The sequence below is a fragment of the Dermacentor silvarum genome, chromosome 10 (genome assembly GCF_013339745.2).
Source record: "Dermacentor silvarum isolate Dsil-2018 chromosome 10, BIME_Dsil_1.4, whole genome shotgun sequence".
In the NCBI taxonomy this organism is placed as follows: Eukaryota; Metazoa; Arthropoda; class Arachnida; order Ixodida; family Ixodidae; genus Dermacentor; species Dermacentor silvarum.
The window spans coordinates 131,936,240-131,997,187 of NC_051163.1; the positions used below are offsets into that span (position 1 = coordinate 131,936,240).

Consider the following 60,948-nt stretch of genomic DNA (forward strand, 5'->3'; position numbering starts at 1 on the left):
ACTGCTATTTCACTATGGGGCGCGTCAAACTCGACGGTGGCTGCCCGAATGAGCATTTTGAGCCCGCCAACGATAATCAGGGTTAACAATAGTGTTTCAATTCAGATATGCCAGCATTTAAATGTGTTTCTATGCCACTTCTTAAATCGAGCACAATGTGTGCAGGACGTTGCTTATCAGAATTGAGCTTCTATTATAAGGAATATGCCATAAATGGAACTGCTTATTTATTTGAGAGGTCACGGAATGGATGGTTGGCTGTTGCGAACCCACCGGCAAAATTTTGATAGCCCTAATAAGGGCTGTTCTTTTGTTAATAAGAAGCCTTTATGCTTCGTCGAGTGGCTCAATGCCAGACAGCTCGCAGTCGGAGTCGCTTTCTTCAGTGTCATCTTCACCCAGCTGGATGTTGATGGGTTGAATGTGCTCACTCCCAGACGTGTAAAGTCTGAACTTTGCCTCCAAGTCCATCACATGCTGAATGCTCTTCCTCCAGTCTTCCGCCATTACCTGCTTGATTTTCTCCTTCAAGATGACGTCAACCGTGGACAGCTTGAAGTCTCTGTCGTCCGCAGCGATGCCATTTTTGATCTTGGCCCACACAAGCTCAATAGGATTAAATTCGAAGTGGTACGGCGGGAGCCTGAGTACAATGCAACCGGCCCTTATAGCTGCGTTGTCTACGATGTAGCTCAGAAAGCGTGACTTTACAGATGCCACCAGCTCAAGCAGCTGCTTCTTTATCATCCTTTCACTGTAGGTGATGTTCTTGCTTGTCAGCTACTCCTGTATCTTTTCCTTCTTCCAGGCCGTCGTCGGCAATGTCTCTTCTCGCCGGCTATGGTAAGGTGCATTGTCTAAAACAATGACGCTACCAGCTGGCAACTTCTGCAGAACGTCATTGAAACAGCCCTCAAAGCGATTGCCATCCATTTCTTCGTGGTAGTCGCCTGTCTTTTGGCCTCTGAATACATCCAAGCAGCCGTCGAAGAAACCATCCTCGCTGCCGATGTGCGTCACGATCAGGCGCTGACCTTTCCCAGAAGGTTGTTTTAGACCCGTCGTCAGGCCATTTGCTCGATCGAACAGGCGTCCGCGCTTCTGCACCACTATGTCTGTCCACACGATCGACCGAGTGTGTCCCGCCGTCACCCATGTCTCGTCCAGGTAGATCTTTCGGCCTTCCGCCCGGTAGCGCTACACGTCACGGAGGTAGCGATTCCGCCAATCGGTGATGTCATCCCGGTCGATAAGCAGCGAGTTGCGGCTTCTCTTTTCGTGCTTGAAGCCGATCTCGGCAAGCAGACGACGCACAGTACACCGCCTTAGTGATGGGGAAACTCGGTAGTTATCTTCTCGACCGTCGGTATCTCGTTGCGGCGAAAGAAATCGTGCACACATGACCTCAGCGCGCACAACGTGAAGCTGTCAAACTTCGCGCTGCGTCTTCTCCGCATTGCGTGGGTGCTTTCGCGAGGGCGTCGTCAGTTTGCCACCCGAAAAATGCGAAGCTTTAACTTCCTCCCTCACCCTGAACACCGTCCTTTCGCTGACACCGAGCATGTCGGCGACAAACTTGCTCGTGTCCTCCACGCTGCGTTCCGGCTGCCTGTTACGCCAAAACGTGTAGCAGTGGAAGATCATGTTGCGTGAATCGCTGTTCAGGATGTGGCCGCTCTTGTTCTTGCCGAGGCTCCTTGGTGGTGTGGTCATCGAGGCGACACAAGGCTCGTTCGGCAACAAAGGATCGCGTTCCGATGTCACCTCGCTGGGCTCCATGGCTGAAAACTGGCATGGAATGCCGCGCGCGATCGTGCGCGAACTCACGAGATCGCAGGTTCGCAACCGCGAAAAAAAAAGAAAAAAATATTAATTAAAAATAAGCCCAACACATTAAAAAAATAAGGTTGTGCAAACACACAAAAATGAATCTTATGCTATTAAGCCAGCGACTACTACGCCCGGTGCCGTCGATCTTGCTCCGTAGCAGACGACGCACAGCATTGTAGAAGGCACGGAGTTATCTTAAAGACGATAGTCTTTCTTGGGGAACCTAATCGCTGAAAATTTGGTCTGTCTGTCTGTCTGTCTTTCTGTTTGTCTGTCTGTCAACCGATTCAGCCACCCGGCCAAAGTTGGACCACTTGCTTACCGCCCACACTACTTAAACTGGTACGGCTGTTCATACTTGTGAACGTTATCGATCAAAAAGTAAATATTACGCATATCTGAGGCGCAACATCACTAGGTTAGTATTAGGAGGTGTGTTCCTTTAATAGAAAATACATAGATACGTAACTCTAATGACCCTAGTTTCTTAAGCTGCGCTGAAAATGCCATGCAATGCGCGCCGACGAACGACGTCTTCCACGAAGGGAGGGAACCCTCTGCACAAGCTCGTGTTTCCCCGACGGCGCGCCGACGAGCGCCCTCTGCCATGGAGGAAGGAAACCCTCTGCACAAGCTCATGTTTCCCGATGTATTGCCAGATGGCGTCCATGTCTCACGCAGCGCCTCCTCAATTTTATCAATGCCAGCCAGATGCGGCCGATTCAACATAAAGGAAGCGCTGTCTGAGGCGGGGCAAAACATAAATGGCCGCTTGATGAAATACAATCCACTCTACAAGACATGCCCAGACAACGCAGGGAAAAGACCGACGACCAAATTGCAGCGGAGAAGCGCCGGCGTGCCGACGGTCGTCGTCTCAAGCGTGCCCAGGAAACGTCCGAGCAACGAGCCGAGCGGCTAGCGCAAGATCGTGAGTCGAGGCGCACCCGGAGGCAACAGGCCAGACCAGGATCAGACCAGCACTCATGTAGTACGGCCGGCAGAAGACTATCGTCTTTCGACGACATTTGCAGCGAAGCACGCAGATACGCGGCCATTTTTTTCTCTCGCGATCCGGCATGTGCGGTAGCATTTCCGTCACGATAGTTTTACCAAACCACTCGTCAAGATACACAAATCTTATTTATACCGACAAATATCGCGTTTTAGAAGCAGACAGACAGACAGACAACGAACTTTATTTGATCCTGAGGAGCTACTGTCAGGACCCCCTAACGGGAGGCCGTTGTAACCGCTGGCCGCGCCCACGTAGAGGACAGAACGCCATGACGCTCCGCCCTTTCCTGGGCCCTCTGGATAGCCTGGACTTGCTTTCGGAGTACCGTGCTTCTGATGGCCTCCTCCCATTCGGCTTCGCTGGAGAGTAGGTCGTTAGGTAACGCGGGACATCGCCAGAGCATGTGAGCCATAGAGCAAAAGGGTTCATTACAGTCGGGACAACCAGGGTCCACGTCTGAGTATATCCTACTAAGGAAGCCCCGCGACGGGAAAGATCCCGTCTGCAACATTCTTAGAGTAGCTGACTGACCTCTGCTGAGCTTCGGGTGAGGAAGAGGAAAAGCTCTCCTGCCAAGTTGGTAATGTTTAGTAATTTCATTAAATGTGAGAAGTGGATCGTTCTGCTGAGTCCCTTCCTGCCCCTCCGGAGCCTCCAGACCGTCGCGGCGCGTGAGTTCTCGCGCACGGTCGTGGGCCACCTCGTTGAGGTTTGGGAAGCCCTCGAGAACGTTCGTCCCCATGTGTGCGGGGAACCACGTAATATAATGAGAAGCGGGGCAAACCCTCTTCTCTAGAATAGAGGCCGCCTCTCGTGCGAGGTTACCCGATTCGAATGCTCTGATTGCGTCTCTCGAGTCGGTGTAAATGTAGAAATGCTCTGGGTCACACAAGGCCAGCGCAACTGCGATTTGCTCTGCTATACCCGGGGTGGCCGCCCTTAATGAGGCGGATGAGCGAAGCACTCCCCGCCCGTCTATAACCGACAACGCGAACATTCTCCTGTTGCCGTATTGCGCCGCATCGACAAAGAGCGAAGAGTCTATGTCATCCCTAACTCTCTTCAAGATGGCTCGTGCACGGGCTTTACGTCTACCCTCGTTATGATGTGGATGTACATTTCGCGGGAAGGGCCCCACCATGTAGGTCTCTCTCGTTTCCCGTGTCAGTGTTATCCGCCGTTCCTCCATTATCCTAGGAGCCATGCCAACCTCGTCAAGGATTCGCCTGCCAGCCTTGGTCGACGACAGCCTGACCACCTGGGCAGTGACCTGTGCCTCTATGATCTCGTCTATGTTATTGTGCATTCCGAGTTGATCTAGCCTGTCGGAGCTCGTGGCAATCGGCAAGCCTAGCACTTTCTTGATGCTCTTGCGCATGAGGGTATTTAACTTGGTCTTTTCCGATTTCGACCACACTAGAGCTGACGCCACATAGTTAATATGGCTCATCAGAAATGCATGGTACATCCGAAGGAGGTTGTCCTCACCTAACCCCTTCTTTCGGTTGGACACCCTAGCGATTAACCTCAACATGTTCTCCGTCTTGGCTGTAACGTGGGTAATTGTTGTGGCATTACAGCCCCTCGAGTCTATGAGCAGGCCTAGGATCTTGACTGAGTCGACTCTAGGAATCTTCTGCCCATTATTCGCATATAATGCCACGGGTAGCTGGTCGAGCGGTGTCAGACCCCTAACCCCTTGCCTCGCCGGTCTGTAGAGTAACAGCTCCGACTTACTCGGAGACAGCTTGAGACCTGTGTCCGCGAGGTAAGCCTCTGTCTCGTCCAAGGCCGCTTGTAGAGCTTGCTCCATTTCTGCTAGGGAGCCCCCTGGGCACCAGATAGTGATGTCATCTGCGTACAGAGCGTGACCTATGCCCGGGAGGCCGCCCAGCCTTTCTGAAAGACCCTTCATGACTATATTGAAGAGCAGTGGCGAGATGACTGATCCCTGGGGGGTACCTCGAGCCCCCAGTTCATACACGCTCGACCGAATCTGCCCCACTTCAATAGTAGCGGTTCTATTCATGAGAAAGGACCTGACAAAGGCCTGGAATTTGACTCCCAGGCCTGTCCCGGCCGTGGCCTGCAGTATGTATCGATGTAATACTGTGTCAAACGCCTTAGTGAGATCCAGGGCGAGAATCCCTCTCACGTCCCGAGTGCCGCTATCAAAGATTTGCTTCTTCAGCATCAGCATAACCTCCTGCGTCGATAGGCCGGGCCGAAAACCCACCATATTATGTGGGAAGAGGTCCATGCGCTCTATGTACCCAGAAACCCTGTTCAAAATGGCGTGCTCCGCTACCTTGCCTATGCACGAGGTCAGTGATATCGGTCTCATGTTGTCCAAATTAAGGGGCTTTCCAGGTTTTGGGATGAGTATCACCGATGCCTCCTTCCATCCGTCGGGCACCTCTCCTGCCTCCCATACCTTGTTAACCTCCTTAGTTAGTAGTTGCACTGTCCTATCGTCCAGGTTACGTAATAGCCTGTTAGAAACCTTATCCGGACCCGGAGCCGATCTGCTATTCAAATTGTGGAGCACCGCCCTGATCTCCGATTCTGTGAAGGGCACGTCCAGCTCGTCCACCGTCGCACACTCGATCTGCGGATAATCTTCTTCCTGCGTCGGCCCTATGGGGAGGTATCTATCCGCGACGGCATTCAAAAGCGACTGTTCAGTACCTCCCTCCTGTTTGTGCCTGTGTATGACTTTACTAAGTGTTTGCCTTTGATTCCCCTTAGCCTGCGCGTCACCCAGGAGGTGCTTGAGGAGGTTCCACTTCCCTCCTGAGCGCATGGATCCGTCTACTGCCGCACAGACCTCGTCCCATTGTAACCTATTGAGTTCCGTGCAATATCTTTCGATCTCTCTATTAAGCTCCGCAACCTTTTTCCTCAGCCTGCGGTTTAGCCGTTGTGTTTTCCACCTCATCAGAATCGAGGATTTGGCCTCCAGCAGGTGCGCTAAGTGCGGGTCCATTCTTGGGACTTCCGCTTGCGTCTTTACTATTGCAGTAGCCCTCTCTACGTCTTCCGTGAGCGAGTCAATAGCCTCGCCAAATGAGGAAAATGTGTTCGTTCGCTCCTTCCTAATTTTTCTAAACACATTCCAGTCCGTCACTCGAAATACCCTGGTAGGTCGGGCGTCCACACTTAAGGTTACTGCCGCTATGAAGTGGTCACTGCCCAGGTTTTCCTGCTTATTGACCCACGTGATGTTACCTACGTTTCTTACACATGCCAAATCAGGTGTTGTGTCTCGCGCAACCGACGTGCCCAGCCTAGTGGGGAACCCTGGGTCCGTGATTACTGTAAACGCGAGATCATCCAGGATCCTCACCAGATTCTTTCCTTTTACCGTCTGTCTGACGTAGCCCCATGCACTATGAGGGGCGTTAAAGTCCCCGGCAACTATCAGGGGAGAGTGCTTGGCTATCGACGTCGCCTTCATTAGCAGAGACTTAAACGTCTGTCTCTGGTCTGACGGTGGGCTATAAACATTAAGCACAAAGACGCTCTGCTTAAGCCAACCGTGCGGTATAACCTCCACGAAAAGGGCCTCCATCTTACCCCGTCCAGAATGAATTTGATGCTCAATAAAGGGTAAATTTTTTTTGATCATCGTGGCTAATCCTCTTCCTCCCTCGTTCCTGACCGACACAGTTTTGAAGCCAGAAAGGGTAGGGACATCACATAGTGTCTCTTGTAATAATAAAATCTGCGGCTTTTCCACCTGATTCGTTAAAAACTGTCGTAGTGGAGCCTTGCGCCTTTGAAAACTGGCGCAGTTCCACTGCCAGATTACCAGATCTTTGTGATCGCCCGCCATGATGCTACAGTACCATGGCTTGCTCCGCGTCCGGAGCATCCTCGGAGTGATTCACTGCCTTGCTTTGCGCTCGGACCTTGGCTTTGGCCCTAATCGCCGCCTTTTCCTCTAGTACCGTTCCTCTTTGCAGCAAGAGCTTTACGCTTTCCTGATTTTCTCTACTTATCCTGAGTAGTTCCTCCAACATCTTTCTTTGCTGAGCCTCTCCCTCAGACGTTTCCAAGTCGCTCTCTTGATCCTCCTCAGGAAGGGGGGCCTTACGCTTTGCTTTACTGATTCCTACGCGGGGTATCTGTTCGGTTACCTGTGGCGTCTGGTTGCTCGCCTCTATTTCACCGGGCTTGGGATTTGCCTTGGCGGCTTTGAGTCGACGTACCTCCTCTCTAAGCTCCTTAACTTCCTTCAGTAATGCCTCCACGTGCGACCTACTACCATGCTCTAGCGAAGTCGACCGCGTTACCTCCGTGGGTCTCTGCTGCTCCTTCTTCGTCTTCCCTTTGACACGATCCGCCCAGGTAGGCTCCTCCTGTATCCTCACGCTGGACACCGAGCGCCCTCTGGATCGAGAGCGGTGCCCGGTTGAGCCGCGCTTTCGCACCGCTGGCGTGCGAGAGCGGCTTCGCTCGGTGCTGCGCTCCCGCACAGCCGGTGTACGCGAGCGGCTCCTACCGCCCGCCGTGTTGACGTCGGTCCCCAGCTGCAGCTGCTCGGTGCGTCGGCGCCGCTGCCGCCGTCGTCTTCTGACAATATAGGGAACTTGAAATTTGTCCCTGCACTCCTTGGCCGCCGTGGGGTGCGGGCCACCGCACAGCGTGCACTTCGGATCGCACCGGTGATCTTCCTCCGGCGATCGTTTGCCGCAGGAGCGACACCACTTGTTTCCCGGGTTGGGACACACGTCAGCACGGTGTCCCAGTCCTCCACACTCGTAGCAGACTTCCATGTGGCGTCGGTAGAGCGTGCAGCGAAAGATGCTCGCGCCGCATGCCACGTAGTTGGGCACTTTCATGCCCTCGAAAAGCACCACCACCGCCGTGGTGTTCTTGATCCGCCTGGCCTCCAATGCACTCGGGTTCCGATGATTTACAATTCTCGCTCTGAGTTGAGCTTCGCTGACTTCCACGTCGACTCCTTTTATGACACCCTTACACGTATTCTCGGGTGGGGCAAGGTACGCCGCCACCCCAAACGTGCCTTCGCCGAGCCTGATTTGCTGCACTCTGGCGTACGCGTCCGCGTTTTTCTCGTGCGGTGTGCAAACCACAAAAATGTTCTGAACTCCATTGGGACACATTGTGTCCTCTTCAATTTCGGCCGGAGCCAAAGCTGCCGCCATGGCCAAGGCTTGCTCAAAGCGTATTCTGCTGACCTTGTTTACATTCAGGCCGTCCCTCGGTCTGACAATGATGCGAAAGGTGTCCCTCGGAAGTCGAGGGAGCCTTGAAGCAGCGGTGACACGTCGTATCGCGTCGCGCGGTGCGGCGGTGTGGCCGCCGTCCCTCCGCCTGCCATGTGTATTGCCACCGTCTTGAGCCGAATAATACTCTTTCCTGCGCCTGCCGGGCCGGCGACCATACGCCACCTTCCATCCCGGGTCGCTTGCCTCTTCTTGAGAGTTCTCCTCTTCTTCCACATCCATCCTGGGGTGCATGTGCGGGAGTGGGGTAGGCCTAAGCCTACCCGCGTCTCCTCGCCGTGGTTCAAACACTCACAGAACGTCGAAAAGTCCTTTAAACGACGAAACTCCGGTATCGGCAGAGGCCTCTTGACTTGCCGCGTCGATTAAAGCATAATCACCCGGTTCCGCATGGAGAACCACTCGAGAACATTGATGAAAGCCGGAGCCGATGTCAACGCGCCCACACTAGTCGACTTCTTCTTCGTTCTCCCCCGTTTTAGAAGCAGTCACAATTTTTTGAGCGGGACTATTTCTTGAGTCGCGGAGGAATTGGCTGCTGCGCTTCGGTCAACTGGGCGGGGCCTCCTCCTGTCTTCTAAAGTTGTACCGGACTAGTTATAGCTTCGCCTCTGCCTCCTCTCCTGGCAGCTGCAGCAGCGCCTCTAGGGTGTCCACAAGGAAACTACGAAGGCGAGAGCCGCGAGCACGACCGGGCGCGTCCGGATGGTCCGGGCTCGACTGGCGCGCGTTGTCTGGCGCGGGAGCTGCATCTCCGGCGCCCATGGTACCAGGGCTTCGCCGCCGTTGCCTCGGCGCGTGCTGCTTTGGCGGTAAACAAGAAATCCAATAAACAAGAAAAAAAAACGAGCGGACACTCAAGGTGGCCTTTTCTCAAACTTCTAAAAACATAGTGCGTCATGTTTTCATCCGTGCGATTACTCAGCGCCGCCTAGCTTACTGGAATGTCCATTTCCAAAGCAGTGGCGCTGCCTTCAGTGGCGCCAACGCTGAGCGCATCTGCATGCAAAGGCACTCGCGTCCAGCCCTGCTTGCTTGCGGGGATGGTTTTTCCCAGTACATGCGTTTACTTGACTTAAATTTTCTATCAAGCACTTCCATGACACGGCCTACCCCTAAAACAGTGAACAGGCCTTGACCACACTATCGGCATAAGCTTCTCATTTTAAAGAGCCAAAGAAAATACCTTTCCTTTTCCGGGGCTTTTTATCATGCATCTAAACACAATGCGAGCGCTTCTGTTTATTGATTGATTGAATACCGCATGTTTTTGCACTTTCCGAGACGACTCAAATCACGCTCCTTGTTCCTACATACAGTCCACTGCCGTGCAGGCCCACGCGCTCCGGATTTGTCTAGGTCTTCCTCGAAGTGCGTCAACGGCGGCAACTATTGCAATCGCCAGAGACCACCTCATAAAGACCCACATCGCAGTTGAAGCAATAAGAATAGACGTAAGGCACCTTGCACGGACTCCTTGGCACCATCTAGCCTCTCTATACCTGCGGAGAGACCACACGCCTCGTTCTGCCGAATGGTATCCGCACATCGTGAGGCTATACCATCTTGCTTCACACCTGCCGCGAGACCTTCCACTCCTCCTTGGTGCCTCATTCAGCCAACGATCAACCTGACTGTACCTGACGTCCGGAAAAAAGTAGATATGTGATCGCCTTTCTTAAACAGCTTACCTTACTCCTATTATATGAAAATACCGGAATTACGCCCACATATACGCTGACGCCGGGAGAGGCCTTCGTCCTGCAGTGGACAAAAAATATAGGCCTGTGATGATGATGATACACCGACGGCTCTGTCTTGCAGAACAGCTCTACCGCCGCCGTCGTTATTCCAGAAAAAGCCACCACTATCAAGATGAAAACATCTCACTTGACAACGTCGACGGCAGCAGAACTCGCAGCACTTCGAGTCGCACTACATTTTATTAATGATGAACCAGCACACAAATGGTTCGTTTTCTGCGACTCGAAGACGGCACTGCAGAGTTTACTGTCAGCCTTACGGCGCGGTCCACAGGAAAAACTGGTTTTCGAAATCACAGAGGCCATACACCACCTGACTGAGAAAGGACACGAAATATTCTTTGAGTGGCTGCCAAGTCACTGTGGAATCATTGGCAATGATCGTGCCGATCAAGCTGCTCTTTCAGCTCATGAAGAAGACAACCGCCTATCGATCCCGCTGTCTAGGACATATGCTGCAAGGATGCTCCGCCTACTTGCACTCCAAAGCACTTCATCAGACTGGAATAAACCACATTTTATGCACCCCCGATTATACACCTTGGATCCAACTTTAAGCCTTCGACTTCCACCAAGACTTCCCCGAAGAGATGCGACCCTTCTTTGTAGGCTATGGTTGGGCGTCGCGTTCACCAATGCCTACGCGTTCCGCATAGGGATGGCCAACAGTGCAGAATGTGACAATTGTTGACACGCGGAAACGATTCGTCATGTTCTCTGTTAGTGCCCACAATACAGTGTTGAAAGACAATCACTTTCCGTCGTGCTGAACCAGTTGGACGACCAGCCTTTATCGGAAGAAAGAATTCTGCAACATCGACGCGACTCAACATCGCATCAGAAGGCCGTGCAAGCGCTAGTGCGCTTCCTGAAGTCCACTGGCCTGTGTGAACGTCTGTGATTAGAACGCCTCTTCTGATACCTATGCCTGTGTCTTTTTCTGTGTGTGTGTGTGTTTTTTTTTCTCTCTCTCTCTCTTTGCACTCTCTCCAACCGCTTTATCCCCTCCCCCAGTCACGACCTCCTCTATAAAAGTTTATAGAGGAGGTCGTGCCCCCAGTGTAGGGTAGCAAGCCAGAAACTCACTTCTGGTTAACCTCTCTGCCTTTCCTCTCTCGCTTGCTCGCTCTCTCTCTCTCTGTCTCCACTGCAGTATACAACGTTACCTTCTCGCATTTTTCCTTCTCTCGAGCCTCTCCCAATACACCGCTGCGAACCGCACCGCCCTGCTGTTCCTTAGTGGGATAATTGCACGAGCCCATCTTTCCGGCCAAGCGCCACACTCGACAAGCTTCGCACCTCAACTATATATAGCTTGGTTTACAATCTACGACCATGGCCACTTCCCTCACTACCTTCACCGTTTTAATCTAAGCTCGTCAAACCTGTGGCGCAGTGTGCGATGGGGTGATACCGTACCTCGTGCCCGCGCACATCGCGGCCCAGCTGTGAACGGTATGCGGAGTCGTGACTCCGGCCACGTTCCCCAGGCTCCTCGAATCTAGACGCGCCCGAGCCTTACTATTGCAGCTGGCGCACGCAATAATTGCATCTGTGCCGCCCACACCACGACTTTCTCCTCTCCCTGACGCTCGCTAGATTTCTCCCCATTCCTTTTTTGCTGCTTTCTTTCATCTACTCCATTTACTTTGTCTTTCTCCTGTCATAATTTTCACGTTATTCTTGCATGTTATGTTCCACGCCATCTGCACTGTTTATGCCGACAAAGGTGGGGCCTACTGCGTGCTGTTTGGCAGAAGCTGCATGCCTCATCCTTCCCTTTACTCACCCCTTCATTCTGCATCACATCTACTCTTTTGTTTGTTTTCTCCGGCCTAACCATGCTGACTAACCACGTTCAGTCCCCGCTCTGCAGGATGGCAGTGCGCAGGGCGCGTAGCACGTCTGTATCCGGGCTCGGCACCTCGGTGCCACCTTACGGTCCCGCAACGCACCGGCACACCGGGAGTGCCACAGCTCCAACCTCGCACAGCTCGAAGCCCTGCGCACTTCAACTCTTTCCCATTTTTGTTTAAATAAACTTCCTCGCGCTAACTGCGGTTCTCTGCCGAAAGTAAACAACCTAATTAAATGGAGCCTGCGATTCGGTCACTTCGAGCAGCCTTTGAAATCTCCTCATCATGCATTTTATACTCCTGACCATTATCATTCTGAATTTACAGTGCCGGCTTGGTCTCCGATTTATTTTTTATTCAATTGACTTTTTACATACATTTCTTCTGGGTTGCCGGCAATCACAACCCCATTTCATTTATCTTTTCATTGGTTTCACGCCCGTTATACCTTCGCGTGGTGCGGGCTTACGCCCACACTATTTTTACCTTCTTTTCATTTGAGGGGCCCAGACTAAGCAATGGACTATAGAGTTCTGCGCTTTCGCTGGCGTGGCGTCGCCGTGTAGAGCGCGCTTGCGCGTCCACGCTACGTCCGACTATAAAGTGCTTTAGAAGGCTGCGCGCGCCGACCCCGTGTATGGTCCCGATACTCGGGGTCGGCTAAGTTTGGATATAAACCATCCAAGCCAAACCAAGTTAAGCAAAGGAAAGCAAATACAAAGCTAAGAACTAGCCAATTCAAACCAAGTTAAGCAAATGAAAGCAAAGTTAAAGCTAGGGAAAGGCCACCAGATTCGCTGTTTGCCCAGTCTTCGCACCACTTAGTGTGAAGCTGCCCCTAGTTTTTTTTATTAACTACTTGGTAAACAATGTTCTCTTTTCCTCTATTGAACTATTTGCAGCCTGTTGTGTAATTACTACAATTTTACTAGCCCTGATGAATCCCGTAAGGTCATTTTAACAGAATTTATTCTTCGTGTAATAACTGGTACAAGAATCTCAGCATTAACAAATGTAAATCTATACATGTATCTCGGTGTTTAAACGCCAATACTAACGCACTTTCTTGGCTGCTACAAGTGTCTCGGGCCTTGCATCGCCAGTAAGCTTACAAGGAACGTACACATCGACTACGCAATTAGCAATGCCAGTCATGCACTTTGGTTCCTGCGCATAGCTTTAATACTGTCTCTGGTGTACCTAAACTAGCCCTCTACAAGATACTTGTTCGCTCAAAACTTGTCAACCTACTCTGATTCAACTCATTGGAAGTGTTCAAAATCACGCTTCTCGTTTTATAGTGTCTTATATATAATAAAATCCGAACAAATGGAAAAGAAAAAAAATGGCTGCGGCTTAGCTCAGCTAACCCTAATTATGCAAAGCAAAAGCTTGGTTTAGCCTGGTTAAGTCTTGGTTTCACTTGGTTAGCCATTGATTAGCTTAACCAGCATTGCGGTCCCGCTTCCGGCGTTTCGCGAGCCGAACGGCTCGCTCTTCCTCAATCTCCGACGCTAGCTTCGCGCGCTTGGCATTCCGGACCCCCTCCAGTGAAGCAGCTCGCCGGGTGATATCCGCAGCGCGGCAGACGCCGCTTGCCGACGACGGCTCAAGGCCTCCCGCTCCAGCGCAACGCTCACAGAAGACGAGCCGGCCTCGCTCTCAGAATCCATGGCCAAGCTCACACTGACTAGGCGAGCGTGGCGCTCCTCTTAAGGCCACCCCACATTCAGTGTTTTCCCTGCGTTTTCTGACGTTTCGTATCCAGGCGTCGCTCAGCGTCGACGCTGAGGGAGGCGTCAAGGCGAAACGCCGTGCTCAAGACACACCAGATCTCGCCGCCGTCACCGACGATGCCGAGAAGCGCAACGGGAAGAGACGCCGGTAAACGCGCTGAATGTGTGTGTGTGCTGGGGGGGCTTTAGCCAGGCGCGCGGCAAGTCACGTGGTCAGGCGGCGACCCAGCTGCGGAGAGCGCATGCGCCAAGCCGGCGGCGGCACTCGTCGCGGTGAGTCACGTGATGCGTTGCCAAGGCTACGGCGCAGCTGCGGTCAAATGAAGGTCAAATTGCTGGCGATGGCGAAATTCGGCTCGACGTCCTTAATAAAGCTTTCGCTTTAAAACCATAATTACGCGGAAGACACAAAGAGACAGGAAGAATGCTGCCCCCCCCTAACAAATATTAATTAAATACTCGCCAAACAAGCTATTTTTATATTGTCTAATTATTTCCACTACACCAATTTTACGTCTATGACACCTACTCGAAATATACCTCAACTCTTATTCCGTCACAAATGTGCACGATTATGCTTTTAGGGGCGAAGCTCCTTATAGCGGCACCCGTTCGTCCCCGTCGTCGTAGTAGTAGTGTGTAACCAGTCTAAGAAAAATGAGAAAAAAATTCCGAAGTTGTGTCCGTAGCGCGGAATCGAACCAGGGACCCCTCGCTTCCGAGCACGCGGCGTTAGCCCACTACGCCACGAAGCGGACATGGGCACACGCACCACGATGGCAATAAATACCCAACATTAACGAAAGGCCGCGTTTCTAGCGCGTTTCTAACGCGTTTGTGCTAGCGCGTTACGGCCCGTGTAAGAAGCTGGTGTAAGACGCTGTGGCCTCTCCGCCTAACCTTCAACGCGTTTCGAACGCGCTGCCCAAAGCGGTGGCAAGTCAAGTTCAAGTCGAGGAGCGTTTATGAATACGGGGGGTATACTCTCTCAGCAGTCATGTGATGGCGTCGGCAAACGCGGTGCACGTTCCGGCATGTGTTAATGGTTGCGTAAGACGCTGTGGCCGCTCCCCCTTACTAGAGAGTACTGCACGTTTCTAACGCGTTTGTGCTAGCGTCCCCTTAAGCGGGAGATCCGATGATTCCCTCCGGAGCTTCGCCCACTCATCATCATTCACCCCGTGGATATGCTGTGATTTTTTTTATATAACACCTGTCATTTCAACCCCATTCTAAATGAAAAGCTTATAATACGTACGTCATACATGTCATCCCGTTTTTATCACATCGTACACGTTGGTGTACCGTCTTGTCGAACGAAGTCATACCAGAATCCCTTTATTCACAAAACAAGTCTCGATTGGAACCCTCCCGCCAGCTTCCATCGCCTATATTGGGAACAATGCAAGTTTCAAAGCAGCCGTGCATTATTAATACACTGTGTTCATCTTTATTACTGCACATGTATGTCTTTGTTACTATATGTGTACTGCTCCTTTCTGTAACGCCTTGGGGTCTAGAAAATACATAAATAAACAAAAAATTCGCCAGAGGCACTTAGAACTTCTTGTGTGTGGGAATACGAAAGCATTATAGTCCCTTTGTTGTTTGAAACATTTAGTGAGCCAGATGACTGCGACGTGATGTGTGCAATCACGCGCGCACTAGGCACACCTTTAGTCAGCCAGAACCGCGGAGCCGCCGTGGCGTCGGAGAAGGGTGCTCGTCTCGCGCCCCGGAGGCTCGGGTTTAATTCCCACCCAGACCGAAAAGTATCAAATCTTATTTTCAAAGCCATTAATTTACTTTCTTTACAGGAACCTCCCTGAGCAATTCGACGTCAAACCGATGATTCTTTACGGGTTTTTACTCTGCGCCATCGGCCATTTTTTGTCCCATCGCTCGGTCACGCCGACAACGACGAATTTTCGCGTAATGGCGTATATAATGCTTCGCATTAATAAATACACAAATGCCCGTACGTAACTCCTACATGCCAGCCCGCCACACCACGATTGTGTAGAGGGTTGACATTTGATGTTGAATACTATATTTTCGTTTTATCTCACGGTATACTTGAAATTCACATCATGGTTGCTCTTCGTCGTCTGGGATGACACAGCGTTCTAGATCAAATTAGGCTTCATGTTCTGAACAATTTGCGTCAAGAATATGGTTAAACCATTTCCATATAGTCGGCATGAATCTGACTTCATATCCGAAATTAATACCATTGTAAAGGCGTTTATTGCACGCAAGCGTAAGGCTGACCGTCCGATCAGTTCAGGGAACCGCAGCGGCGTAGTCCGAGCGATGCGCTGGAGAGACTGCCCCACTAGACAGTGCTGGTAAGGATGCATCGTCCCTCTTCTTCACTACAATTACCCCGGGGAAGAAAAAAGTTGTCGCAGTTTCACCTGAAAGGCGAAGCATCAATTGCGATAGCAAATTTGTAGAGAGCTATACGGAGTAATGATAGTAGCTTTATCAGCTGTATAAACTTGGACATGCAGCAGCACCGGCAGCACGCAGAACTGTTGTCGACGCCGTCGGCGTTTTGCCCACGTTCGCACAAAATGCGTGCGGCGTTGGTGACTGTTGCCGGAGCCTCTGATATAAATAGGTACTTGGTGCCGCAGCTAAACGTCCCCTCCCTTCCCTCCCCCTCCCCCCCCCCCCCACTGCCTTTCGTGCGTCAGAAGAAGGCGCGTTTGCTCTACATATATGGTGATTGTAAAGAAGGAAAGAGACGCCTACGTCTGCAGCCCTTAAGGGAGCACGGCACAGAACGCGCGTTTGTTCTCCGCCGTGCGTTCACTCCCCATGAAAGCGCGCGTTCCTCGCGCCCTTTCACTCGCACATACAGCGTTCGGCGGCGCGCGGCGACGATTTCATCTCCATTGACGTCATACGGAACCTCACGGCGACGGCGACGGCGACGGCAGAAATCTGCTTTGGAGTGTTCATATAATTGCTATCGCAATAAAAGGGAGCCGTTCGGCGACCTAACAGTTCGTCCCTATTAGGGGATCATAAAACGGCTTGAGGCGCTCGACGTTGACAATGTCGCGTCTGCGACGGCGCATTTCCGAAGATTGTTCAACGGGCTCAATCACATAGTTGACGGGTGATGCACGCTCGACGATGCGGTAGGGACTTTCATACTTGGGCATTAACTTGGAAGACAGACCAGGTGCAGCGGAAGGAATTGAGAGCCACACAAGCGCTCCAGGAAGAAAGGTGGGCGTAGAGGTGGTGTCACCGCGAGTGTTCTTCTGGCGCTCTTGGTCAGTGGAGGTAAAGGCCCGGGCGAGGTCGCGGCACTCTTCGGCATGTCTCACCGTATCAGAAATGGGCGCACATTCAGATGCGTCGGGACGGTATGGTAGCATTGTGTCGATGGTGTGCGATGGGTGCCGGCCGTACAATAACAAATATGGCGAAAAACCAGTAGTGCTCTGCGTAGTGGTATTGTACGCGTAGGTGACGAAGGGCAGAATGACATCCCAGTTCGTGTGGTCGGAGGAGACGTACATTGAGAGCATGTCGCCGAGCCTACGGTTGAATCGTTCCGTGAGTCCATTGGTTTGAGGATGGTACGCCGTTGTTGTGGGATGAACAACGTGGCACTCTTTGAGAACATATTCAACTACTTGCGAGAGGAAGACACGTACGCGGTCACTGAGCAGCTCCTGGGGTGGCCCATGACGTAGACTGAACCGACGAAGCAGGAAGGAGGCAACGTCGCGCGCAGTAGCTGCCGGAAGCGCCGCAGTTTCAGCGTAGCGCGTAAGATGGTCAACTGCCACTATAGCCCAGCAATTTCCAGCCGATGTCATGGAAAGGGGCCCGTACAAATCTATACCGACGCGCCCAAAGGGCCGGGTGGGGCAAGGTAAAGGTTGCAGCCCAGCTGGCGAGAGGCGGGGTGAAGATTTCCGGCGCTGGCAATCGGGACAAGAGCGTACGAACTTTGAACGTAGCTGTACATTCCTCGCCAGTAGTACCGCTGTTGAAGGCGCTGGTAAGTCTTGAAAACGCCAGAGTGGGCACACTGGGGCTCGGTGTGGAAATCTGCGCAAATATCGGAACGCAGGCTGCGAGGCAATACTAACAACCACCGGCGGCCGTCGGAGCTGTAATTGCGCCGGTAAAGCAGGTCGTCGCGAATGGCGAAATGGTGAGCTTGACGGCGCAACGCGCGGGTTGTTGACCTGGTCGATGGATCAGAGAGCCAGCCTATAAGCGAGGCAATCCAGGGGTCCTTGCGCTGCTCAGAAGCGATGGTGCGAAAGTCGATGGAAGACGCAGTCCACCGAGATATATTGTTGTCAGCCAAGGGAGAGCGCGAGAGAGCATCGGCGTCCGAGTAGTGTCGTCCGCTGCGGTAGAGTACGCGGATGTCGTAGTCTTGCAGGTGAAGTGCCCAACGTGCAAGACGGCCGGACGGATCTTTCAATGACGCCAGCCAACATAGTGCGTGGTGGTCCGTGATGACATCAAATGGGCTGCCATACAAATATGGCCGGAACTTAGTAAGAGCCCAGATGATCGCTAGACATTCTTTTTCTGTCACGGTGTAATTATGCTTGGCTTTCGTAAGCGTTCGGCTGGCATAAGCGACGACGTACTCGGGGAACCCTTGCTTGCGTTGCGCGATGATAGCACTAAGGCCAACACCGCTGGCATCTGTGTGTACCTCTGTAGGGGCCGTCGGATCGTACTGGCGCAAAATTGGGGGGGGGGGGGGGGGGGGGGGGGGGTCAGCCAACGACGAAGACTCGTGAAGGCCTCGTCACACTCTGATGACCACGAGGTGAGGAGCCCGTTACCCCCTGGGAGCTTCGTCAGGGGCGATACAACGGCGGCGAAATTCCGAATGCAGTGTCTGAAGTACGAGCATAGACCGATGAAACTGCGCAATTCTTTGATGGACGTTGGCTTGGGGAATTCGGCAATGGCGCGAAGTTTGTCGGGGTCGGGGAGAATTCCGTACTTGGAAACGACGTAGCCAAGAATCGTGAGTTGCCGTGCAGCAAATCGGCACTTCTTCATATTTAATTGTAGGCCAGCGTTCGATAAACACGTCAAAACACGCCGGAGGCGTTCGAGGTGCGTGGGGAAGTCGGGCGCGAAAACTACGATGTCGTCAAGATAGCACAAACATGTGTGCCATTGAAGCCTCGCAGAACTGTGTCCATCATGCGCTCGAATGTCGCGGGCGCATTACAGAGTCCAAAAGGCATGACGTTAAACTCGTACAAGCCGTCGGGTGTGATAAAGGCTGTTTTCGGCCGATCGACTTCTTTCATAGTGTAGTGAAGAAGAGGGACGATGCAGTGGCGCATCCTTACCAGCGCTGTCTAGTGGGCCAGTGTCTTCAGCGCATCGCTCGGACTACTTTTGCGGTTCTCTGAACTGATCGGACGCTCAGGTCAGGGAACCGCGAGCGCGAGCGGCGTAATCGCTTCCGCGTCGATCTTAAAAATGGTTAGAGGCAAGCGCAATTTAACCTACAGGTGGTCTTAAGACAACATTTGAAGAAGTTCCTGAAAAAGCGCTATTCATGCGTGAAGATCTAGGTGGCTTTCTGGCCGCATTTTTTGTATTGCTGTGTGTACAACAACCGATTGAATTATACAGCAGATTCTGCACATGTTGTCGTAAGCAAGATTTATTAGTTTCATAATGAAGTCGCAAGCAGCGAGAAACTTTGTTCGAGCCCGAGGTGCCATCTTCGACCTGGCGGGTTGGTTCATCGTCCATAGGGCTGGAGAAAAAAAGCAAAAACACGAATATAAGCACATTAAAGGCCAACTGCAACGAAATTCTGGACTGCGTAAAAAGCCCCTTTTCAGATAATTTAGACTTACAGAAGCTTCGGTGGAAAATTTTACGCTTGAAATGCGAGTGTGTGCTTCACAAAACTATCGCAAAAAAAACATTTTTTTTATACTGAAACTGAAAAAAAAAAACGCCGCCATTTTCCAGTCGCCCGAAGTGACCGACTATGTAGACTGCAGAGAACCAGCGCCCGGGTCGTCTGCTTCCCTTGCTCGTTTACAGTTCCCGTGTATCAGCGAACAAGACTCGCATGTCTGTTAGCCACAGAGTTGGTATGCTTTGCTAGGTGCTTGCCAACGCCGTGGCGCGGCCTAGACGCTCTTTTAATGGGAAGTATTCTCCGAGTCGATCACGTGTCAATCGCGTCGGTGAATCAAGTCAACTAGTACGTACATCTACGTCTCATGCAATGCTGCCGCTATTTTAGTTTAGCAACTGAGTGGAATGTCTACTTTATTACAAAAGTAAGAAAAACAAAATGCATACTCACTCTTGGTTCTGTGCGAAAAACAAGAACAAAACAGACACGCGGTGTATAAGTCGGAAGCCGCACGGCATGGCCACTGTGCAGGCAACAATACGCGTGTGCTTACCGTCTATTGTACAGCGCCGCAAAACCTGCACGAGTTCACATTCGCTTGATATATATTACGCAAAAACTCACGCCTCCCTCTGCATTCTGATAAAACACAAACGAAAGAATTGAGGTCTTGCTGACAAATCAACCATAAACTCGTTTCAGAACGAAGGTATTTGACACACAATGTGACTAAGGGAGCAGTGCTAATAAAACGCAACGAGGACTAGTTATATACCGGACACGTTACACACTCGCGACGAAGCACCGTCTCTCCTTTGCAATTAATCGCACCAACACGGCTGCTAAACGCAGGTCATACTTAATATCTAAACTTGGCCACATATGAGTCGCTTGTCGTCTGGGCGCCACTGCTGCCGTGTGCGATATGAATTCCGAGTTTATTCGGTCGAGCGTGTCGTGGCTCTGGTTTGTGTTTCTCGACGTTGTGTCGAGGTCCACACAACTGAATGCGAATTTAGCTCACAGGGTGTCAATTTTGATTATGAATATCTGAGCACAAGCACTCAGGAGAATCAAACAAAGTTGTCTTCAAATACGAAATACGACTATCTTAGCCTTTCAAACACAAACATAAGTTTAGAGACTCTAATTTGTCCCGAAAATTATGTCCGCCAAAGCTCATCAGCCATCTGTGCAATTAAAGCTATCGCTCAGCGTGAGGCACGCCTGCGTGATTTGGAACTTACTCGAATGTTATCGTTGATTCTTTCGGCTGTGTATGTTCTCGCCGAAACTTATGTAATCAGATTGTATGTGCGACGCGGACTGTGTAGTACTTTCTGGAAGGCGCGCGGGCACCCGCGAATACCCTTCGACGAGTCATGTGTATAAAAAAGCCGACGCGCTTGACCCGGAGATCAGATTTTGGACGATCGCCGACTGTGCTGGCCGCTATCGTTGTGCTTGAGTGATGCTTGTTCTTTTTTTTTCTGGGCTCAGGTTCGCCCAATAAAGGGCTTCTTCCGTGATTTGCAGTTTTCGCTACTGTGTTCTTCACATTCACTACAACGTGGCAATATATACATGGTGCCCCAGCTATCACGCAGCACGATTTAAAAAAAGAGGAACGGCGCTACGCGAAGCAAACTTAGTGCGTATTGTTTCCAGTACAGTGGAGTAACCGCCAGTAATTTTTTCGTTACTGAGATTTAATTAGGTAATTGCAATTAATTATCAAAATCGAGAAGTACTGTCCTAATTATCAAAGTGTCAATGAGAAAGTTGTAGAGCAACATGAAAACTCCCGATACAGCTTTCTGTTGCTCAATACGTGTTACATGTGTTTTTTCCTGGTGTGAAAGAAGCTCGCAAATACACGCAGAATCGCCGCGCGACTGGCCGCTCGAGGCACTTTGCGCACCTACGTGCAGTGCAAAAATGAAACTATTCTTCTGTCTTTTTGAGATCGCAGACACGTATATTCTTCATTTACTTTCCTCAAAATTAGTACTGAAGTATTACTGTGAATGTTCTCATCATCACCACCCTATTTTTATGCCCACTGCAGGACGAAGGCCTCTCCCTACGATCGCCAATTACCCCTGTTTTGCACTAGCCGATTCCAACTTGCGCCTGCAAATTTCCTAACTTCATCATCCCATATGGTTTTCTGCCGTCCTCGACTGCGCTTCCCTTCTCTTGGCACCCATTCTGTAACTCTAATGGTCCACCGGTCATCTACCCTACGCATTACATTGCCTCCCCAGCTCCATTTTTTTTTTTCGCAAGAGAGCAAGTTAAGGACAGCACAAAGATCAATTTAACGAAAATGTGAACGTTCTCACAATCACGAAATCAGCCAATAACACTGATGGGCCAGTTGCTTTCGATGACTCCGCATGACGGCATTGCGGAAGCGAGAGCACACGATTTTTTCGCCGTTTGTGACACGAGCTTACAAGTTACCTGCTGCATGCCGCATAGTGGTATATGGCTCACATGTTCACAGCAGCCTCTACGGCAGCTCGGCAACGTTTACTCACTAGGCTCAACAAGTGTTTCAGGGCCGCTTTAATTCTCAAATATTGCTGATAAGAAGACAACGACGACGACATTCGCATTCCACAGGAACATAAGCATCATTCTCATAAGGGTTCTCTTAAAGTAAGACCGTCTGAAGATCGAGGCAGCCGTAGCGTCGGTCTCGGCTATTTACTCTTGCTGCTAAAACACGGGATTGTGACTGCGGCTGGTTTTGAGGCGGGGACTGCCAGCTGGTGGACTGATTATCTGCAGACCTCCTCTGAAGGTTCACGAAGTCTCTTTTAGTTACACATACATGCCTTTACTACAACAGTCTGGCGCAAATGTTTTTATTCTGAATCAATTTTGGAGAAGTTGCGAATGATAGAATCATTAATTCACGCGCTATAACTGTGTTGTTATATATTTCAATGTTCTGATAAAAAATATGACCATTCTTTAAATGACGCCGCCTTTTTACGTCCACCCACCATGGTGGCTATGCCATTGCGCTGCTAAGCACTGGGTCGCGGGTTCCCGCGGCCAAACCTTGAGGAAGGCCATGTACAGAAACGCTCGTGCAGCGTGCATTGGGGGCACAGTTCAAGGACCCCAATTTGCCGAATTTATTCCCGAGTCCCCCACTACAGCTAGCTTCACAATCAAATTGTGATTTGAGCACGTAATCATTATTCTCTTCGGATTCTCGGGTGGGTAATACGTGAAATGTTATTTCACAATCGCAGGCACGCTCAAATCTAAGGTGGTCGGGCGAAGAGAGCGCCTTTGTCGTTCACCTCGGCGCCCACCGCCTTGCGTCCCCACTGGCACATCTGTCAGTGTCTGTCAGCCTGTATTCTCGACGTTGCATTTATGCGATGATATTTGCATCACAACGCGCGGACTCGCCTGATATGCGCAAATTATCTCAGACTGTGAAGAACGTATACGTGTTGCTTGTCCCCGATATGACTGTGAAGGCATCTTTGTTAGCGCCAGTTGACAACAGATCGTTCAGTGAAAACATGTTAACGAAGCGAGTCATCGAGGTTCTCTGGTGAGATGGGCTTAGATTCACGGCTGTGAACTTCGCACAGCGCCTTTTCTGACCTTCGCTCGTCACATCCCTCCCTTTCTCCTCTGAGCAGAGCAGCGGGCTATGGAGGACTGTTATACCTCAGGCTGACTTCTCTGCTTTTCCGCAGAGAAGTCAGTTTCTAATTGCCTCATCCCAGCGGAGTCCGACAGACGGCTCTAATTGACTACTCGGCGCACCCCTGTCACGCTCTATGCATGGGTGTTGAAGGTTTGCAATCATCGAGTCAAATAAAGAAATCTGCTTTTATTTAGCCGTCACATTCGCTACACTTGTAAGCAGTCAGCGCGCTTGAGGGCGTTTCTTTATGGCGCCGACGGGCGAGCGATCACGTGGCATTTTTCATGTTCCGCAGGATTTCTTTTTCAGTCGTAAAAAAAATAATAATAATAAGCGCTCTGATATTACCTTGCTGAAAATATTCAAGTTCTATTTCTCATATGGTTATCTCCAACTTCCTAATTGACCCATCTAGAATTACGGGAATAATAGACCACGAGTTTAAATTACTTGTTACATAATTTAATTACTACGAAAAATGCTAACGGCTGCTTAATCCGACCGTGCGCGTTATGTATTTGGTTTGGTACTCATAAGTACTCGTATCTTATTTTTTAAACTCGATTAACGATATTTCGGGCAACCTTTCATATATATATAAACATAGCCGCAACATTGCCATAAACAATAACTCCCCAACTAATCCGATTGAACTCCCCGTAACAAGTAGTCGTGTGTAAATTACGCAGTTTTTGCTGTGTTCACTGCATGCTCTGGTAAACACACCGAGCCATCTGTTGATGCCAGTTTAGCTGCAGAGATGCCGTAAGACGTCGCGGCAGCTACACCGTTTGTCGCAAGGGCAGTGGCGTAACACTGTAAATCGTTTCACTTAGATAAGAACCAATGATTACTTACGATGGTAAACGGGCCTCGGTTGATCTATGTGCAGAAGGAACAAGAAAAAAATTCGAACATAATTAATCACGAGCAAGAAATCACACGGAATTACAAGATGATGTGCCTACAGGATTTGAAAAGAACATGATGCTATGAACTGCTCCATCACTGCACCATGCAAGAGTGTACAAAGGAAAGATACTGACTAACACAAAACCTCCTGACTTTTGTTGAAATGTAATCACGACGGAGCTATAGCGTAAAACTTGATGTTCTGCTTCAGTCAGAGAAAATAATTACTTACGATGGTAAACTTGCTTGGGCATATCTATATGACAAGAAGAATAAGAAATTGATTTCAATTGAAATTTACTAAATCATCCAAAACACTATCGGACAGTATGAGAACACATTTTGGCAATGTATAAAATCATGATGGTATGCGCTTTCTAATCACCGTGCAGAATGCAAAAAAAGGTGCACAAAGAACATTCTGTAGCTTAAGAAACGACACTCTTTTTACTCGATCGTCTACCTTTTTTTCCCGGAATATGGGTACCATATTCTTTCTCCGTGACCATATGCGACAACATTAGATATTTATGGCTGAGCAGCGCACAAGTCGTTTTTAATTATGAATAAATTCCAGCTCATCACTCGATTAATTTGAGCATTATGATTCACAACAAAAAAGACATTTACATTATTGCCTAGTCGTTTCTGACTAGTGGTAACTGTTTGGACATTCTTGTTTTTGCAGAATTACCATTCTATTATACGCACAAAATTAGCGAAGCTATAGTTTGCTTCACTTGGGACAGTTTTAATGAAAGGCGCTTAAATATGCGTCTTTATCTGTGTCATATATAAGTGTAAAGTGAAAGTGAAATATCAAGCTAAAAAAGACGGCTATTCGAGTGGTTTTCAAAAGACTATGCTTGATATCCGAAACACTTTGGTCAAGTTGATGTTAAACACGACACCCTCCAAACGCAGCGTTAAAGCACGCGTTCGGTGTTTCTACTTACGGTGGTAGACAGGCTCTGCAAAAAGAATAATGACAATATTAAGGGTGAATACATGAAGTGTTATATGCTACAAGCTATCCTCCCCCCATATAGACAGACGATATATATTCTCAAAGTCCTAAATTCCTAAAATCATTCAACTAGACATGCTAATACTTTTTCGGTCAATTTCTTATATTCAGCAACTTACGAGGTGGAGCGTAATGTCTCTGAGGTTCTGAAAAGGAAAAAGAAGCGGCATATCGTGATGCAATTTACGAGCGTCCAACGTACAGTGTGGATCACACTTACCTAGAGTGGTCGAACAGCTGACCGCCGTAGAGTTACTGTGTATCGCAGACTACGCCAGCGTCGCCTAGCGGTAGCAGCCGAGTTCGAGACCTGCTGGCTACAAGCGCCAAGAGCGTACATGCGGCGAGTCCATTCGCAGCCTTACCACTGTCTCTACGTGCAGCCATGGCGTTTCCTACAGTAATTACTACACGGGACTCTGGTGCTGCAACCGTTCAGCCATCATGGGAATTATGTGTCGTACATGGATTTCTCTGACCTTCAAGCTTGTGAATTCGGACGCTCTTGTGGCTTTGTTTGGTACGTTTTGTCTGCCTTCATTAGCCTTAACTTTCAGAGCAATATATACTTTTACTAAGTGCAGAAGACTGCGAACACGCAAAATCGCCACTAATTGCAGTGGGTCAGCCTGTCGTGGTGGCCAAATCAAAATGCGCTGGCTTGCCCTCGAGAAATTCATAACGGTGTTCTATGCCGCTTGTCCATGTATGCTTTCGTGGCGTAATCGTTTCGATATGGGCCTCTCTGCTAGAAGTCATATGTTCGAATCCTGCCATGGTGCAATTTTAATAATGTTTATGTAATTATTTCTTGCACAGTTCTTTCTTGAAAGTGACGAGGTTACAAAGTCACGAAGCCGTTTGAAGCCCGAAGGACAAATCAATGTACTACCCATCATTCACATGCCGGCTAAACCGTCAGGCTTACTCACAGTTCACGAGACACTACTTCTTTCACTACTCCGAAGAAGCGCAACAAATGCTCCTTCCCCATTTATCTGACAATTCCTGAAATCCACAAAAAATCTAGTCAGCCTGTTCCGGCACTATTTCAATTGGCCCAGTCCCACCTATTTGAAAAATTTGAAGGTTATATTGAAATATTCACGGACGCATCTGTACACAGCGACGCGCAAGGCGCTTCTGCAGCTTTCTTCTGCCCTTCGACTGGCATCAGACGGGTATTCAGAATACTACATCCAACCTCATCAACAACTGCAGAACTAGCAGCGATTGATGTTGCTCTGAAATACGTACATGAAGAATTAAACGCCTTGAAGGTCGTCATTCTTACAGACTCCCGTGCTGCCCTCAGCAGACTTAGACAAGATGCCGATAGCCCATTGTTGTGCAGTATCCAAGAAACTTCGGGCAAAATTACTTCCTGTGGAGTGTCCCTCATTGCCCAGTGGGTACCCTCGCACGTGGGCATCGCTGGAAATGAAGAGGCTGATCGCCTCGCTTCAAGCTGTGCCCACCATGAATGTGACTGCCCTGACATTTCGTGCACGTTTGAAAACGCCCGTCTCCTTATACGCCGACACCTCCTAAAGCAGCACCCAGACCGGCGTGTTGCAGACGGATCGTTCCCTCCCCGCGTTCGTGGTCGAGGCTTGCCCCGTCGTGCTAGAGCACTGTTATACAAGTTAAGGGTTGGGTCTGTGTTGGTGCGCGAACGCCTATACCGACAAGGACGTGTGGACAGCCCGTCGTGTACGTTTTGTGGCTCCTGTGAGACACTTGAACATCTAGTTTTAGAGTGTCCCGCATTCGTTGCGCAGCGCGCATTACTAATTAAGGAGTATAGACTTATGGGGCTGCAATGTGCGACCCTTGACGATTGCCTTTTTCCAAAGGGGAGCGCTGCAAGACGTGACCAGGCCCATCGAGCCTTGCTAAGTTTTCTGAAGGACACTGACTTGGCCTCCCGTTTATAGATAGCTTCCGTAAACACGAGCACCAGAGTTCCCTCTAGTACTTATTGCATGAAACTATATGCATGTAGCAAGCAAAGCGATAGACTGGTAACCATGGTCACCATCGTTCGAGTAAAAATGTACAGGCCGACATCATGACAGGGCCGCGAATGGCCATGCCGTACGCACGCTCCTGGCGCTCACAGTCAACAAGTCGCAAATCCAGCAGCAAGCCGCAAAGCGACGCTGGCGCAGTTTTCGGCCGGCCGTCGTGCCTGTCGTTACCATTCATTCCAAGCGTGCTCTGAGTATGCCGCCTTCTACGTCATAACGCAATGTGGCCAGTAGTTGAGGAGTAGGCAAGATAGGTGGTTCGAGGAAATTTACGAAATTAGTTTGTGAAAAATCTGCCCGAATCTCAAGCTTAATATTTTCAAGCAATGACGTAAGTGCGGCGAAGAACGCACTCAGCAAATTTCATTGAGATCCGTTGACCTCGAAAAACCACCAGAGTTGTCCTTTAAGTCCATAGGCGCACATGGTGGCCACAGGAAACCGTCCAGTCTGATTGCGATTTCGCTAGCCAGGTTCTTTCCTTCGCGAGAAAAACTACAAGCCTGTCACTAACGCCATTTGTCATAAACAACGGCAGCGGTCCAGAGAACGTTCAATACAAATTGTCTCGTGGTGTCTGCGTCTGGGTTACCTTTATTTTTATACTATTTCCGTGTGATTCTTGACAGATTTAGCTACTCAATTGTTGTTATGAGAATGTGGCGCCGTAAATAAACAGGTTTTTCACAAATGTTCCTTCCATAGTTGCTGCCACGAAAACAAGCTCCACAATTTTTTTCTAAACATGTAGACAAATGCGCAAATGTTGCGCGCCATTTCAAGGCCTCATTGGTCTAAAAATCTTTGCTAAGAAGTAGGATGTGATACTTACGGACATATACGGGGTAAGGCACTGCAAAACAAAAAGAAAAAGAGTAAATGCGAGGAAAGAATCGAACTCTCAACGCTAACATGCTGACACAGGCGCGCAGGAAAGTATTCTTGAATGCTGAATAATAAGTCGATGAAAACTACAGAACACAATCGAGCGTAGGCGACAGGGAATGAAATATTCATTCCAGACGCCGGCAGCTTCGAAACAGATGAGGGGAGGGCCTCGGTTTGAAAAGAGGGCGTTTGAGAAAAAGGCGACTTCGCGCTCCGCGTGAGAGCTACACGCGCCGCGCGTTACAGCCAAATTTGGCTCGGATGTTCACAGCAGAGCTCGGGCTTGCCCGAGGGATGGTGCAGGACCCGTTAAAAAAAATTACGCTTTCCATGCGGTTGAAACAACCTTTTAAATAAACGGTAGTGATTAACTAGCCATATGATGACTCAAATACACGGTGAATATCTTCAAGGTATTATGACCTCAAGTTTGGACATGAGTTTCTGTGGTTTGTGGTGCGCAACTGTAAAAGGGTAACTTTTTTTTTTTGCTTTCATAAGGAAGTTTATGAAATTATTTAAAAATCGACGCGGCCTCCTGCTTGCCCGCAGCAGCGCCACCCTCAAACACGCTACAGACGCCTTCGATGCCTGAACAAGAGTTCACAACAATTTGACGGGGCGTTTGCGTGTGCGATAATTTCTGCTTTCAGCGAGTCTGTCATCCATCCAGTGCCCTAGTCATTTTGTGATAGCAATAGGCAACCTGCCACAGCCAAGTTCTGTCGAAACGCGGCTAGGTGGCCGATTCCCCGCGTCAGGCAATATACGTATATAGCAGAACGAAGCGTTTATGAACCGACCGAAACGTCAATAAATCGATTCATTATATATGCCGGCTAAAAGCTGTTGCAAACAACTTGACTAGGCTGAGGCTCCATTACAAGGTATACATAGCGGTGTGACAAGATGGCAGCACTGTTTGGGAACTCAAAATAAGAATCAATAAAGATCACAAAATGAAATGCAAAAGAATGAACAGGATTAATGTAAACATCCGAAAACACATTCAACACGTAAGCTTTTAAATACAAGGCTTAGATAAATGCAACCCTCTTGAAAACGAGTAAACAAATTGAGAAAATAGAAAGTTCTAAAAGAACTCAAAGACTACGAAGCACTCACGAACTAAAGAAACTCGATGTTGATCTCATGTTTACAAAATGCGTGCAAGGCTCTCTGGACGAAGAAGCCTGTGTATACTTTGATATTGATTTAAAATGTATGGTAGATTTTGTTGCAATTTTATACTTATTGGTGAACCTCTGGACGTATTGACAGGACTAAATGTATATGTCAAGCACGCGGTGCCACTATAAAAAGGCTGCATTGAAAAATAAAATGCGTAAGCTGCTCTATTTTAATGACGTTATATTATAAAAAGGCTGGCCGTGTTGTCTCTGGAAAACCAATGTTATTAATGTGTCGAACCATTTTCGTTTGCAAAGTAAAGATTTTCATAATATTCGTTCTGCCTGTATTTCTCCACACTAAGCCACAAATAGCGGCGCTAATGTCCTATTTATAAGCAAGACTGGCATTTGCACGGCCAGAATTAATTCATTAATTAGGACTGTGTCTAAACAGAACACATGCTCTCTAATGACCAATGTGGCTAAATACTTTCATACAGAGGCTGCTCACAATTTAAAGATTTTTTTCACCAGCCATTAGCACTTCACTGTTTTCTATGGGAAGTACCCCAAAGATCTTGTGCGTCTTGATAGATGTAGGAAATCGACTATCATGCTGTTATTCATATGTATCATTGACCCTTGCCTTCCCCCACCCCCCAAATGCGAGACAAAAAATTTGTTTTGAGTACATACCGTTTTGATAAACTGGCACTTTCTCTGCAAATGAAATGTAAAAGATGTAAGATTATTAACATCATTCCAGAAAACCGTCCAATGTACTCTTAAGATACGTCTATTATTTCTAGAACTTGGGTACTTTTTTGCGTAAAGGGAATTCTATCAAGTGATAAGCTTGATACCAATTGAGTTGGGGTACAAATCACCCAGTTGGCAGAATACAATTGCGGCTGTAACTGCTGAAGGTATATCCAGCCGTATTATTTATTTAAGCAAGTATTTCATTTATATTTCAGCAAACTGCGCAAATTTTACCATACTCTTTCATTTGTGGCATTATTATTATACTTTAACAAAGCGAAACGCACTGAATTGGCACAATATGTACGACAGCTAGAGAGAAACGCGAAATCGCGTTTGCCTGTTTACTTAAGATACGCATACATTCGCGCCTAACACCAGCCGCGCAATTTGCGAGCAGTATTTTAGTATGCTGACATTTTATCATACCCTGAACATGTTATGTTGACGTTTTAGTTATAAAAATCCACTGAGAATGTTACGTCATAAGCTGCACATTACCTAACTTCAAGTTCTGCTTCTCAAGAACCGTGAAATGCAGTCCGATTCCAGTTCCTGATTTTCTCGTCAAGAAACAACAGGTTCACTCTGAGCGGATCTATTCTGCTGTGTCACGTCTAACGCATTTTCATGCTCTAATAGCTGATCTACGTCAACAGACGCCACTTATATTTGTGCAATTTAACCAGCACAACAGAACAGTTACAAAGAATGGTTACATACGATTGGTATACCCTTAGCAATAAGGAAGCTTCAATTGTATCAAGACCAAAAACGCCAATTAGAAATAGGTTGGATGCTATTGAACATTACTTTCTTATTCATCAATTACATGGCTGCGTAATCCACGGCTGTATCATTTACCTAAATACCCATTTTTTAAGGAAAACGTTGTACATTCGGAATTTCGTGTTGATGCGTGGGCAAACGCTCAGCATATATTCCTTAATTAAACTTCTAGTTGCCTTACGGCAAGCGGATAGCAGGTTATTCTACACTTGCATGAATCTAGCTGTATCAGAATAGTTAGCGTAAACAATATACGATCGCAAGAATGACACCCGACTGTGCGTTCGCACCAATTCGCTGAAGATCAGATTGCGCTGAGCTGCATCCAGAGACGTAAGTATACTTACGTATGCGGTCCCTGTACACCGCTGAAAAGGAGAAGTACGTTCGTGTCATTCCGGTGGAGGAGGATCGCAGTGCTTATATGACGTATCCCAATGAACTGTAAGCTTCAACTGCGCATGGTTACCGACACCTTGATCCCAACTCTTCTTAAATAAACCCAGCTTCCGCAGTTACACGCTCACACATCAATACAGCGGCACGTTAAAGAACCCCAGGTGGTCGAAATTAATCCGGAGCCCTCCACTACGGCGTGCCTCATAATCAGAACTGGTTTTGGCACGTAAAACCCCAGAAAGAAGAAAGAAGAAGAATCAATACAGCGCTAACATTTGCAGCTTGTTTCGGACAGAGAGAAATAGAATGGTATCGACAGGCGCAGTGTGATTTTATTTCGCAATGTCATGTATGTATGCAACAGCGTCCACCCAGTTATGTGTTGTGAGCTCACAGAAGTTTCACAAAAGTGTTATTCGCGATTGATGCTCGTATGTATCGATGAACTAGAAGCTAAGCAAGCATAGAAAAATAAAGTACTTGTTTCTAAGCATGCCACGACTTACGCTGTACATTCATCTTGCCTGCGGCGTGTTCACGAAAGTAAGAGACAGCGCAATACAACACGAGACACTCTCGCTTTTCGTTTGATTCCGTTCGTTTATCATCCGTCCCGTCTCGGCGACAAAGGGGTTTCGCGCCAAACGATGACCAAAAGCAAAGAGATAGAAAATGAAAAAATTCGAGCCCCAGATTACGTTTCTCATTTTTACATCCAGAGTATCAAAGGGTGTCCACAACGAGGAGGCATTGATTCGCGGAAACGAAAATGTGACGCGCGGCTTCCTTGCTTGGCTTCAGTTTTCCTACCGCGATTGTGTTTTCTGCTGTTCTGCATGCGCGTGTTCGCGTCTTCTACACGTTTTATAGTTTCTTAAATAGATTTTTTTGACGTAATGGCTATGTGTGATCGTCTACCAAGCCGCGAATTTCAACGCAAATTGAGATTTAGCACATCCCCTGGAACGACGTTACTGGCGAGAAACGCTGCTCCAACGCCCGACTTCTCAACTGAGGTGCCCGGTGCATACCCAGGGCGCCCCCCCCCCCCCCCCCTGCTCCCCGCACCCTTTCCATTCGCATACCACGTGTCTTTCGAGCTGATGCGGCAGTCTGCAAGTTATGATACGCTGACTGTGAGAGAGCTACCTGCTTTTTTAGCTTTCGAAAGCCTCATTATTTGTTCGCATAGATCGTTTTCATTTGAATTGGTGTTAAAATACTATTCAGCTATTTTACTTCATTACTATAAAGATCCCTTGGGGGGTAACTCGTAAGGTGTGGGAATGAATGGTTGTCCACGACATTATTACGGTTTACATGGGCACGGACTTGCGTTCAGCTTCCGCAAAAATCCTGCTTTATCAACCCTGTTCAGGTGCTGTTTGCGCCCTACCTAAATGTAGTTCTAGTTTGCTACAGCTAAATTACTAAAGCTAAAGCGAGACAATAACCTATTCTAGCCAAACTCGGTACAAAATAAGCCTAGAAAGTGACGAAGCTGAAACATATACTTACGGACTTCCACCGGCACTGCGCAAAAGAAAAAGTAACTGCCCGTTAGTAAGGACATATAGAGAGCAACAGAAGCAATTATTTTGCATTAGGAAAATCCAGCAGCGCTCACCTGGGTAGGCTTCTTTAACTGTGGATAAACATAAATAAGCATTTGTTAGCTTTCTTTGAACGCGAGTGCATCGAATCAAATTCAAATTCTTTATTTTTCGAAACATGTTTGGAATGGTTTCAAGGGCTGAAAGCTGCGGTCAGCAGTTTGACAGAGGCCCAGAAACCAGATACAAGGCAGAGCTTTTACTTCATGTGGTGCCCGACCTCGATGTCCATGCCAAACCACGAACGGATACATAGAAGTCGATAACAGAACAATAAAAATAACAGATCATCAGAAATGAGAATACTGTATTACATAGTGCGAAAATGCTAAGAAAAAGTGATGACACAAAGAACAGATTTAGCGTATTACAGTACTAAGGTACATAATACCAAATATCTAAGTAAGCGTGTTGTAAAATGCCAAATGAAATAAATACTAGCAGGAATGGTAACACAGGGAATGCAGCAAGCGTATCAACAATTGTATATGCAAGATTCTTCACACGCGAGTGCATTGCTTAGTCGAAAGAATTAAGAGCTTATGATTGGTAGCCTCTGAAAGCAGTGAATGCGCTAACGCCCCATTACGATGTGCAGAAACAGCTTACTCACTGACATTCCCTCTAAGATGTTTTTACGGCGTGTAATATTCATCAAACAGATGACATTGATGTCCATACAAATAAATTTGAGCGTCTAATGGCCCGCGATGACCATGTTGCAATGCTTCCAGCGCAAGGTCCTTCACTCTTAAAATAATTGTGCGCCCTTTGGTGCCTATCTTGTCTCCCAACGATAATTGTAATCAATTGCCAACACTTTCTTTAGTGTTAACTCAGCGCTCGCTGCTTGTCTGCCAAAAAAAAAGCTATGTCACACTGCTATGCGCCTTTCTTTCGTGACCTGAAAGTCGCAGCGCTAAAGAAAGTGAAGGTACGCACGGTAGATTATTGTTCGGGGACAAGATAAGCCACAAATGGCGTGATTGTTTTTACAGCGGAGACGTTATACGCTAGTTTGCAGCGGATCGCTGCGTGCGCAGACCAAGCGCGTAGACCGAAAACGCCGTATCCTCGATACAAATCAAATGCGTATCGCCGGTGTGCCCCAGCTGCGTTTAATAGCCAATGGGTGTGTCTCTTTGGCTGGTGATGTCACGCACTGCATAGGCACGTTATCTCAGCTGCGCTCCGGCTGTGCAATGGGTAGGCCGCGTATTCTCCAGACCGAGAAAGAACAGCATGCCTACGAATAACAAGCCAGAACCCATGGCCGTCTACCGTAGCGACCACAAAGCTATAGTCACCGTAGTGACAAAATAATAAAGACGGTAGAACATGCCAGTTCGTGTGGTGCGTGCCTTCATTTAAATCAATATAGTTTATCACCATATATGAGTATACAGTTCCGCTGTTCATCCACCTTCACAGAGTGTAATGGCACCGAGTTTTTGTTTTCTTTTTTTTTTCGTTTTTTAGCGAGCATTCTTCGGCGGGGCAAGCGCAATGTACCGCGTCTGATTATCTTGCTGCACGTGCATCGAATTATATAGTATTCTGCTACATCTCTTCAGTGTAACTGACGGCTGTTAGAAAGGACACGAGTTCCAAGCGCACCCATACACGAAGGATAACCCTTTGTGTATCATCACGATCATCGGCCTATATTTATGTCCACTACAGGACGAACGCCTCTCCCTGTGATCTCCAATTACCGTTGTCTTGCTCTAGCTGATTCCAACTTGCGCCTGCAAATTTAGTAGCTTCATCACCCCACCTAGTTTTCTGCCGTCCTCGACTGCGCTTCCCTTCTCTTGGTATCCATTCTGTAACTCTAATGGTCCACCGGTTATCCATCCTGAGCATTACATGACCTACCCAGCTCCATTATTTCCGCTTAATGTAAACTACAATATCGGCTATCCCCGTTTGCTCTCTGATCCACACCGCTCTCTTCCTGTCTCTTAACGTTACTCCTAAGATTTTTCGTTCCATCGCTCTTTGTGCGGTCCTTAACTTGTTCTCGAGCTTCTTTGTTAACTTCCAAGTTTCTACCCCACATGTTAGCACCGGTAGAATGCAATGATTGTACACTTTTCTTTTCAACGAAAGTGGTAAGCTCCTCATCAGGATTTGGCGATGTCTGCCGTATGCACTCCAACCCAATTTTATTCTTCTGTAAATTTCTTTCTCGTGACCAGGGTCCACTGTGAGTAACTAACCTGGATAAACGTACTCCTTTGCAGATCTCTAGAGGCTGACTGGCGATCCTTAATTCTTGGTCCCTTAGCAGGCTATTGAATATTATCTTTGTCTTCTGCATAAAAATCTTCAACTAGCTGGGTAGCACAGGGTCTCTCATGCGTCTTCTGTGTACCAAATAAAAGTTATTTCACTCACTCACTCTTACAGTTTCTCAATTAAGGTCCTCAATCAATTGTTATGATTCGTCCCCATTGTTGCTGAATAGGAAAATTTCATCTGCAAACCGAAGGCTGCTGAGATATTCGCCGTTGATCCTCACTCCTAAGCCTTCCCACTCCAATAGCTTGAATACTTCTTCTAAGCATGCATCGCCAAATCCTGATGAGGAGCTTACCCCTTTCGTTGAAAAGAAAAGTGTACAATCATTGCACTGGAGAGATTGTGTCGCCTTGCCTGACTCTTTTCTTGATAGGTAACTTTCTACTTTTCTATAGTGGAGAACCAAGGTAGCTGCGGAATCCTTGTAGATATTTGCCAAGGTATTCACGTACGCCCCCTGTACTCCTTGATTACGCAATGCCTTTATGACTGCTGGCATCTCTTCTAAATCAAATGCCTTTTCATAATCTATAAAATTCCTATAGAGAGGTTGATTGTACTCCGCAGATTTCTCTATTACCTGATTTATGACATGGATATGATCCATCGTAGAATATCTCTTCCTGAAGCCAGCCTGTTCTCTAAGTTGGTTGAAGTCAAGTGTTGCCCTGATTCTATTGGAAGTTATCTTGGTGAATACAATACTGAATACAATACATACAATACTGAAAGCAAGCTAATGTGTATATAATTCTTCAATTCTTTAACCTCTCCTTTCCCTTCTTTGTAGATAAGGAGCCTTATTTTGTGATAGCAAACAGAAAGACTGACCAACCAGCGCAAGGAAGGCATTAAAAAAAGCAGTTTGCCATATGCATATGGTTCGATAGGAATAGGAATTGCTTGGCGCATGTTTCTGATACGCTCCAAAGTGATCGAAACCCGGAGATCGATTTCATGGATGGTTGGGCGGACGTTGCGCTGGATGCTCGCTTGTGCCATTTTCTACTTGGTGTTCGCATATCTCGCAATGCGCTTCGCAGTTATGACGAAATGAAAAATCGTGCCTATATGTTTTAGTTTTGCTAAACTTTCAGGAAATGCCCTGGCAATCCTCACGGAGCCACATCCATCATATTCCTCCTCCATGAAAGCCATCTCACTGATATTGATTAAGCAAAGCATATGTAATCCCCATATCTAGCCGGTGCCAATCCATGGGTCAAAATTTAGGGGGAAGCAATGACGCTTCTAAGTAAGCTAAAGACAATGCGACATGTGATAAACGATCGGCGTACCGACGAGAGGAAGGAAGAGGGCAGTGCCGATTGGAGATCAAACGTGGTAGGACGATATCCCAGTTGAGATAAAGCGGAAATGGAGTCGCACAGGTCACGTAATCTGTGGCGCCCTATTTAAACAGCAGAAGATGTGTTGATAGCGAGGGAACCCAACCCACAGCAGAAAAGCATTAAAAGGGGTATTGAAATTGGATTTGCATACCCATGATCGGTTTGAATAAAACAGGGAGGGTATTTATTTGTTAATTTTCATACTCTCAATCGCCCGAAGGCTTTGCACAGAGGAAGGCCAAGAACAGATATGAGTGTTAACGGCTATTTTTTAAGTATACTAGATTCCTAATCAATCTTTAATAAAACAGGAAGACAAGCTAAAGTGACAGGATCAGGAGCTATTTTACGCATTGCGTATTGAACACATAGTTATTCGCCCGCAGCTTTCATCATCAGCCTATACTTGTGTCCACTGCAGGACGAAGGCGTCTCCCTTAATTAACCGACAGTTAATGCGACTGTGCAAATGGTCTTCTAAACTGTGCTCCACATTTTTCAACGAGATTTGAGAGCAGAAGAAAGTCGACATCGCTGCGGTGCCTTCCTGAAAGACAAAGGCGTCCCTTCAGCCGGTGCTCATTGCGCCAAGCACGAAATGATCGCACTTGGTGTCGTAATGCATGCATTCACATAATGAAGGTCCTTTTATCTTAAGCCACAGAGGGATAAAAATCTGTAGTACAGCAACGTTTCAAACCTTTTTTTATATATAGCAATTGCAACAATCAATGATTATATTCAAGGTCACTAGAAAGAATTAATTCGTAGTGTCTGTGAATGCAATCAGCTCTTAAATGAAAAGCACGAATAAAGTGGCTTACCTTTTTCTGGCTTTGGGTTTATCACTGCAATAAGTGAAGGTAACGAATTAGTAACGCGATATATTGTAGCTATTATACCATCACCAGCGCTTAAGAATGCGAGCTGTACTTATCAACGTAGAACTCGTTTTTTCTTTACCTTTGATGTGAAGGTCTGTAAGTAAAAAAAGGAGTATGCCTTTAATTTCAGAATTTTAACAAACTCTTGGTTCGTTTGCACACCGAAAGAAATATGAAAAAGGAACTCACTGATTGGCCGCTCTGCAATGAGAGAGAGAAGAAATTATGAAGTGGATTACAACATTTTTTTTTTTTTTGGAACGCGGTACAGTAGTTACCTGATAAAAGCATACAACTGTCAACGCCTTAAAAGGTTAGCTTTAAGTAACTGGAGCACTGTGCAGTTTAAAAAAAAGTATTTTCTCCACAACCCTCTTGCATCCAGCATTAAAAATTGCTGTACCTGCGTACTAACTACAATTTTACGTCCACTGATGATGTTCACCTAGCTCCTAATGCTCGAAATGAACACGGGCTAGCTTCGAAATGTGTGCATAATAAATAGAGATATCTGTGGCACTGAATGCATTCAAAATACCGCATTCAATCTTTACTAAGGCATTTACAAATGTCAAAAACTACCACTCAACCTGCGCAACGGTATTGGCAAAATCCAAACGAAAGACACTATAAACGACTTCAATGAAGTGAGCGCTTGATTATTTTTTTCTTCTGCCACTAATGCGGTCAGATGTGCAAAGGCACTAAACGCTTTAAACCTGGTAGGTTATGTTATACGCGGCATTTGATATCCAATATTCAGATGTGTGGGAGTTCTGGTATCGTCATACAATACAGATATTGAGCAGCTGCTGATCACAGGCAATCTAGTCTGAGCGGTGCCAGAAAGTATGTAAGCACCAATTTATCATCAATCACCAAGACAGTAGTAACATTTCTTGCAATTAAGAAATCCAAGAAAAGTGGCCCCTGGTCAACAAGATTGAGACAAGATGCATTACTGGGTTAGTTGTTTTCTCATTGCTTGCAAATGGCTCCAGAAAACACGAAATGAATAAAGGATAGCGTGGTTGTCTCGCTGTCTTTTTTTTGTACTTCTTACTAGCTGTCCCCGTCCGCAAGCCCTTTATTGTGAACTCCTGTCAAGGACGTTCTGACAGAATTAGCGTGAAAATTCGGAATAATTAAGAGCACGCCACAGGACAGAGCGTTATTGCGCGGCTAATCAAGGAAGTTGCTGGAAAGTTGTTGGAATACGCAAAAAGATTGCTATTCTCGGGCATGATGACGTATTTACTGTTGCAATTCTATTTCTGAGGCAAAAGTCACCTCGCGCCGCAAAGCTTGAAACAATATCCCTGTTCTTGGTTCATTAGGATCGCAATTGATGCTTTCATGCAAGTGTCGTATAGCTCACCTTTCTTGGGTTCATCGTAGTAGACTGGCTCCCGGTATTGTCGGTAGGTCTTTTGTATGTGTTTGGCTGGAGACAAGAAAGACTATTACTTCTCCGGGTCGCTTTTATACGTGTATGTTTCAGAGTGCATCCGATCGCTAATGGTTGAGCGAAGGGCGGCAATATTCGATAATACACGCATATATTAGAAGCACCATTTGCTGGGCGGATTGGAATTCCATTCATTGAGAAGAGGCGCACGAAAAAACAAAGCCATGCGGGAGAAATAAAGCGAGAGGGCGCTAAGCTTGACCGCACTAATGTACATAAAAGACCAATAAAGTCGCGTTTAGTTGCCGTCCAGCGTGGGTCAGGCTGGCATGTCTCCCGAGATAATCGATCATGCAGCACTAACTATCTTCTTCCTTGCCACATATTAGTGTTTCTTGCAGTACCTTCCTGTAGTACACCCACGGTCAATAGCGAAGAGCGAACTAGAGGTTGGAATGCGCAACATTTTAGACGAGGCACACAGATGAGGAACACACACGACAGAGCGCTACTTGCAACAATCTATTTATTCCCTTGTTAGTGGAATAAATACTGGAACACACTCAAAGGAAGAGAGCGACAAAAAAAACTTTACAAACAGGGCCACCCACCAAGCCGGCTTTGTCACATGATGAAATTTTTTCCTGCACTCGACATCGCAAAAAGGAACACGGATACAAAATTTCCGATTAACGCGTAAGGAAATCTATTTCTTTTTCCCTAAGGGAGACGGATGGCATGCTTACGCACATACTTCCCACACGCGCGATCTCAGCGGCTTCGATGATCTCTCGCGTCATTTGGCTGCCATTCTTGCTCACAATTCTTCAAAGAATGGCCGACATCCGCAATATCTACAATGTATCCCAAGGTGTCCGGCGACTGATTTGGAAACATTTTAGTCATGCTCCTTTAATCTTTCGTTCAGACATCGTCCAGTCTGTCCGATGTACTTTCTGCCGCACTTAAGTGGAACAGAATATACCACTCCCTCAGTACAGTCGACGAACTTTCTGTGTTTCACAGCCTCATTTCTGTGTGGCACCTGGGTTTACCTTAGCTCAGCAATTTTTCCGGTGCAGAAAACACCACTTTTACATTGCATCTTTTACCAAGTTTCTTCTTTTGCCAAGTTTCATTGCATCTTTTAGCAAATTCTAGCCGTGGAGTTCGCAAGGGGGGTCGACTTGGAACGGATCCTCAGGATGACACCGGTATTGAGATATTAGTTCCCCAACTTTGCAGAGAAACGCATTGGCGTTCCAGTTACTCTCTTAACAAAACGTCACTTTATGCATTGAATGAAAAGTTGGTAGCATGGCTTACACAGTTAGCAATGCGACTACTTGTCATGACAGTAAATACGGCAGTAATAATGATCTTCAAAAATGTTTGCAACGCCTATTTACGCAGCCTTATGTACATAGCCGCATATAACTTGCGCTTCAGCTTATATCTAGCGTTAGCGTGTCGCTACCAACATTCCTTTATGGCCTTCATACCGAAAGCTTCAAGTGAACGATCGACACTGCAGTCATGTGTCGACAGAAGGCTGACGCAAAAGCTGTAGAAAAATAGGCGTTTTTCACAGCCGCAAGCTATGCCAAAGAGAAGCAAACACAGGTGTCTAGCACTTATAACCTTTCTCCAATGTACTTTAGCACAGTTGTAAGTGGCTCTAAATTTTGCTGACCTCTATAGAAAGTTAGGCTTACTTTGATGACATTTTTTGCTGGCTATTTGGACTCTACCTTTCTTTTGAGTAACTATTATCTACTGCGATGGACGGCACAAATAGGTCATGCCGTATAAAACGTTATATAACCCGCATGTGATAAACGCCTGAAAGCTTTAAGCGATTTACAACCCTGCATATTGCACTAAGGCTGAATTGGTAAAGACATAAGCTTACATGAGGTTGAAATGTTCGAACAGCAGGTATTTACTTCTCACAGGCTGTTTATTTCTAAAATAGAAGATCGATAATCTACTTACTTTTCTTGATTTTAGGCACGACTTCGTAGTCATCTGCGAGAATGAGTTAAAATGGGAATTCAAATATTGGTATTATTGACAATATTTTCTTTATGAAGTAAAACCGCAGTAAAGACAGAGAAAAGTTGAAAACAGCTGCCGCAAGTGGCTGTGCGCCAACCTCCATACAATAAAGGAGTGGCTCAAGAGGAGGAGAGTGCATTGGCAAGCCAATCACGAAGCGACCCCTTCTGAACATCTTGAAGAGGCAGCGCAAAAACGATGAAGACAAAAGCAGGAAATACACAGGACTGCTTTTTGTCTTAGCCGTTCTTGCGCTGCCCCTTCAAGATGTTCAACCAGTCCTAACTCGCCCAAATGTCGATTCTTCGACCCCTTCAGCCCCCCTCCGCCACCAGCTCCACATTCGAAGTAACAGACACCTCTTCCTTTACATAAACTTTTTCGAACACATCTGAAGCTAAAGATTCAGCCAGTAAGATTGCACATTTAGTGCGATGCATGAATGATCAATGTACATGTAAATCCCTTATGGGAAGCCCAAGAAGGAATATAAGGTGAGACAAGTGCGGGAAGAAAACAATGGCGGAGGAAATCTAATGCCAGGGACCCTGATTCTTTTTAGCTCAACGTCCACAGCTCAAGAGCACAGCCCCGTTCCAACGACTGACGGAGCCCTACGTTGCTTAGCTCAGCGTCGGTGATTTCGCGACATGCGGCACACTAGCATGGCACAGCTAGCTGCCGCGAAGGAAAGAATCTGCTCCACGATCTCTGCCATTGTGCAAGGTTACATGATGGGGGTTTTCGGGAACGCATAAAAGGCAGCGCCGATCTGGTGGACCGATCGAAGATGCTTGTTGCTGTGTCAGCAGTTTTCAATAACACTACACACTCTTTCACTTTGAGCTATCACAGTCGGCGAAGACAAGCCAAACATCGAATAACTTCCCCTGCCAGCAATCCACCGCCATTCAAGAGCCTCCAATTTGTACGTTGACGAGTTCCAGCCTATTCCTTTTCGCTCGTTGTAGAAAACTTACGATCCTCGTCTAATAATTCAGATAATGTGTGCGCCCGTACGTGCACATTATCTACCCACAGATCCTTTTCCAAACTACTTTCTTCTTTTTATTGTACTATCCCGCACTTCGTCGCAACGTGTCACAGTAAAATATATTCCTAATGATACGCTACTATGGAGTAGTTCTTTCCTTTAATGTGATACTCAAGGAGGAAGCTTTAGCTCGGGCCCAACTCCGACGCGGCCTATTCAAATACATGTAAAACGCAAAAACCCTTTTCTGAGATAACCCCTGGACCGATTTTAATGAAATGTGTTGCATTTGAGCGAGAAAGTTAAATTGTCGTGACTATTGCAAGCGGAATTTCGATTTAGGGCGTGAATGTTGTTAAATGAATTTTCAAAATTTGGAAAGTTCGGAAAATATAGAAGCACGAAGTTTACAAAGTAATAGCTCTGCATTAAACAGAGATATCGCGGTTCTGAAAACGGCATTCATTATATCATTCAAAGCGAACAAATTCTATATGTCAATTTATATCTTACGTGAATTCGGAACGTTGTGTACAAGGGTTCTGCAAAATCGGTATTTGCATATTACTAAGTTTTTTGAGACTCATGAGTAGCATCTGAATTTTATCCGCTGTAGATGTAATATTCGATGCAATTCACAGAATTGTGATATCATTTTTCATTGCTAAGTTATAAAGTTGTAAACTTGCTAGTTTCGTTTTTGAAAATGTTCTATTTTCGCCAGTTTTCAATAAAAAATTGACGACCTAAATCAAAAATTTGAAGACAAAATTCACCAATGTTTAAGTTTTTCTTTTAAATGCAACAAACCTAGTCAAAGTTGGTGCAGTGGTTGCCGAGAAAAACGAATTCTCCTTTTGCGTATATTTAGATAGGAGCACCCGAACTACAGCTTCCTCTTAAGAAAATATAGCTTTAGTCTCAAAAATACATTCAATGTTTTAAGCCAGCTTCAGCATTGAAGTTTCGGCTGTGACCATCATATCTGGAATAAATAGCAGCGATAAATTTCAAACGCGAACTACACTGCACAGTATATCACAGGGCGCGCTTCTTAAGTACGTTTCTGTGAAGAGAAATAAAGCAAATTATCCATACACACAACACTATAGTTAAACCTGGATTAAATTAATAGGCATGCGGTTTTGCCAAAATTTTATGCAGGGTTCTTACCGTAGTTGTTATAGGAATTTCCGTAGTCGTAGTAGTCATACGATGGTCTTGCTTGCACAATGGTAACTGTATGTACACGTAAAAATAAAAAGGAGTTCTATGTTTCCGCAACAAACATACACTTCACATATCAAACTTTGGAAGTGCAGTTTGCACACTGACCTTTTTGCTTCTTTGACTTCTTGGGCTCTGTAATCACAGTAAAGGCTATTAGAAACGGCGCACACGTGCTAAGCTGTGCATTTCACGCATGCGCTGTAGCTGACATCATTGGCGTGCTCGCGTAGGCAGGTTGGCCCATCATGCAGGACACGCCGTGCACGCAAGACACAACGCGTAAAGGTATTCGTTCTGGGGAGATATTGATTTAAATTTCTTGCTTTTAGTTTGCCTATTTTCTGTTCTTTTGTGTTATATAACTTTTTAAACATTAGTAGAAACAGTCGACGAAGTTCTGATAGATGAGCTCGCATAGCACAAGATAAAAAGAAACGAGTGCTATCACTGTGCTTTAACTGCATGACAGCCTAAAATTAGCACATACTAGCCCTAACGCTAGTACATAGACAATCTGATCTCTACAATCTCTACATTTACGCAAAGAACATTTTTATACAGAGTTCTTCATCAGCCAGGTTATAAGTGCTTGGTCTCAGACAATTATGCCTCAGAGTAAGTACCAACTAGGCCAACACCACGCTCTTCCGAAGGTATAAGGTAAGCGTCGGTGAAAATCTCCAGGCCATGACGATAAAGAGTGGTTAGTGGTACGAAGGAAATTAGCCTACAAAAGTTGCCGAACCTACATGTGAATAGGACGTAGCTGATAGAATAACACGATGATAACTGTTACAGCAATACAATTGGTACTCACTCTTTTTCTTTACCTTCAGAGGCACCTCCACATATTCGGCTGTAACATAAGAGTGCGGTTATCGTACTCAGCTTGCGAAGTCGCAGCGAGATAGCTGACAACGTCAAGATTTTTTATCTCACAGTAAAAGCGCTGTTCTTGCAAAGCTTAACTTACACGCAGAAGGAAACTATGTTCTATGTCGTAGCAGCGCCTAGCCACAAAAATTTTACTGAAGCCGGTTTAGCGCTTACTAGATTAAAAGTAGCTCTTCGCACAGGCGCAGAATCCGAAAAGTTCTGGTTAACACCCGAAACTTGTCAACACCAGATAGATTGCAATGTACAGGGTGTTTATTCTAACTTGTTTCAAGTTTTAGAGGGGCTTTAAAACACATTTGTCTCATATTTCAAGGGCATGATGGAATTATTGCGCTGCAGTTAGAAAAATGTCTCCTCGACAAACTTTTCAGATATTAAGATTGGAAGTTTTGCTTTGTGCTTTTTTCCTATGTTCGTTGGTTCTCTTTCGATTACGTCACCTAACTTCATTGCTATTGGTGGCGGTGGTTTTCGGTACGCTAATAGCAACTGTGTGTAGGTCGCCATAGGTGGTGCCACAACTCACAATACGCAAACAGGGTGTCCATGCTGGGGTATGGCTCTCACTGGCACCGCAAATCAAAGGTAACACGTGAAATACTGCCAGGAGTGGATCTATCGGTCCCTCCAATAAGGGCGGTGGAAAATTTCTTATTTCTTGTTTTTGTAAGCATCACTGCAATAGTTTGGGTGGTCTTTACTCGCATTGTGATAATACGCTTTCTTTTTGTGTACGTTATGTGCGATATACGAATAGTTTTTACATATCCTGTCAAAAGTTGGAAGGCTTATTTTGTATAGGAGACCTGTTAAAGTGACCTAACTCTCATGGTGCATCTTACAGCCTCCCGAATTTCATTGATTGCACGTGGTAATATTAATATTATTTTTATGAAAAGATCATTCTGATTATTTGTATTTTCTTGAGTCACTTAACCTTAAAAAATGTTATTTCCACTGCAACCCACGTCACTAACCAACCAGAATGAATTATTAACCACATGCTTTGTAACATCGAGTGGGAAGTCTGTGCAGGTGTTTATGTCGTGAGTGCCACTGATCCTAATGCAATATTTCTTGACAAATATTTTAAGGCGCAAAAAGGAGACGGCACAACATGAAGGTCTTGACTTTTTTGCACCTTAAGAATATTTCTCAAGTATGCACCAATTAGGCCCACAGAAAATCCTTCTAAGCCAATATTTCTGCTTTCTTTCGTAAGTACATAGAACGATTGCATGACGATGTTCTAGAACTTATCAGATAACCAACATTCCTAAATAATGATTCATGGGGAATCTCTTATTTCTAAAGTGGAGAGGCACAGGAACTCTGTAAGGAAAGAACAGGCGTTGTCCAACTCAATTCACTCCAAATACAGCGCCTCGATTAAATGCTGAGGCTTAACCGTTAATATACCGCTCTATATTTCGTGTTCTTCTTCCTTCGAGACTTCAGTCCTACCAGGACAATAGGAATGGGATAGCAAATAAACAACAATGTTTTCATCAAGTCGTAATACTTCTTCCTAGCTATAATCGTTCTTCGGAAATTCTACTATTGAGTCCATTCTACTTTTCTACTGGAATAACAAGCCCTATCGCCTCTCGAATATTCATGCGTTGTTTTTTTTACCTCTACATGTAATATAATCATGCCTTTACGCAATTTGTACATACGGACAGAAGAAAATACAAGGACGTGTGCTGACTCACAACTAGAAAGTTTATTGAAACCGGGCGAAATATATACATAGGTATCATAGATCAAAAATACGTAAGCATATCCAAGATTCCTCGCTATTCACGTGTAAATGAAGTCATGACGCACGCTTAACACATGCCCTGCCTATAAATACGACTATAAATACGAAGTAAGAAAATATGCCGATCCCATGCACTGTGGGAATTCAATTAATTTATGTGAAGTAGTTACATGAATAATCTGCATAAGTTACGCAGAGTACATCACATTTCAATGTTTTCGCGCAAGATTACAAGATCCTAGTGCACACTGTCTGCGGCACATATTGCCCCGCAAAGAAACGCTAGGCATCATTCTCACTCGAAGAATGTGCCATAAAAACGATGCCACACCGACAGATACAATAAATTTGTTCGAACAAGCCAAGAATGGGGGTTTTTTCGCATTCAGCCAACTTAATCCGCCAGCACGCGAAAAATGCTTACCGTAGGTCGGTCCGTAGTCGTACGACGGCCGAGGAGCTGGGTAGTCGTACACAGGTCGCCTTTCCGGGTACGCATCCACGACCACCACTGCGTCAAAATACACATGTCCGGTCATCAGCTGCGTGCGAGCCACACTGCTGTAAAGTGCCACCGATACACTTCCTCTTAACGCAGCTTTGTTAAACAGTTCAATGTGCTGGTGAATTCTCGCAATGTGATGAACTCCTCTCATGTTTACCGCCGAGTCCGAAGAACAGAAAAAGCGGCATCGCATTCCTTGTGGCTACGTGTGGTAGCCACAACGCCGCTGTAGTGTTGCGCTGCGGAGCTCGAGGTCACGTGTTCGATCCTGGCAGCGGTGGCCGCATCCCGATTGGGGCGGAGTGCAAGAAGCGCCCGTGTGCTACAGGGTGCACGTCAAAGAGCCCCAGGTGGTCAAAATCAATCCCCCACTACGGTGTTGCTCATAATCAGATCGTGGTTTCGGCACGTGAAACCACACACTTTAATTAATTTTACGTGTGGTGTAAATGTTAAGCCTTTGCCAAAGGGAAGGAACATTGTTCAGTCCTGGATGCTTATTGTGAAGTCCGCTGACATTCTTGAGCTGCGTGTCACTGGTTGCTAAAGACAACATCTGTCCGCCCTCTCCAGAGCTTTCGAGCAGTGAAAATGCACCACTACACCGACTCGACATCCTAATTAAATTATGGTCACGTGTATAGTGTACAGCCTTTATAGCCGCAAACTGGAGACATATACAGCGGTGTAGCTCGTTTTCTCGGGGAACGCATACAGGCTGCGATCCTACCGCCAGACATGGCCTCTCTCCGAATTTTGTAATACTGCAACAAAATTTCATTGAAACTGCATAGCATTCTGCTACTAATAAAACCGCGTTGTCCTTAATATCCATGGCATGCGGATTCTAGAGATGACGATTCATTTTGCAAATACCTGTCTTTCTTTCCTTTTTTCTTTTATTTGTTAGCTTTGTTGGATCGATCTGATTTATGCAGGTTTTCATCCGCTTCCCCAGATATTTGTGCAACTTAGATGGTTTTGTCGCTAACATTAGCTATTCATCCGTCGCTGCTTCACGGGCATCTGGAGAAGGATACGCTATAGCGCGCAAGGAAGCTACACGCCTTCTTCTTACATTTATGAGAGACCGTGATCTGTTCGACACGTTGTAAATACCCCAGTCACACTGTAAGGGACGCTCACATGGAGCGAGTGCCGGCATCGATCGCCAAGCTAAAACGTATACCATCACCACCACCACCACCGCCACTAAACAGATTTCTGTCATAACATGTTTTTTTTTTTCTTTTTGATGCGAAAGCATCAAATGACCTATTGAGCGATAAAGCCGGCGTCTGGACAAGCGAAACACGGCACCTAAATTCCCACAGGCTGTGACGCCACGTCACGATTGCGCCTCGACGGAGCAGAGCAGGCGAAAGGGACAGCTGCTGCCGCATTGGCGCGCTGGGTGTCGCGTTGAGGGGAGAGGACATCGCCGCGACGCCACGTCAACCTCGCTCTGGAAGCCTGTGTCATCCGCGCGTTCCTTGTCGGCGCAAGCTTTCGCCTGCGTTCTAACTACGCCTCGGTAAGGCCAAATCACTTGGCGCCAAGCCAAGTGCCAAGCGTATCAACGCGCTCGCCCACGAGGAGTTCATAACTCGAGTGACTGCTCAGCGGCGTTCAATTGAACAATAATGTTTTCGCATTCACAACTCATAAGAATTGCTTGGGTGGCCTCGGATTTAACTTTTTTGGACTCGAAATATTCACTGTTGTGTGACCTCCAACAGAAAAAAAAAAGATGACAAATACATGTCAACAATGACAAATACAGCGTTGCGCACCTTCACCGGTCTAAACAACACAATCCCCAGTATAAATTTCGTACGCGTTTTTAACGTACAACACAGGTACCTAATGAAGCGCAGGCACGTGCTAGATGCACTGGAGAGCATGAAGCTCAGTGATGAGGGATGGTGCCTTCTGAGCATATCTCTACAGGCGTTCTTTCTGTTGTTGAAAATGTAGCGTTAGCAAAAATGAAGACGGTTTCGTTGCGACATGTGTACCAGGTGACGAGGAAAATAATCAAGGCTTACAATAATAAAAAATGGGAATATATGTGTCAGCCAACCCTTTATAGCGCTACATGAGAAAGAGCTGTCTTTCTGAAATTTTCGAGCGGGATGACCACTACATTTTTCGTATCTTGCTTCAGTGTGTGATAGAGCCGTGATTTGATGCTTCTTCTGGTTGTGTTATCGGTGTAACAACTTTTTTTGCACGCATACTGTATATATTTGCTGTTTCTGAAATAAACTTTCCGTTGTCAGTAAGGGCTCGTGGCGTACGTGTTCTTCCTTTGTCTTCGTCTTTACTAGCGCTAAATTTTCAACATGAAGCCAGTAGATTCGAAGGTTCTACATCGACATCTACAAGAATCAATACCAACTTGCTCTATTCCCTCTGCTTATTAACCTAAGTTCTTTCCCTTCTTGCATTGTTTAGAGGCCCACGCTTCTCCTTTGCTGAAGCCATGTGGATGACGGAGTTCATTTTTGCTTAGCGAGCTACTGCCGATCACATGAATGAAGTGAATGACAATTAACAATTGTACCCACCTTTTGTTTTTCCCTTGCCATGCTTTCCCTCTGAAAAGAAGAAGAGTACGAAAGTTAGTATTTTATTTTCTGACCCCCGCACACAACTGCGCACTTTCCCGCAGAATGTTTCACGAAGCAGGAATAGCGGCACTCGAACATTCCTTAAATGGCGCGGCTATCAGAGAAACTCCTATTGCTGGCATAAAAGTTATTTTAGGCAGAAATGTCGTCGGGCAGAGTCCCATGTTGCTCTCAAGTCATTAAAATGAACAAATTTGGCTTCATTGGTTCGTTTTTTTTTATATTGCAGTGCCGCTGTTTTACGTTGTGCGGTAAGGCAACATTTCTTAACAAATATTTTGGCGTACACTAACCACAGATATCCCGTCTCATGTAACTTCTTAGACAGAATACAAGCTTTTGCCAGATTTCAGCCGCTTCTTGCATTCTTTTTTAGCAGAAACGGACCAATTTATATGGCTGGACGAGCTCTTAGTACTGTGGGAAAACGCGTCGATCCCACAGTACTAAAATAAACTTCGGGGCGTGACCACAGCATTAAGCATTCCTCTTAATTATTGTAACTACTCCTGGCAGTAACTGTAATGTATTTAGGTTGTGATTACTGGTTTCTACTACTACTGCTCTCTTTTGCTACTACTTTATTCCTCTGTGTAAACTTCATTTGTCTAGATTCATTTCTACATCGTAGTCAACCTGCTTCGATGTAGCTTTTTCTCCCATCATCTCTCAGGGTATCATACATGGACACTAACACAAATTCAAAATTCAGAAACAAATGCTATCAGGCTTCTGCGATTCCTGAATTGATTCCTGCGACCCCAGCAGGCTCTAGCAGCGCACACGGCTACGTTCTCGGGGTCATCATTACGATGGACGCAACGCCGTCCTACTGACTTCGCCGGTTACAGTATTGCGTGTTGTAGCCTCCGAAACACATACACAGGCGTCACAGCTCTCAGTGTATGCGTGACGCGCGAAACCCCGCGCAAGTTCCCAAGCGCAGGGGTTAGTGCGTCCAACTCTGGACTGCAAGTTGCTACACTCACCGTAGTCGGCAAAATTTTGTTTTTGTTGCATTGTTGTTGTTTTCTCACCCTATGGGTGAGGTCGAAGGAGGTGATTCGAATATAGCCTGGCGACGACGTCGTCGGCGATGAATGGAGGGACACTCATTTTCGAGCTAATAATTGATTTCGCAGTAAACGGAACAGTATTCTAAAACGATAAGGAACGTCTAAGTGATAAGTGATACTACACGAAGCAAAGAAAGCCATTATCAGGCAGCAGTAATAGGAATGGCTAGTAGCAATACGTGCTTCAGCGAAACAAGAAAAATGACCAAGTTGGTGCAGGTTTACCCTATTTTACTGTAGCACAACGAGACTGAGCCCAAGGCATGAGGCAGACACACACACGCACACTGCGAGTACCACAGCATCACTGCCTGACTTTCGATACGGCGTGTTCGAGCAGTGAAGTTTTCGAATGCCATAGAATACGATTGCTCCAAGACAAGAGCGACACGAATATTACATCACAAACCAATACATTTCTGCTTCCAAATTCTAACTGTAGAAAAGCAAACATTGAAGAAAAAGTGCGACAAATACCGTCAGTAAGTGTGTTTCAATCATTAACGCAAACAATGCTGTTTGGTAATTCGTTGAACTAGACCGCTTGAAGATTAGCATAAACTAAGAGCTAACGTCATTTTCCAGGCCAAGCAAAGTTCAATATTCGCTGTAGCTAGATATATGGTGCAGTAATATCGAGTATTCCAAGAAATCAACTATCTCATTTTCGTATAAATAATAGTTCAATTACAGACAGGCGTATTCGATTCTCATTCGAAATTCAGAATAAACATGCACCCGTGTTGGCAATGTGTGATGATCTATCAAATATAGCTAATGTGCACTCGATAATTCGACAATGCCTTCTTTCCGGTTCCGTTGTTGGCGCAGCTTTTTTTTTTTCACGATAGTTCGCACACAGTCGCAGACAGTGTATTCAGTCTTAAATGATTATAGCCTATAGTCGAACACAGTTCACAAGCTGACACAAAGGAACGTGCGGAATCCTTGCGAGTTGTGCCGGGTACGCACTTTCCTCTCAGCCAACGTGCACCCGAACATTCGCAATGCAGCCAACCGAGCACAATGTGAGATCGCACGTACGATACGTTTGCATCATCCTTCCTCACCCTCTGTTTTGTACCCTCCCCCCCCTTTTTTTTTTCCCTGTGCACACTGGCAGGCCAAAGCATACCAGCCCAGGCGAACATCCTTGCCTTTTCTCTAATAAACTCTCTCTCTCTCTCTCTCTCTCTCTCTCTCTCTCAGGCTCCTGTGCCTGACCCAGGAATGTGTGTCGATAAAATATCGTGTTTTCTGTCACCATGACAACATAACGGCAATTTTACTCTATCGTAAAATAAATTAAGTTCTGGGGCTCGATACGATTATGAGGCACGCCGTTGTGGGCGCCTCCGGATTAATTTCGACCACCTTGGGGTCTTTAACGTGCGCCCATGCACGCCACACGGGCGTTCTTGCATTTCGCGCCATCGGAATGCGGCCGCCATGGCGGCGTTCAACAACATAGTGTGGTACAGTTTTAATGCCCGGTCAAAAACTGCTCGAAAATTATACGCTTTGATTCATTTTATTGCGATAGCAATTATATGGACACTTCAACCGGATTTCTGCCATCGGCGTCGCCGTCGCCGTGAGGTTCCGTATAAAGTCCAACGGCGGTAAAATCGTCGCCGCGCACCGTATGCGTGAACGAAAGCGTGCGGTGGACGCGCGCTATCACGGAGAGCGAACGCACGGCGGAAAGCAAACGCAACCGTCGCGCGAAAGTCCGTGGGGGTATGGGAGGGAGGGAGGCGGTGCGACGCTGTGCTCCGGCACCAAAGGCGTATCTTGCAACCGGGTGCAAGGGCAACTTGCCACTCAATCTCCCACGCGAAAGCAAGACAGCGGGAAGGCCGCGCGGGAGGGAGAGGGGGGCGCCGCTTCTACTCTGCCAACAACCGCGCTTGTACTTTGCGCGGCTGTGGCGGTCGCCCGCACCGTCTCTTATCTCCACACGGCTCTGACCTTTGTATGCGCTGTGCATTCGCCGCTCAGTTTCCGTTGAAACGATAGACCGCACGAGCCTTTGCCCGCTGCGGCGGCTGCGCTTGCTGCCAGCGTTTTGACAGTGGTAGTCTGCGGTCATTGAGTATGATCTATTCATGTTTGCTTGTGCGCGCTGACACCACGCTTGGTAATTCAGTTTGTAAGCGAGTGTGTCCAAGTTTATGCAGCCGATAAAACTGCTATCCCTACTCCGAATAGCTCTCTACTAATTTGCTATCGCAATTGACGCTTTGCCTTTCGGGCGAAACTGCGACATTTTTTTTTTTTTTGTAGATCCCGCGGTACGCAAAATTTCGGGGTCATTTGTGCATGTACGTCCGCCTGTACTACCCTCCGTTTTCTTCTCGCAATAGCTTCCATACTCGAAGAAGCCCGCTCAGATAAGTGCGTAGTTACGGGGAGGGCAGCTCGTGCCCATAGCATGTCCAGCAGTGTGGACGAAGGCGGCTTGGCTGACAAGGCAACGACAGAACACTGCCTCCGCTAAAATTCTTCGCACGTTTCGCCTTTTCTCCGAAACTCGAATCCCTGCTGCCGCTTTTACTTGATGAAGTGGGGCTTAATGGTGCAAGAGCAAGAAGTGGACAAACAGCCGCTATTACGTTCCTATTGACGTCGACTACCTCGGCGCGGTGACTCTGAATACACTTCCCTCCGTCCTCTTCTTCTTGTGCCAATTCGAAGCTCTTCCATAATGAAAGCACCTTTGTGCTTTTTTTTTTTCTTTTTTTGAAAATGACTGAGTTGTGCCAGTGCTTCTGAGTGCGTGATGCTGTGCGCTCACGTGCACACACATTCACCGCTTTCCTGTCTCTCTTCTTTCCATTCCCCTTCCCCCAGCGTGAGGTAGCCGACCAGATTTTTTTTTTCCTGATTAACATCCCTGCCTTCTTTCTCTTCTCTCTCTCTCTCTCTATATATATATATATATATACCATGTCATACAAGTGGACCTAATGGAAATTTTTAGAGCACCTCACTTCGCAGCACCCATTTTTTCTACAGCCAAATGTCAGCGACCGAGCAGAGGTAGAATAAGTTTAGAAGGTAGAGCTTCGCTTCTGGAGCTAAATGCGATTATTTCATGATTAAACGCGAGGTTCTTGGCGCTCTTGAAAAGAAAGGTGCTATAGGAGATTCCTTCAGGACTGTTATCTTTTAATCTTCGTCAATAAACGCGAATGAATAAGTGAGTTTTACATGTGGTATAGCGTCACCGGCGAGTCCCTCATAAGCAACGCAAACACGAATGAACTGTTCTTTTTTATAATAATAATAATAATAAGATGGCGTGCTAGATCTATAGAATTTAGTATCTCACATATGACGAACTTGTGCGTTTTGTTAAGAAGTAGTAAAATGTCCTGTTGCTGCTGAACATTGCCCACCGCAACAGTTTATTTGTTCTTTGCGAAATGTGTTGCCAATATGCCACACATTTTATTACGCTTGTGGAGGTTAGAAAACCAGCTCATTGAGCCTATTTCGCCATTTGTGTTGCCTAAGAAGGCTGATGAGCCTGCGCAAGTGTTTTATTATTTAAAAAAACGCATTTACTAAGAAAGGGAAGAATCTATAAGGTCACGTGCACTCCTTCATTAATTTATGGCAGCGCGAAGTTCCAACTTACATAGCGTGCTAAAAGATTATCTTTGCGGATTGCCAGCGCTGCTTATGCACTTTCCGACAGAAGATCACTGGGGCAAGACAGGTGCACGTTTTGTCGTGGTAAAAAAAAATAAGAAGGAGAAGCATGTTGCACTTCACAGATCACTAAGGAACAAGAACAAGGATTCCACGTTCACGCTAAAACGTTCGATTTTCCAAACTTTTTGATTCGCTAAATTTGTCCGCCAGCAATAAAGCATGTCGCATTTCTCATCCGAAGGAGCACGCTGCGCGCGATTCGTCCCTGATGAAACTCACACAACGGAAATTTTCATTCTTTTTTCGTCAAAAATCAGTCCAAACTCAAACCTCTGGACGCGACATCAAACCTACACGTTAGCTCAATGCGCTTTCGAAACTGTGAATCTAGAACAGTGAACAACCGCGTTAAGAGAAAGTGTTTTCTATTGTAAGCTGTGGTCGATATCCGGCCGCAGTGGCCCCTTTTTGATGGGGACAGATTGCAAAACCACCCACGTACAGTGCCTCTGGCGCACGTTAAAGAAGCTATGCTATCAAAATTATGGACACCTAAATTGAGAAGCGCGCGCAGCCAGATCTCAGATGCCATGTCAAAATTAATCCGGAGCCTTTTATTACGGCATCCCTCGTAAGTGTCATTTTGGGACGTTTCATCAGGCAACTTAGTTTTCTCTCGTTCAGTGCTTCAAAGTGAACACTTGCACTTTACAGAGAACTTTGGCCGCGGCACCAAAGAACCGCAACTCATAAGCAGGAAAGTAACGGCTCTGCGAGAAACAATTTTCGTTTCCTTGCCAGATTAGCTGTGGCTTTCGTGCTTCTGGTAAAAGCTGGCGCATAAGAACTGCAACCTTTCAGCAAAAACATAATCCGGAATAAAACTCCGCTTCACGGCTGGGCACAGAGTTTTCGGTTATAAAGGTGAAGAGAGAATGCGCACTACCTAATAACGCAAAGCAAAAATACGCACAAATTTCTTTCGTGCAAGTTCTCGCTGGCGATCAACTCGCACTTCCTGGCTCAAAAATTTTAGTACTTACTGTCTTTGTGGGCCACGGTCAGTGCGACCAGGGTGACCAAAACTGCGACGGCGAACGCGAGCTTCATGTTTGCCGCAGGGTCGTTGGGAGCCTCGTTCCTTCAGGTGCTGCGTTTATACCAGCTCGTTGAGGGGACCAGCGCTTATATCGCTGACCAGGAGGCGCGCATGCACGGGAACAAAAGGCACTCTCGCACAGCAGCGCCAAGATTCACGATCCCGCCGCCTTGCGCGGCCTTTGTCTTCGAAGCGCCGTACGAGTCCGTCATGCAGCATGGGGGAGTTACTTCCACTGCGGAACACAATGGAACGGGTGCCGGACAAATAGCTGCGCTGCGGCTGCTTTTCTTTCGTCGCGTCTCTGGCGGGTAACCTTCAACCTCAGCGTAACATTGCAAAACAAGGTTTCATGCAATTACAACAACAATGTGGCAGCGCCTACCCGGCAATTATGGCACTCTGCTGCTGAGCGCTGGTCTGAATCCCGCCGGCGTCGGCCTTTGCATTGCGATGAGATATCGAGAGAGACTCTCTGAACAGTGTGGCAAGAACCGGGGTGACGGCAGAGCTCTTAGCCAGCGCCACTCACGACCATGGCGGCGGATATGGAGCATCCAAACGCAGGCACTACGCAATACGTGAATTTAGGAGAACAGTACCAGGGGGGTGCTATGCAGGATGCGCCGAGTTTCTCGTTCGCACGAGTTTCACCCGAGTTTGCTCGATGGCAATTAGTGAACGTAGATAGCAAGGAACGTGCAAGAACAGCAGGCAAAAAGAAATGTCGAGATAAAGCCGCGTATGACAACATGAGCGCACCCTGCGCGACACAGTGATTCCGTGCTTCAAGCACGGAAGACTGCGCAGCAAAACGCGCCAGCGCCGCGTATTGTTATCAACGTATTATCACCATTTAGCAATACCGTGACGGTACCGCTGTCTATCTGCACACTTGCCGTGAGCCACTTGCCACGCCTTTCTAGGGCGCGTAAAGGGCGTGCCTCCTCTTTCGAGCATTATCTTTCTATCCTCCGTCGAATGCGAACAGGGCACATGCGGTGCATTGTTGCGCCTACACTTTCCCTCAATCGATTACGTTAAAGTACAACGAATAAAATAAGAAACACATTATTTCTTGAAGTATCTGTTTTTCGTTTGGAATGCTATAAATGTTTGATGACAAACAGAGATCGAGAGAGTTATTAAATTTTGCACTGTTTGCCGCGAGTGGCGACAGTGAGGCGAAAGATTACAAGCGGATACATTGTAGAGGGTCACACGCACGAGGGAGTTCATGCGGTGAGCAGTCGCCAGGGGCGCTGCAGTGCTATCCTTGATAGGGTGCCTTGATGCCCGCGCGCGTCGAGGTACTCTAATCCTTGATAAAGTCAGTCATGACAATGATCTTTCCATTCCCTAACTATTAGGGGAATGGCAACGCAGCGCTACGGCATGGTTGTTCACCGCAGGTGCTTCACTGAGGCGGCTATTAAGGCCACCGCTTTACCAACTGAAACGACGGGAGCAACGGTTGTCACTGCAAAATGGCTGTGCGGTATTCTAGGGTCCGCAGTGACGCAGCACAGTGAAAATGCCCCCGTTTATCTGCGTGCGGGAAGCCTCCGCGATGCATTGCAAAGAAGAGCGCACTGCCCAGTGACACAATTCATCGCTTGTCATTGCTTGCCCAGTGAAGGTGCCTCCATTCGCATGTATACGAAGAGTTTGAGTGTGTTGTTCTCTCCAATGTGCTTGCCGATTGCCTCTGCTGCGGAGCTAACAGCGATCGCATATGGATATAGTAACGACAGCGCAGCAATCGCATTTTGACGGGTGATGGCTCCTGTGTGCAGTTAGGAAATCAAACTTCGAACGCAGGAAGGGGTTGCAACTATTTATTGTGCCGTGCTTGTGATGAAGAAATGCCATCGCACTGTGTTTAAAAGAGCCAGCGTTTCTCGGCGCTGACCGTGTTTGCGACACTGCGGATCCGATACATCACCGATGACAGATTAGCCATCTCAAACAACAGCTGCGATACCTTGACGTTGGAAAACACTACGCACTGCTCAGCATCGTCATCCACCACGGCTCATCGACGCCTTGCAAGCAGCTACAGTGTCGTTCCGATAATTATTTGCTGTGCGCTACGTCGCTACAATGCAGACAATGAACCATGTTGTGGGGCCATCACAGCCTAAGAAGATAGATGCATAAGCCAGCGAAAGTCGCCGCTTTGTTTTTGATAGTGGTTCTCAGTACATCACCGATGACAGTGTGATGTGCGTATTTTCTGTCGGCGGTCAAGATTGTTGATGCCTCTCAGTTCCGCACCACGTCGCTGTTGCCGGAAAATAAGTTGGGCGTTGCCCAACCGTGGCGGGCGCGCGCACAAGAGTTACATGCCTCGCGCGGGGCGTGACATATGGTTTTGATTGACACGCGAACTCGGGCCAAACTCGTACATCGCGAAACCCCCCTCGAGTTGAACTCGGGAACATGATGGCGGCATCAGCAGCCTGTGTAATCGCATCCAGTGGCAGCAAGCGTCAATATGACCGTCTGGAACCGTTCACCTACATGTCCGACGTAGAGTTTCAGCGTCATTTTTGCCTTTCCAAAACGTGATTGCGCTAGCTGTGTGACGAGTTAGGCGAAGGCCGTCGTCTGCGGAGATAGGGTGGCGGGAAAATGATGCTTTCCCAGCGCAGACTGGTGTGACTAGGCTGCGGAGGAATAGTTCGTGCGATCACTTCAGCTCTCTCCTGTTTCAAGCAAGCTCGTCCACCACGCCCCAGCCCCAGGCCAGGTCCGGCGTCGTCATCGGAGTACTGGAGCACCTGCCAGCACCTGGGGTTCAACCCGGACCAACCAACCTGCGCAGGCGAAGTAGTCACATTATATTGGAAGATTTAGAATGGACACCCGGCTGCCTTCCGGTGCAACAGGTGCCGAAATCAGTTTTCGCAGGTACACGGTACCGCTGCACTACACGTGCAGAGAGGCGAAGGAAGTTACTGCGCCAACACGGACCACCTCTCCACGCGGCAAATGATTTGGCTCGCATACTGCGTGAGCAAAAGCGTAGACATATGGATGTTAAAAGAGACCGTAGACTTGTTTCCTCTATCGGATCACGCCATTGCCGACTGGAGGAGCTACCCCGTAAGGTCGCGAGAGACGAGCTGCTGGCGCGAGCTCCACTCGTTGGCCCCGGGAAGTGCCTTCTTCGCGGTGGGCAAAAGTGCAATCGAGGCCGCCTAATGACGGGCGACAGACAACGTTCCGCCGAGTCGCCAAAATTACGGTGGCGTTAAAGATAGTGGCCCATGGGTCTTCGGCATGGTCTGCGCGACCTGAGGGGTGCTGCTACTTTTCAAGGTCGACCGACGAAAGGCAGCGACGCTAGGCGCCATTATTGCAGCCAATGTTCAACTGGGGACCATTATTCATAGTGACGAATTGGCCGCATACAACTGTATCCCAAATGTAGTGGATGCTAACGGGGCTATGCCTCAATCTGCATTGAGAGACAGTTAACCAGAGCGTGCACTTTGTGGAAACCAACACGGGCGTTCACACGCAAAAAATAGAAAGTTATTGGCAAAAAGTGAAGCGCCACCTCGTCAGCAGTGGGTACAGAGTAACTGCACTGATGCTGGAGTCCCACCTGGGATGAATGTGGTGGCACTCAACGGCCACGTGCACTGCAAAGACCCTTTCTTGCGTTTGTTAGAAGCCACGGATCGCTCGGGCTACCCAGTATAAAGACTCTTTCTTGCGGTTGTTAGAAGCCATCGCTCGGCGCTAGCCAGTATGAAGGTGCGTCACAATGTAAAAGAAAATAAAGCGTAGTTTTTTTAATCCTTGCATGAGTGTTTTCCGACATTCCTGAGTGCTTACACGGTAAGCGCGCGGCAGACCACTTCTGCGCTAGCCGACGCTCCCTTCGTCTCGCAGCCCTACTTTAGTCCGAGCAACGAGCGATCTGTTGAAATCCCAGTGTAAAAATCAGGCGCACACCAATCTTTGCTCGGAAATGGGAGCGCAAGCACGTAGCGAGCCGCACCAATTGAATCCAGCGGAAAGAGAAAGAGCCACGAGCGATCTGTTCAAAGCCCAGTGCGAAAACTAAGCCCACACCAATCTCTGCTCGGAAATGCTAGCGCAAGCACGTAGCGAGCCGCGCCAATCCAATCCAGAGGAAGAAAGAGGAGGGCGAGCGTGCCCTCGTGGTATAACGCGAAACGATTAAACTACAAATTAGTCTAATACACATTCAGTGTACAACTTGTAAACTTTAAAACACCTATACCCTACGGTAATGTGACTAATATCATTGTACTAAATGCATTTATTTGATAACTTGCTTGTGCCTTTAATGCACTCGGTGGAACGACAAACAAGTGAAAGAATGCACGACCATGCACCAACCGTATGATCACGGGAGCCCCAGTTTGTCGACCGCCCATATGGCAACGCCCAAGGGATGATGGCCACCCAGAGTGAATCTAGATAAGCCAATGAAACTGGAGGTGTGCCGATGGACAAACTTTGTCTTGTAACCATTAGTGCTTTAATCTTGGGGCGTCGCCAGAGCTCGTGAAGATCCCGAGTTTCACCAAACTCGGGGCATCCTGCATAGCACCCCAGGTTTACTGCTCGTGCACAAATATGCAGAAAAAAATTCACAGCCCTTCCACTACTGTGAAGATGGAAGCTAGCGAAGCTGTGATGATGGTGGGTCTGCTGTAGTGAATATTGCCCCCACGGTGACAATGGGCGTATCGGAACATGTCGATCATGAACGTTCGATGTATTTCGTAGGCGTTGCAGGGGGAACGTACACAGTCGCGATCACCGTACCGTCAAAGCGTTTTATTAAAGACGGCTACGCCAATCGCGGCGCGCACACAAGCGCTAACGCGCTCACGTGGTCGCCAGGGTGACCTACGTCACGTAATGAATAAGCAAACGTAAGATCCGGCGAAAACCGCGGTATAACGCACACGTTTTTACAATCGTAAGCTAGAAAACGCCACCAACCCGGTGTTTTTATACGACTTCACGAGGTGGCGCCGAGGCCGAGGAACGCAAAGAAGGAGCGCAGCCGGCCTAGCCGCGCTAGCTTCCCAGCAGAGTTCAACTCTAGTCGGGCGCGGCTTCCAGCAGGCTTGCCGGGCTAGCCTCGCAGCCGGGCCCAACTCTACTCAGGGGGGAACACGGTATACAAAAAGGTCGACTAGCGCAAGAGAAGAGAGATAGCGGGGGCTCAGCCGGCCGCGACAGAGGAGGGACCGCGTGCTCAAAAAGACAACGACGCTCGAGCCAATGCTGATGAGGATAGTTTTTTTTCTACACGCGGACACGATCCTGGGGGTCCCTAGCCCTTAACAGCTTCGCTGTAATAGACGGGGCCGCAGCTGCTGCCAATAGCCTAAATTAAAGCCCCTCCATCCATGCGCCACCACCGCTTCTGCTAAGTAGCGCCAACCTTTCATGTGTGCCGCTGTACCCTGATTCGTCGCTCAAACCAGTTCCGCTTCCGCAGTTTCCGCTTCCGGGTTTTCCGTTTCCGGTTTTCTACTTCCGGGATTTCCGCTTCCTGAATTTTCGTTTGTTTCACGCTCGCACTCCTACGCAGCAGTGACGTCGCTTCCGTTAAAAACGGAAGCTGGGACTACGTAAGTTCCGCTTGACGCCGGAAACTGAGGGGGTGAGCGAGGGAGGAGCGTGGAGGAGGAGGGTAGGTTGGCGGTACTTAACCTGGCCGGTGAAAACGCGTATGGAGGGGCTGTAGCCTAAATGGTGCAGCTTAATAGAACATGAAAGAACTTTATGCGCGCAAGACGAGGACAGAGAAGAGGCTAAGACACACGAGCGCGGGCTTACAAGAGTGTTTTATTTCGAAGCAAGCAACAAGATATATAGCAAAATCTGTGACGCCATCACGTGTGCGACGCCCGCAGAAAATTACACTTGTGCGCATAAAGTTCTTTGTATTTTCTGCGGGCGGTGCACACGTGATGTGCCACAGATTTTGCTATATATATGTGCTTGTTTGCTTCGAAATAAAACACTGTTGAAAGTCTGCGCTCGTGAGCCTTAGCCTCTTCTCAGCAGACAGACGTGAAGGTGTGTACCAGTGACACATCTGCGTCGTTACACAGCAATGAAAAATTCACTTGTGAGGTTACACATGCCGAAACCACGATCTGATTACGAGGCGCAGCGTAGCGGGGGACCCCGGATTAATTTCGACCTCCAGGGGTTCTTAAACGTGACAGCAAGGAACAAAAGTTTGTAGAAATAACGCTGTGACTTGATTTTTCGTATGCATTTGCCGCATGCGACTGCGATGGTCCTGGTCTAGGACCATTTGTTATCATTCCTTATTGCTGCCGGATTAATCATGTAACTGTACTGTGAAATAAGGAGCAGTGGGGATGTGGCTAAGGGAGCGAGAACGACGACGAGAGATAAACCTTTGTTTCGGTGCTCGATCTGATTCCCTATAAGATAAAATAAACTACGGCTCTAACATCAGTTAGTTTCATTGCATAATTTCA

The 60,948-nt window shown here is 47.3% G+C and overlaps 1 protein-coding gene across 1 annotated transcript; it reads right to left on the reverse strand.

The window, feature by feature from the left end:
* Positions 1-23,868: 23,868 nt before the first annotated feature.
* Positions 23,869-54,541, reverse strand: LOC119431858 (uncharacterized). Its single transcript, XM_049658080.1, has 17 exons — positions 54,381-54,541; positions 48,539-48,568; positions 45,888-45,974; positions 43,619-43,657; positions 42,907-42,933; positions 42,745-42,810; positions 40,515-40,547; positions 38,464-38,555; positions 32,586-32,718; positions 32,477-32,491; positions 30,907-30,927; positions 29,705-29,728; positions 27,820-27,840; positions 25,077-25,103; positions 24,887-24,901; positions 24,163-24,186; positions 23,869-23,900 (listed from the first exon to the last, which is right to left on the reverse strand). Exons 1-17 carry the CDS (start codon positions 54,445-54,447, stop codon positions 23,869-23,871), a joined length of 753 nt encoding a protein of 250 aa, XP_049514037.1. The 5' UTR covers positions 54,448-54,541.
* Between the last annotated feature and the right edge of the window lie 6,407 nt (positions 54,542-60,948).

What these genes read in the sequence shown, in the direction of transcription:
- LOC119431858 (XM_049658080.1), bottom strand. Translation starts at nt 54,447, where the DNA reads ATGAAGCTCGCGTTCGCCGTCGCAGTTTTGGTCACCCTGGTCGCACTG. An exon ending in CGACTACGGACCGACCTACG is followed by an intron (nt 43,658 to 45,887) that starts GTAAGCATTTTT and finishes CTTATGTTACAG; the next exon opens with CCGAATATGTGGAGGTGCCT. An exon ending in TCTGAAGGTAAAGAAAAAGA is followed by an intron (nt 42,934 to 43,618) that starts GTGAGTACCAAT and finishes CTGTGATTACAG; the next exon opens with AGCCCAAGAAGTCAAAGAAG.